General features: G+C 40.8%; 3 protein-coding genes across 4 annotated transcripts; 2 read left to right on the top strand and 1 right to left on the bottom strand.

Moving 5' to 3' along the window:
- Positions 1–39931: 39931 nt before the first annotated feature.
- On the bottom strand, positions 39932–45184 carry MRPL32 (mitochondrial ribosomal protein L32). The gene is made up of 3 exons (XM_015075288.3): positions 45016–45184; positions 43464–43645; positions 39932–41375 (listed from the first exon to the last, which is right to left on the bottom strand). Exons 1-3 carry the CDS (start codon positions 45143–45145, stop codon positions 41121–41123), a joined length of 567 nt encoding a protein of 188 aa, XP_014930774.1. The 5' UTR covers positions 45146–45184; the 3' UTR covers positions 39932–41120.
- Positions 45185–45318: 134 nt separating this feature from the next.
- On the top strand, positions 45319–56112 carry PSMA2 (proteasome 20S subunit alpha 2). Its single transcript, XM_015075289.3, has 8 exons — positions 45319–45426; positions 49337–49413; positions 50365–50497; positions 51940–52062; positions 52816–52897; positions 54578–54651; positions 55686–55743; positions 55831–56112. Exons 1-8 carry the CDS (start codon positions 45386–45388, stop codon positions 55945–55947), a joined length of 705 nt encoding a protein of 234 aa, XP_014930775.1. The 5' UTR covers positions 45319–45385; the 3' UTR covers positions 55948–56112.
- Positions 56113–60813: 4701 nt separating this feature from the next.
- CA2H7orf25 (chromosome A2 C7orf25 homolog) lies at positions 60814–64104 on the top strand. 2 transcript variants are annotated; one of them, XM_027071598.2, is made up of 3 exons: positions 60817–60953; positions 61357–61454; positions 61919–64104. In XM_027071598.2, the coding sequence occupies exon 3, from the start codon at positions 61940–61942 to the stop codon at positions 63203–63205; it is 1266 nt and encodes a 421-aa protein (XP_026927399.1). In that variant the 5' UTR covers positions 60817–60953; positions 61357–61454; positions 61919–61939; the 3' UTR covers positions 63206–64104. The 2 variants fall into 2 exon arrangements, with proteins under 2 accessions (XP_026927398.1, XP_026927399.1); XM_027071597.2 differs by lacking the exon at positions 61357–61454 and having other exon boundaries at positions 60814–60953.
- The last annotated feature ends 7761 nt before the right edge of the window (positions 64105–71865 follow it).

Below are 71865 nucleotides of genomic sequence, written 5' to 3'. Positions count from 1 at the left end.
CCAGAGGTGATGTACAGGCTGCTTCTGGCAACATTATTCCAGGCTTGGCTGAGACTAGCTTAATGACTGTATGTGATGTTCAAACTCCAAAAATCTGTTTGTTTGTTTTTTTGTTTTTGTTTTGTTTTTTTTTAGTCAATATTCTCCGCCCCCCCCATTCTAAATTATAAAAGGAATCAAATTTTCTCTCTCAAACTTCATCTGGATGCTTCTCAAAAGCCAAAGAACCCAGAAGCACAAGAGGAATCTGAGCTCAAGAAGGTTCACTGAATAGGTTTTGTAAGCCTAGCAAATGTTAAAGTAAATTCAGAGTAAGATTTCGGGGGTAGAATACAAACACTTCCTGTCATGCTAAAGCACTGCAAGTACATTTCCACCCAGATCATTATAAATTCAGGTTGCATCTTTTGGCCATTCTTTTAAAAATGGAAAGAAAGGAAGAAAGAAAGAAAGAAAGAAAGAAAGAAAGAAAGAAAGAAAGAAAGAAAGAAAGAAAGAAAGAAGGAAGGGAGGAAGACAAGGGAAGCTCTTCAAATATCTGGACTCAGCCTGCTGAACAGTAAAAGGTTGAACGTTGGAGGAAAGCGCACTGAGGCTGGAAACCTATTACTAATTCAGGAGCAAATGCATTAGGAGGGCTTCTGAGCAGCAGCCCGTCAGATACTATTAAAGAGCTGCACGTTGAGACAGCCTCTTCATAATTCATGGGGCAACCTCACTTTCTTTACGGGGAGAAGGTTTTCCTATCAATAGAAATTTGTCCTTATGAGTGAATTGTTAGGAATACCAACTATGTGCTTGCCTACTAAATTCTATAGCTACTCTTAGATAATCGTGAATGTGTGTGTAGTTGATCCAAATCTATTTCAGCATCTTTTACGGTGTTGTTTTTCAATAGTTCCAGTCTTGTTAAACGTGGGTGGATGCAAAGTAAAGTTTATTAGGAATTTCTTCTTTGATGTTCAAAATAGCTCTAAGGCCAAAAAAAGAAAGAGAAAAGAAATCATTCAAGTATCAATGCTCCAGCCATCCCTCCTCCTAAAATACTTCTGGCTTTGATGCAAGTAAAGTAATATTTATTTATTTATTTTTATTTATTTATTTTATATATATATTTTTTTAATTTTTGTTTTACATTTTATTTATTTTTGATATACAGAGAGAGAGAGAGAGAGAGAGACAGAGCACAAGTGGAGTAGGAGCAGAGAGAGACACAGAATCTGAAGCAGGCTCCAGGCTCTGGGCTGTCAGCACAGAGCCTGACGCGGGGCTTGAACTCACAAAGCGTGAGATCATGACCTTAGCCGAAGTCAGACACTTAACCGACTGAGCCACCCAGGCGCCCCATATTTATTTTTTATTCAGTGTTTAATGTTCTTGACTTGTAATAAAGAAAAATGTCCACCTAACACTATAGATGAAAACAAGTAGCTTCACTTACAATCAGTTCTTATGTATTTAAAGATGTTAAAAAGGAAAGGGAGTTGGAGTTTAGATTACAAGTTCTTGTCCATATGAAATTGGGATTTCTTATTCATAAATGTATCTTAATGACTCCATTAAAAAAACTTCCAATCTACTACCAAGAGTTACTGTATTTTAAATGTATATTTGTTGGAATTCAGCCCAGTGCTTGCAGTATTTGAGTACATACTCTCATAAAACATTAGTCCAGTTCACAACTATATAGGACAAAAAAAGTAAAAATTTTAAATGGAAAACAATGAAAAGTATACTTAATGTCTGAGATTAGAAAAACCCTAAATATTAGATCTTGTACCAATTATGACATAGATTCCTTTTCTCGATGTAGGAATAATCCTAGGAAACCAAAAGGAACTTTGAAAAGAGGATACTTATGGAGGGGTGCCTGAGTGGCTCAGTTGGTTGAGCATCTGACTTTGGCTCAGGTCATGATCTCATGGTACCTGAGTTCAAGCCCTGCATTGGGCTCTGTGCTGACAGCTCGGAGCCTGGAGCCTGCTTTGGATTCTGTGTTTCCCTCTCTTTCTGCCTCTCTCCTTCTCAAAAATAAATAAACATTTAAAAATTGTTTGTAAATAAGATACTTAGGGAAAAATTTCTGTTTGGAAATATTTCACTGAAGCATTCCCAAACACCCTTGCTTTCCGCCCCACCCCCCCCCCCTCCCGCCACCAAGAGCACATATTTTGGAATTCTGCTTTTGAAACAGACATGAAAATCACTGAATGTAACCTACAGCAACTGGAAAGTTGAGGGTTCTCTAAGATTTACCTTTACCCTGGAAATTTCAGACAACGGCTTCTCCCTGGGGGGGAAGGGGAGGTATACATGGTGTGACCTAACACAGCAATAGATGGATGGATTTACAGTAGAGAGGATCTCCCAAGTGCACTAAAACAATCAGCGCCTCCCTTTCTACCAAAAATGGTAAAGAAGTCAAGATTCAGTGTGATGCAAGAGGGTAGATATCAACATCCAGGAAGAAACAGTGGTTTTAGTAAGCGATCTCCGATGGTAACATGGAGTTTGGTGTACCAAATTCAGGAGGGTGACTGATCTGACGAAGGGGCCATGGTAGTAGATTAGACCTTAGGTGGGATGGTTTGGTGAGAGGAGCTGAGACTCAAGACTTAGATTTAGTATATATTCAGTTTGAGTTCCAGAGGCGGGCTTCTCCATGGCTTTTAATTCGACATACATTTGATTCTCAGTAGAGAGATTTATTTACAAAGTTGAGTTGTTTTCTTGATATTCAGTAGGGAGAATCCATAAGGGGTTATGTTAATCACAAAATTCAGCATCTGACTTAGGCTCAGGTCACAATCTCACTGTTGGTGGGTTCAAGCCCCACGACGGGCTCTATGCTGACAGAGCCTGGAGGCTGCTTCAGGTTCTGTGTCTCCCTCTGTCTCTGCCCCTTCCCCACTTTTCACTCTGTCTCTCTCTCTCTCTTTCAAAAAACAAATAAACATTAAAAACGTTTTTTAATTTTAAAAAAGCACGCAACCAACATTTCGCACATACCCTCAATGCATGTGGGTAATGCATGCAACAGTAAATAATTTCACACTGTTCAGCCAGAGGTTTTTTTCCCCGTCTATTCATGACCACATCCAGGGATAAGCAGCAATTTCTTACCATTTCTTTGTCTTCCTCACAGGTTTTGAGAATAGAATTAAGTTTTTAACTTGAAACAGTTGGAAGGTGGCTGACTTGATACAGTTTTGCACGTTTGAGTTGTAATATTGGTTCCTCCAAAAGGCATTTTCTGTATCTGATTGAAGATTAGCTCGTGCCTCAGCTAACATTACCAGATTCTAATAGAATGCCTTTTCAATCCAAAGCACTCAAAGGACCATGATGACTTGAAATCACATAAGTCTTAGTTATGGAAATGAAGCTCATTCAAGTCTCTACTACGGTGTTTATACTCTAAGCCTCCCTCTCATTTGACCACAGCAGCGTTTACAAAGGCAAATTCATGATCTGGGAAAGGGACCCTGTCTTTTGCTCTGTCGTACTTGGTATTTCTACTTGTTTCTCTCTAACCACTGGAAGAGATGACCCTGTAGCGAGTATGGTAGCAGGGCCAAGTGCCCAGAGGGAGGTGGGGCCTCTCGGACTAGGGGACTGGAAGAAGGAAACTGCCACCTCAGAGAAAGCGAGAAATCAGGAATGGAGCAGTGGCCCGTAAAGGAAATTTGAGGATCGAATGCTTGGAAAAGCAAAGGTGGAGTGGGATCAAGGATGAAAGCTGAAGTCGAGTTTGGGAGGCAAAAGAACATGAATGGGAGGTCAGGCAGAGGGGCCCTGAGCTATGCTCTGGAATACTACATTCTGGAAGGCCCCTTTGATTCCTCCAGCTATTGCCTCCTCCTTTAAATCTCCCTATTAGTGACTTTTTCTGGCACAATTAGTGTGCTTTATAATCTATTGGGGGATTTGCCAAATCCTTAAGGTCTTTCCTCTGTATCTAAGTAAAGGTAACAAGGAGATAAGAAAACTGGCATTTACTGAGCACCTGCTATACGTGTGAACCAACTTAAGCATATTTATATATTATTTAATTGTGCACATTTGACAGATGAGGAAACTGAGGCTCAAGATTGCTGAACTAACAAGCAAGGGAGGGAGGCAGGACCTAACCTTCCACCTCAGCCCCCATAGTTTGCCTCCCACAGCACCATCAGCCGGCTGCCTGGGAACGAGGGAGTGAGGGAGTGAGTCCCGATTGCAGATCTTCGCTGTCTTTGCTCTATAACCAGGAGGAAGCCCCGGGGCCTCGGCCACCTCCTGACTTCTCCCAAGTGGATATTCCAGCTTGTGCTTTATTCAGCCTTGGTTCCTTCCTTTGCCTGTTCTCAGGGTTTGGATCATTTTACTTGCTCTTTTGTAGGACTGTTAGCCAGGGAAGCTGAGGCAGGACCAAGGAGAACCCTGGTGTGGATTTCACTCTTCGTTGGGAGCTCTGGAGAAATGTTGCAGACAGAAATGATTTGCTTACGTTAGTTTTATGGGAGTAACTTCTGACTTCAGAGAAGCTTAAAATCCCCTATTTTGAAGGAACCTAAGGAATCACCCGTTTTTGCCTCCCATTTCTCATTACAGATACAAGGGACTTAGGAGACACATGCTGAGTATCACTGGGGTTGGGGGCCTGTTGTTATATATTGTAGAGAATGTCCTGTGATTGTTTGTTTTTTAAAACATCTGTATCTTTTTAATAAAGGAAGGGAAAAGTCTGAGTATCTAGAGTGCCTTTCCTTTGGGCAGTAGAAGCTTGGGAGGTAGATATTTAGCAAGAAATCTCCTAAACTGGAGACTAATTCCCTCCAACTTTGGTTAAATTTCTGACCTCTCCATCCAAACCTCCAAAATGCACCGTCCTTAGGAACATCCATTCTTCCCTCTAAGACCTGGGGGTGAACTCCTCATGGTTGTGGTCTGAGCGCAAAGGGCTATGCACAAGATTTCCAGCATCACATAGAACGTTTCTGAACTTCTTATTCTAAAAGATAACTTTCTTTCTGTGATCTCTTCTCTGCTTCCATTGTTATTATTTGACTGCAGGCTCTGTCTCCCTTGTAACCTCTCAGACAAGTATAAACCACTCTGTCATCTTTGAATGCCAGGAAACAAAATGAAAAATAATGAGATGTCTCTGGCAGAGAGGTTTGTGTTGATGCATTCCTTCATTTACGCATTTTTTTTTATTTTGCATTATTGTGCATTTTATTATCTTGACTTAAAACCGTAGGTCACAATTAGGAGGTAAAACATAAAGGCATAGATTTAAATGATACCAACCATACCCTCTCCATTTCATTCTTTTCTCTGGCCAAAACTGAAATCCTTTTGATTTCATTTCCTCATTCCCTATAATGGTGGATAGAACTGCCAGTGTAGACAATGTGTCATTGGCTCTCTTGTTTTCAGTTAATATTACACTTTTATGCATTAACTCCAACCCACCAGCTATACATTTGTGTCATTACACGCCTCGCTTACACACATTCAATTAGATGTACAATGTGCATCCCATAGTTTATTGAGTTGATTATGATAAGAATTGTGATAAATGGCATTTAGTTGCTTTAATTTATCATCCAGAAATTTTCATTTTCCAACATCACTCAGGGAATTAAGAGTAGCTGCTAAGCTGACCCAGTGTGAGTCTTCCTTCTCTTGCATCACTGCACATTCATTACAGTTCACGGTACAGAACGATGACATTCATTCATTCAAACAAGTTTCGCTGAGTACCTGGTGGGTGCCAGATACCAGCAGAGGCATGGGGGACACTGGGGAGATAACAGGCAAAACCCTCGTTCTCGGTGGCTAGCAAGCAAGGAGCAGAGAGGACGACAGACCAATAAATAGTCTGTCATATATCCAGGGACAGAGGGTTCATGAGGCCGGGGAAAGGAACTGAGGTCACAGTAGGCAGGGACAGCGTCTCTAAGAAGGTGACCTGGAGGAGAGACCTGAATGAAGCGGAGCGGAGCGAGGTAAGCAGCTACTGGGCAGCCTTCCAAACATGAGCAGCAGCAAATGTCCAGGACCCCAGGATGGAGTGGGGGTGGCATGTGTGAGGGACAGAAAGGACACAGAATCTGGAGTGCAAGGAGGAATGGGGAAAGTGACTGAGAATAGGTAGCTGATGGACAGATTCATGTAAGGCCTTGTGGGCCTAAAAAGCAGCTTAAATCTCATTCTGATAAAGTTGGGATGCCATTGGAGGGTTTGGAGTAGGGGGACATAAACTGACCTTTGTTTTAAAAGTCACTCCAGGGGTCCCTGGGTGGCTCAGTCGGTTAAGTGTCCCACTTCGGTCAGCTCATGATCTCATGGTTCGTGGGTTTGAGTCCCACGCTGGGCCCTGTGCTGACAGCATGGAACCTGCTTAGGATTCTCTCTCTCTGTCTCTGCCCATCCCCACTCATGATCTCTCTCTCTCTCTCTCTCAAAATAAATAAATAAATAAATAAACATTTAAAAAGAGTTTCTCCAGCTGTGATGAGGAGAATGGACTACAGGGGTAAGAGTAGAAGCCAGGAAACCAGGAAGGAGTCACACAATAACCTCACAAAAGGTAATGGGGAGCTGGACCAGGACGGGGTAGGGGAGGGAAGGTAGGTTCCCGCTGTGCTCTGAAGGTGAAGCCAACAGGCTTTGCTGAAAGATTAAGAGACAGGAGAACTCCAAGGACTGGGGGTGCATAGCTACTAGAATAAAGATGGTGTTTACTGAAAGAGAGAAACCTGAAGGAAGAGAAACCCAGAGAAGGAAGAAACTGAGGGTTCTCCTTTGGACATATTAACTTAGAGGAGGTTGTTGGATGTGTGGGTAGAGATCAAATTCAGAGGTGAGGTTAGGTGGAAATGTGAGCCAAGCCTCCTTTGACATCTATAGATCTTGCTAACCTTAAGTTTGAGTCTGTTTATGTCTGAAGTTTTGTCTCTCTTTATTTCCCTTCTCTTATTCCCAGATTCTTCTCTGCCCCCCTCCCCCCACTCAGGAATACACCTTCTGAACTCTCCTGCCCCAAACCCACAAACCAGGTATTCTCAGAGCACTGTGCAGGAACTAGAAAAATCCTTTGGAAAAAAAAGGAAATTCCTCCTCTTTAAAGTGTGTTTTGATTATTCCTTCATATGCAGCGTGACTGAAAGCCTTTACATTTTAAGCAATGGGAGAGAATTTTTTAAAATTTTTTTAATGTTTATTTATTCTTGAGACAGAGAGAGAGAGAGCATAAACAGGGGAGGGTCAGAGAAAGAGGGAGACACAGAATCTGAAACAGGCTCCAGGCTCTGAGCTGTCAGCACAGAGCCCGATGTGGGGCTCGAACCCACAGACCGTGAGATCATGACCTGAGCCAAAGTTGGACGCTTAACCAACTGAGCCACCCAGGTGCCCCAAGAGAATTTTTTTTTTAATGTTTATTTATTTTTGAGAACGAGAGAGAGACAGAGTGAAAGCAGGGGAGGGGCAGAGAGAGAGAGAGAGAGAGAGAATACAAGACAGAATACAAGCAGGCTCCAGGCTCTGAGCTGTCAGCACAAAGCCCGACCCAGGGCTCGAACTCACAGACCATGAGATCATGACCTGAGATGAAGTTAGTCGCTTAACCGACTGAGCCACCCAGGCACCTCGTGAGAGATTCTTATTGAGAAAAATAAATGCCTATAGAACAAAGGCTGAACTTGCCAGGCTGGCATTTAAGTTTCTGAATAATCTGACTCCATCCCACCTCTTCAAGGCTCCATATGTTTAACTTCGGACGGCAAATGTACAAATCCAAAAGTTGGTCTCATCTTCGCCCCATGAGAGGAGGCCATTACTCCAGGCACCCAGGGAGGGCAGGTAGTGGCAACATCGAAGGAAGAGACGTATGGACAGAAGCTCAGTCCTAGTCTTAGGGAAAGACTTGGAGAACACAGATAACCTGGTTCCTGGAGAGGGGATCTCTGGTGCAGGGCAGAGCAATTTCACCACAGCCCAGGACCCAGCTTCCATGCTCTTTGGTGAACCTGTAGTATCTTGTACCTGAGGAAAGGGGTGACTTAAATTGCAGAAGTATTTGTATTGCTTGAAATGGGGCTCCCTACTTCACAACAATCACTGATTAATACCCTGTCATTCTTCTTAGAGATTATTAGTCTCGCTTGCTACATAAAGCTGTGGTTGAGTGTTGTCTCTGGAGTCTGTGTACCTGAACTTGGAACCCACTCATACTGGGTCTGTGACATGGAAGAAATTATTTAGGGTTTTTGTGGCTCAGTGTCTATGTCTGTAGAACTTACTTCAGGAGGTTGTGGTGAAGATTAAATGACTTCGGATGAACAATGTGCTTACAACAATGCTGAGCATGGAGTAAACGCTTGGAAGCAAGAGCCATTGTTCTCATCAGTCCACCAACACCGAGGACGTCAGAGCAGAGCATCTGCTTGTCTTTGGGGAAAGGCGGAAATGCAGCCTAAGGAACTGGGAGACTGCAGGGGAAACCCTGAGTTAGAAGTGGACTCAGTCATGTGGTGTTCTGGGAGGTTCTGCCAGTGAAATGCCACCTCTCCATATGCCTCTCCTCTCAGACCCTATCATAAACCACGCTCTTCTTTATGCCCCCCTGAAAAATACTTCTTCATTGGCATGTTAGTTATCAAATTACTCATTATACAAACTACTCCAAAACTTGGTGGCATAAAAACAATATGCATTTAATATCTCATAGGGTCCTGAATCGGGGAACACTTAAGTGGGAAGTTCTGGCTCAGGGACTCTCCTGGGGGTGTAGTCAAGATGATGAACAGTCGGGGTGCCTGGGTGGCTCAGTCGGTTAAGCGTCCGACTTCGGCCCAGGTCATAATCTCATAGTTCGTGAGTTCGAGCCCCTCGTCGGGGTCTGTGCTGACAGTTCAGAGCCTGGAGACTGCTTTGGATTCTGTGCCTCCCTCTCTCTTTGACCCTTCCCTGCTCACGTTTTGTCTCTCCCTCTCTCAATAATAATAATTAAAAAAAAAACATTAAAAAAAAAAAAAAGATGGTGACCAGTCATCTGAAGGGTTGGCTAGGGGACTCACCTCCAAAATGGCTCTCTCATGTAGCTGTTGGTGAGAGGCCTCAGCTCTTCACCCACACAGACTTCTCCATAGGGCTGCCTAATGTGACAGCTGGCTTCCCCCAGAGTGGGTGATTCAGGAAGCAAGGATGAAGCCATCATATCTTTTATTAGTTTCAGAAGTCATTTGCTGTCACATCCCATTTGTTAGATGTAAATCCCTAAGTCCCATTCATAAGCAAGGAGAAAGTGAACTCCACCTTTTTGAGGAGGAGACTGACAAAGAATTGTAGACATTGCAAAATGACTACAATTGGTAACCAAGACTCAGAGCCAGTAAGTTGTAATATTGAGGACAGTACAAACTCTGCCTTTATCATCTTTAAAAAAAAAATTATTTATTCATTTTTGAGAGAGAGAGAGAGAGAGAGAGAGAGAGAGCAGGGGAGGGGCAGAGAGAGAGGGAGACACAGAATCCAAAGCAAAGCAGGTTCCAGGTTCTGAGCTGTCAGCACAGAGGCCCATACGGCTAGAATTCACAAACTGCAAGAACATGACCTGAGTCGAAGTTGAACCCTTAACCCTTAACCAAATGAGCCACCCGAGTGCCCTTGTCTTTATTATCTTTAAAACTCATTGGTTTATGGAACCTTGGACTATCTATGGGGATAGGCACTAAAAACTCTGAGAACCCCAAAACAGTGTTTTGTGGTTGGCCCAACTCAGGCCCTGTTAAGAACCCTGAGCACATATGAGTTCCTTAAAGCATACGTGACCACAGGAACTGTTGGGGATGGTAAACAGGCAGCAGGGTCCCTGTGAGTCCCTGATCATCTGATGACTGTTGCTCAGTCAGCAATATGGTTAAGCCCACCTTTTGTAACTCTTAACATTAAAAAGTTATTTTCTTTTCAGCCATGAGACTAAACTCTGTCAAGGTAAGTTTTGGCATCAGTGGAGAGTGGCCCTCAGGGTTTTTAATTCTTTTCTTTTGATCTCAAAAGCATGAGATGGTAAGTAAGTTTTAAGAAAATGATAGAACACACCTATTACAGAAACCTCCACAGAAGTTGTAGAAAGATCTTTACTAACATAAAAAGATGTTTATGTTATAACATTAGAAGTGAAACAAGCTAGTTATAAAACAATATATAAGCCAGATCCCTTGTTAATTTAAAAATTTCCTGTGGATTTATATCTGTCTGTAGATCTATATCAATGGATTTACATTTAGAAGCATATATATCAAAATATTAACACTGGATAACAATGGTTATTTCTTTTTAAAAATATATATATTTATTTATTTATTTTTAATTTATTTATTTAAATTCCAGTTAGTTAACATACACTGTAGTATTGATTTCAGGAGTATAACCCAGTGATTCACTTACATATAACACCCAGAGCTCATCCCAACAGGTGCTCTCCTTAATGCCCATCACCCATTTAGCCCTTCCCCCCACACACCTCCCCTCTGGCAATCCTCAGTTTGTTATGGTTTGTCTCCCTCTCTGTTTTTAATCTTATTTTTCCTTCCCTTCCCCTATATTCATCTGTTTTGTTTCTTAAATTCCACTATGAGTGAAATCATATGATGCCTTTATGCTAAGCGAAATAAATCAGAGAAAAGCAAACAATGGTTATTTCTGCTTGATAGGATTAGAGGGACTTATGCTTTTTTCCTAATTTCTCAGTGATGAATACATATTGTTCATTTTAAATAGTTGATTTTCAAGGAAGAAGGTCTGGGGATAGCAGACGTAATATACACAGGAAAATATGGTTACTAAAGTCATTGTGTTAATGTCGAGTGACAAAACCAAAACATTTCGTAATGAGTTTGATATTCTTTATTCAAGGGAAGACAGTCCATGGATTGGGGTAATACAGTGCCTCACAAGCAGTGGAACATTCCCCCCAGGGTATTTAGGGGACAGTGAGTTTTACACAGTTAGAAGAGGTAATGTGGAAATAGTTGGCCAGGAGGTCCTATTTCCTAGAGTAGAATAAGCTAGCTAAGGGTAAGTTGGAGACTTGTGACTGGTATGGGTTAGATTTCCGTGACAATGAAGCATTTCACGTAAGTGTGGCTGATTTCGGTTCAGATTTGCAACTTGAGCCAGCCAACTGGGATGGCCTCTATTTTGTGGGTACTGATCTACAAATTAACTTTATCATTAGAAACTTTAATATCATTTAAGACTGGGGGCGTCTGGGTGGCTCAGTTAGTTAAGCAACCGACTTCAGCTCAGGTCATGATCTCGCGGTCCGTGAGTTCCAGCCCCGCGTAGGGCTCTGTGCTGACCACTCAGAGCCTGGAGCCTGTTTCGGATTCTGTGTCTCCCTCTCTCTCTGACCCTCCCCCATTCATGCTCTGTCTCTCTCTGTCTCAAAGATAAATAAACGTTAAAAAAAATTTTTTTTTAAATAAAAAATTAAAAAAAATCATTTAAGACTGGATTCAAAACCTTGTTTGGATCCTGATGTGAGCTGAAAAACCAGTGTGATATTGCAATTTATAACAACAATTATGTATGTGGTTTTCCTCTCTATTTCTGGCACAAAGCTCCTAAAACCATTGGAATTTCCTAAGTGATGAGAGCAACACAGATGTCTTTTGTTATGTTAATTAGGCAGCTTTTGGGAAGCCCCTATAAAACCCAAGGATGGGGATGGTTGCCAGGCAAGCCAACCATGTGATTAGAGGATTGGAACTTCCAGTCCCAACTCTTATCTCTGGGGAGGGAAAAGGGGCTGCAGATTAAATTCGATAACGGACGGCCAATGATTTATTCAATTGTGTCTATGTTATGAGACCACCATAAAAACCCAAAAGGACAAGATTCAGAGAGCTTCCAGGTTGGTGAACACCTGGAAATTTGGGGAGACTGAAGTACTCAGAGAGGGCATGGAAGCTTTTGTAACTTGCTTTACGCATCTCTTCCATAGGGCTGTTCCTGAGTTGTGTAAACCAATAATCTAGTGAGTAAACTGGTTTTCTGGGTTCTGTGAGCTGCTCTAGCAAATGAATTGAGGGGAGTCATTGCAACCTGAGATCTAAAGCCAGTTGGTTAGAAGCAGAGGTAAAAACCTGGACCTAAAATTGATATCTAAAGTGGAGGACAGTCTTGTAGGATTAAGCCTTTAGTCATGGAATCTGACCCTATCTCTGGGTAGATGGTGTCAGAATTGAGCTAAACTGAAAGACACTCAGCTGCTGTTCCAGAACTGCTTGGTAGTATTGATGAGGGAGCTTGGGGCAAGCTGAGGGCAAAATACAGGCTGGCACACTTCTCTGCCCCACAGGTAGAATATGTATGATATTCCTCAGACAATCCTGGCTACCCAAGAACAAAGGAAAGGCATTTAAGTGTTTGCCATGGTAATGTGGGAAACTAAGGCAAATGAAAAATTAAATTCCCTTACTGCCTACAGCCCATTGACAAGTCCTTGAGACTGACAGAGTGACCTCCCTCTAACGAGTTCAGCTACCTCAAGGATGACACTTTTCTAGGGTCAAAAGATAACTTTAGCTTAACATTATCCCAACCTGGTGGATCCTGAAGTCAACTTCCTTTATCTCAACTGCCCCAAGATATGTGTTGGCAATCATACTCCAAGCTTATAGACCCTGATATACATCTAAAAGATCTCATGATTGAGGTTTTATTAAATGGTAATAAATGGTGTTTTCCTAGCAACAGCTAGCCTCTCACAGTCCTGAAAATCTTGCTTCCAAAATTTCTTAGAGACTTACTCTATCCCTGACCCCCTCCCAACCCGAGGGTACATAATGAGTTACCTGTCATGACCATAGTGCAGCTCTTCCTGCCCATAGGTCCTGTCCCCATGCTTTAATAAAATCATCTTTTTGCACCAAAGATGACTTCAAGAGTTCTTTCTTGGCCATCAGCTCTGGACCCCATGAACCCCCTGTTACCCCAAAACTTCATTTCCCACACTTCATCACTGTGGGAAACCCCCCATCAGAATTGGTGTCAGGGGCACCTAGATGGCTCAGTTAGTGGAGCATCTGACTCTTGATTTTGGCTCAGGTCATGATCCCAGGGTCATGGGATGGAGCCCCAAGTCAGGCTCTGTGCTGAACATGGGGCCTGCTTAAGATTATCTCTCTCTCCTTCTGCTGCCCCTCCCCCCACTCACACACACACACACACACACACACACACTCTCTCTCTCTCTCTCTCTCTCCCTCTCCCTCTCTAAAATAAAAATTAAAAAAAATAATTGGTGACATAATTGTTAAATAGTAAAAAGACATTTTTGCAATCTGGGAAATTTGATCATGGACTGGATACTAGATTGGGTTTGGCAAACTATGGCCTGATCCTTGTTTTTATAAATAAACTTTAGTAGAACACAGCCACATTCCTTCATTTATGTATCATTTAAGGCTGCTTTCTTCCCATAATAGCAGACGTTGAATAATTACAATAAAGGCTATAGAGCTCACAAAGTCTGACCCTTTACAGAAAATAATTTGCTCATCCATTAATGCTATTTGAAAAACATCCATAATGTTTGGAGATGCAAACCAAATAATACCTACATCCTTTACTATGCATGTCCACTATTTGCCTTAAAATACTTCAGCAAAGGAGGGGAAAAAAAGCAAAATAGGTTACATGAAACACATCTTAGTGACTACTGAAGCTAAGTGAAGGCTATATGGGGAATAATTGTATTATTCTCTCTACATTTGTTTGAATTTCTTTTGTACAAAGGATTCATAACTGTGTTTAATTTGAATCATTAACATGTGTGCTAGATTGTTTGCCAAAATGGCTGCCATGACTCTCCTCCTTGTCCCTCAACTGGGAGATATATATAAACAAGTGCAGTACATCCATACAATGTCATAGTATTCAGCAACGGAAAGGAAGAACTACTGATACACTCAACAACATTGATGAATCTTCACTGTATATTGTCTAGATTCAAAAGACTACATATTGCATTCCATTTATATGGCATTCTGGAAAAAGCAAACTAGAGGGATAGAGAAGCGATCAGTGGCCATCAGGGGTTAAGGGGTGAGGGAGGGGTTGACTGCAAAGGGGACATTTTGAGGGTTTATGGAGACTTTGTAGTATCCTTACCACAGTGTGGCATGATTTTACACCTAGTCTCAGGTGATTCTAGTTATTGTCAGTCCATCACCAGTGATCTGTTCAGTTCCACATTAGAATTGTTCAGTTCCAGTTTCTAAGAGGCTGACACCGTAACCCTTACTCCCTAATGTGATGCTGCGTGGAGAAGTTTCTTTTCCAGCTCTTTACTATATTCCTGTCTCATAAGATGGTCCATACAAGACTTTCTTCTGATAGATCCCTCTCATTGGAATGCTTATTTCCCTTTGCATTTGCCCGAAAACTTGTCCCAGAAATAGAGAACTTTGTACGCAGAACTTTAGGTTGTCACTCGGGTGTCTCTAGACCAGCTCCTGAAGGATTTGGGTCTAGTTCTTAAGGAAAAGGTGATTGAAATACGCTGAACAAGTCAAGTGATACTTGAGATGCCATATTATTCTTTCCCCTGACCTAGGTAGGGTACTATCTCAACACAGTGCAACCAAGGGGAAACTTATCCACATTCCTACACCAGATGATTACTCAGAACTGCATAATGCTTGAGATCTTAAATTCCAGAAAACTATTCTCATTCTTGTTACCATCTGCTCTCCCTATTCATTGAGAACATCATTACTTACCTCTTTCTAGGCCACTTGACATCTAGTAGCCTTGTTCTTCTGCTGCAACTATCCCAATGTGGCAAACCCAGGACCAAACCATCCCTGGTCTATGTTCCTGTGTGTCTTTGCTCAGAACACCTGAGAGCAATTTCACCATCATGCCAAAACAAAAGCATGGCCTCCATGAAAGATCAAGTGGTTCTTCAGTGCCATTTGGAAATCTTTTTATGTGCCATATTTTCTGCCTGGCACATTTTAAATGCCCATCTAGTAGTTGGAAAATTAAGAAAAAAAATTGCACCCTCCTTTTCCTGGCCCTCTTTACAACTAAACCACAGACCTATCACATAGGTGCCCTGGTCAAGCTCATCCATCTGAGACCTTATTTTGGAAGTCAACAATGTAAAGAAACAGGCTCTTGTGAGGCATCAATTCGACTGGTGAGAGCAGCAGTAAAAGCATCCAGATGTTGAAGTTGGCAATGGTTACAAGATTGAGGGGACAGACATCCCTTCCACTATGGGCCAGGGTAGACACATCAGGGGAATGAGAAAACATTTCCCATACTGCAATGCAGTAAGTCCCTTGATGGCCCATAATTTACTTTACAACCTCCATTCTTATGTACTTGGCTTATAGTAGGTGCTTAATACATGTTTAGAATTGATGACTCAAGGTCACTCAATAGGTCAAGGATTCAGATGTGTCAAATTCATTCTTTCAACTCTAAAGCCACTAATCTTTCCCAGACATAACTGGCAGAGATGTTTTCTGTATCTGACTCCACCATTAGGCCTGGAATAAATAACGATGGTTGCTTACAACGAAGTCCTCCCATTCCTGGCTTTTCTGCTTCTGGCTCAGCAGCAGAGATGGTAGGACATTTGCAGAGGGCATAGCGCATTTGATATTTGCTGAAGGGGATGATTCACTGTGCCTTCTAAAAGCAATAGCTAAAGTTGGGGTCCTGTGAGATGCAACCTTGAGGAAAGTGTGAACAGCACTGTGGGAAGCTTGACTGGTTAGAAATGACCAGGGGCTTAGAGGCCTTCCCAATGCCAGAGAAGGTGGCAGGGGACACATTCGGGGCTCAAGGAAAACAGCTGTCTTCTATCTCTAAATGAGATAACCATGACAGCTTGAAATGCATGCAACTAACTCTTCAATCATTTCAAAAGTATTTTTACCATAGTGTTCCTCAAGACTCTCTGCATGTGTCACACTGTGAAACATGTGGCAGAGACAGTGCTGTGTTTTTGTCTTCCACAGGAGGGGCTGCTGCCCTGTCTCTGGTGACCCCTGAGAAGCTCCAGTGCTGTTGTGGGCCCTCTGCACCAACACCGATGGGCAGTGGAAAACGGCCTTTGCTGTAGCTGCAGTTGAGGGTATGGTCCCAGATATGCGCATGTGCTGTGTGGGAAAGCAGATGTCAACCTCATCAACAGTTCAGGAGAGCTCACTGAGGATGGGGTGGGGCATGTGATCACCATTATGCACAATCTTGAGAAGACAGGAGGTGAAGAATGGAAAAGTACAGCCAGGTCAGGCCAACGGTCTGGACAACAAGCCCTGTGAACCTGGATTGACTGAAGATTCAGGCCCATGAGGGCTGCACCACTTCCCACGGTGTATTCCCATATTGCAGTAAGTTTCTTAATTGCCCATAATTTACCTCTACCACCTTGGACTTCATGTCAAAGGCCAACCAGGCTGCTGTGGCTGCCAAGAAGAGATAGAACTATAGGTCTTTTCTGTTAAAACATGTTTTCTACACACACAAAAGAAATGAGGTCATGTGACTTATTGCCAACGGAATGCAGATGAAAGGGATGTGTCCACCTTCTCTGCCTCTGAAAACCGTTGAGATCCCCCAATGCACCCCCCACCGCCACCACACCCCCCTTACTCTGCTCTGGAATGAAGGTTTCAGAATCTGGAGCCACACAATAGAAGAGGTCAAACTATCTGGGTTCACCACTTGGAGAGTCACCTTGGAGACTGGACTGACTAAACTCTTTGTTAGGCTGTGATGTGCATGAGATATAACCCTGCCATTGAGATATGTCAGACACATTATGGATTGTATTAGTGACTGGCATGAATCACGGTAACACAGACCATGACCAAGATTCTTATCTACTGCTTAAAGGAACCAGTGGATAGTACCAATTAAAATAAAACTTACATTTGGGCAATTTAGTTTGGAAAATAATTATCATTTACACTGTAACCTCCTTTTTACTTTGGGAAATTTCTATCTGCCCTCTGCATGGAATTTTCCTCTGCTCATGGCCCACCTCTCGCTCACCCTCCAACTCTCACCTTATGTCCCATGCCCACAGAGAAGGTTTTTTCTGAAGCAGGTTCCCCCACCATTTTCTCTCATTGCACCCATGTTGTTTTCCTTATATAGCACTAATTAAGATTTCTATCAATACACGTTTCTGTGTGTGTGTGTGTGTGTGTGTGTGTGTGTGTGTGTGTTTATTCCCCATGAGACAGTAAAAGCTCTGTGACACTGGACCTCATCACTGCCGAGTCCTCACTCCTTATAGCATGCAGCCACATGGTGGGAGACGTTAGTTGTACAAATGAACAAATTAATGAATAGGTACATGCTTTGGTCATTGCAGAGAATGAAGATGAATACAATGAATTCATGATTAATGGTGAGGCTTAGTCAAGCATGTAGTTAAGGACAAGATAAATTGCAACGTGGTATTTTTCAAAGTAATAGAATAAGAAGCCAACCTGAAGGAGTTCCCAATGGCCAGCACTGAAACAATTTGAGCAACCAAATAAATAACGCAGTATTGGATTGTAATCCAAAGTCTAAAATAAGCATCCACGAGTCTATACTAACATAAATAAATGCTTGAATAAGTAAATAATGGGAGGGAGAGACGAACCTCACATACAGAAGAATTGCATGTAGGTACTTCATGTAGGTACTTCCCGTCAAGGATCCAGCATCTAATCCCCACCACGGGGGTGTGGGTGAGCTTAGTAACGTGCTTCCAGAGGATAGAGTATGGGCAGAGGGGAGAAAGTAGCTTGACAGTGGAGGAACCTGGAAGAAATGACCTCAGCCAGGTAGGTGAGCAAGGGTAACACTATCGTGATAAATCATGTTGAAAACACACACTGTTGATGTGATGAAGGCACTTCGCCTCGGCAGCCTTCCTCCAAAGACCCACAAGCCATCTAACCATGAGAAAAACACTAGACAAAGCCAGTCTGAAGGGCATTGTACTCTGCAAATGTCATCAGAAAGAAGGAAAGTCTGAGAAACTATCACAGCCAAGAGGAGCCTGTATTAGCCAAAATTCTCCACAACAACGGAACCAAAACACTAGGGTGTAAATGTTTGTGTCCTCGCCAAATCTGTATGTTGAAATCCTAACCCTCGAAGATGATGATATTAGGATGTGGGGCTTTTGGAGGCATTTAGGTCATGAGGGTTGAGGCCGCATGAATGGGATTAGTTATCTGAAAAAAGAGACCCTGCAAAGATCCCTTGCTCTCTTCACCATGTAAGGAGACAGATGTGAACCAGGAAGGCCCTCACCAGAGCATGACCACATGACCATGCTGATGTCTTGATCTCAGACTTCCCAGCCTCCAGCACTATAAACAATAAATTTCTGTTGTTTAGAAGACACACAGTCCAGTCTGAGGTATGAATACCAATCTGAATAGACTAAGCCTACACACCACACACACACACACACTCACACACACACACTCACACAAATGAATTAATTATAAAGAATTGGCTCCTACAATCATGAAGGCTAGCAAGTTCAAAATCTGCACAACCAATACATGTCCCAGTTCAAGTCCAAAGGCTGCCAGACTTCTGTAGAACCAGGAAGAGCTGATGTCCCAGTTCAAAGGTTGTCAGACGGAGGAAATTCTATGTTACTTGGGGGAGAGTTACCCTTTTGGTGTGTTCAAGCCCTCAACTGATTGGACGAGGCCCATCACATTGGGAGGCCAATTTGCTTTACTTAGTCTACTGCTTTAAGTGTTCTTCTCATCCAAAAGCACCCTCACAGAAACACCTAGTTGGTTTGTTCTGGGGTTTCAGCACAAAAAACAAACAGGAAAGCAAAAATAAAACCATCCAAACAAAAACACCCAGAATAATGTGTGCCCATTAAATTAACTATCACAGAACCTAGGGAAACATGATGACTAAATGTAATGTGGTCTCCTAAGTAGGATCCTGTAACTAAAAATGACATTAGGCAAAAGTAAGGAAATCTGAGTAAAGTACAGATTTTATTTAATAATAATGCATCAATATTGGTTTATTGATTGTGACAAATGCACTATACTAATGTAAATTGCTAGTAATAGAGAAAAACGCATGAAGGGTGTATGGCAACTCTGTACTAATTTTGAAATTTTCCTGGAAATCTAAAATTATTCTAAAATAAAAAAATATATTTAAAAAGATGATCTGTTGATGAGTGATGTCAATAAAGGATTCCTGGACAAGGGTGGCTTTTGAAATAGATATTTTGATTGCAGGTGGGCACACCAGAATGTGGAAGCCCTTGAATGTCAGACTGGAAACTTTTATGCATGAATGTCTTCATGAAGATTTAGATAAACAGATCAGAGAAAGAGTGGGGATAGGGAAACCAAAGAGATTATTGCTGGGTCCAAGGGAAGGTAAAGAGGGATCCAATACGGTGCCAACTGTGGAAGCAGAAAGGAGCTAGTGGACTTGAGAGACACCCAGGAGTGAATCGATGGGATTTAGGAGCAGACTGGATATAATGAAAGATCCAAAGGATTTTAAAGGATTTTTCAAGGATATTAGCTTCAGAGGCTTGAAGAATGTTGGTGACCAAAATGAAGGCAAGACAAGACCAAGAGCAGATTGAGAGAAGAACAAAAGTTTACATTTGCATTATCCTCAAACTATTCTGGACAGGACATCTGGAAGCATTTGGAAAATACACATGTGGTATTTGGTAGGGTGCCTCTGGTTAGAGATAGAGGTACTGGAGTCCTTGTCAGAGGTGGGAAACAGCTGGAGTCCTGGACATAGAAGACTCTGCTCAAAGGATGGGGAAGAAAGAAGGTTAAAGACACAGCACTGGAGGACACCAAGGGAGAAGGGGAAAGAATGTAGAAACCAGAGGACTTTAGGAGGTCAGAGGAGAAACAATGATGTGACTGAAGTTCAGTACAACCCACCTTCCCCCTCCTTGCAGAAACAAAGTAAAAGAAAACCAACAGCCCTGTAAAATACACTGCAATTGATCAATCTAAACCAAAAAATCAGGAAAGAAGTTAAAACCTACTGGGAAGTCTTTTACTGTTAAGTAAAAATGACCAGTGAGGTGTGGTTAACAAACTGAATGCAAGGCAAGAAAAGATTTCGGGGATGGGGCAGTTTTTGATGTAAAAAAGGGGAAATCACAATAATGATCTAGAACTGTAAGTCACAGATGAAATAAAGACTGAATCATAGAATTAAGGGTACCTTTATATTTAAAGAATAGACAAAATTTATTGTCTTATCCTAATATAGAAGTTTGTTATTTACTTGATATTCTTTTTTTTTTCATTTTTTTTTAACGTTTATTTATTTTTGAGACAGAGAGAGACAGAACATGAACAGGGGAGGGGCAGAGAGAGAGGGAGACACAGAATCCAAAACGGGCTCCAAGCTCTGAGCTGTCAGCACAGAGCCCGACGCGGGGCTCGAACTCACGGACCGTGAGATCATGACCTGAGCCGAAGTCAGACGCTTAACTGACTGAGCCACCCAGGCACCCTTTACTTGATATTCTTAAGAGAAAAATGGTATTAAACTAATGGTTTAAAGCATGATTTCTAACATCTGTACTTCAAGAGAGAAAAAATGACACATAGCCTATACCAGATAGAAAACAAATTGCACAGCAAAGAAGAAAAAGAAGGAAACAATGCTTTAATATGCTTTAGTAGGCATCAGGCATTGCGGTACCTGGATCCTTCAGTCAGTTAAGTGTCTAACTTCAGCTCAGGTCATAATTTCACGGCTTGTGAGTTCAAGCCCCGTGTCAGGCTCTGTGCTGACAGCTCAGAGCCTACAGCCTGCTTTGGAGTCTGTGTCTCCCTCTCTCTCTCTCTCTCTCTCTTTAAAAAATAAATAAGCATTAAACTTTTTCTTTTAAATAGGCATCAGATGTATAGAAAACCTAATCATTTGACTAAGTGTGAGTTAATCAACACCATTAAAATGCAAAAATATCAGATGAGGCTAAAAATGCTAGTGGAAAGGAAAATGAAATATTGTAACACAGAAAAGTTAAAAAAATAAATACACTAGCAAAAATGTAAAATGTAAAATGATTTGTACACAGGGTTGTTCACCATGATGTTAATAATACCAAAGGAATACAAACACCCAATGTCTACCACCGTGACACCTGTTGGGTGATCTGTGCCACATCCACACAGCATAGAACTGTGTGCTCTTCGGGCCTTTGATGGTATATAGAAGGTCTCTCTATCCTGCCATGGAGATGCTGCCAGGACACATGGCTGTAGTAGTCATTTAGGTGTTCTCTCTCTCCAGACAATGGCGGGAACGCACTTCCATGCCCACTTGGATTTGCTTTTGCCAATTCAATGTCAGTGGAAGCATCGTGCCTCACCCCTGTGTGGAGCTGTTGCCTAGCACGGTGTGACTAGCCTTTCTTTCCTTTCCGCTGAGCCCACACAATGTTCCAGATGGTGGTTGCTCCTTTAGCTTGGGTCCCAAAGTCAGGATGACAGTGACACAAAATAGGGTTCCTAGATGGAATGGCAAGGGGCATGTAACATGAGTGATACATAGATCTTTGTTGCATAAAACCACTGAGATTTTTGTGTTAGGGTGTTGCTGCAGCTTAACACAGTATCTTGACAGATAGATCAACTTGGAAACAGAAGTAGGGTGCTATGGTTAAAAAAAAAGTGGGAGGTGATACTGTCTTAAGGCTCAGCTGTAAAGGGTTTGGAAACTGAGTAGAAGCTGGAAAGAGGGGGATCCATACTATGCAGTGGTAAAATGCCTGGTCACATATGGACCAAGAAGATAATGGGTAGAGAAAGGTCTTCCAGAGGTTAAAGTCAAAGAGTCATAAAAACAATGGAGCCCCAGAACAGTCCTACTCAAGAAACAGCCCCAGGGTAGAGGTCCTCAGACAACTGCCCCGGTGGTATGCCAGAGTTGCTGTAAAGATTGCTGTTCGTCCCGTTGGTCTACTTCCCAAATGGGAATGTCCACCAGGACAATCTTACTCCATCCTGTCGGGGTGTGTTGTTGCTGTGTGTGGACAGATGGTCAGATGACTTGTTAAGTCTCTGGATCCAGGAAATGCATCAAATGTGAATAGATAACAACCACTTTCAAGAACTATTTAATACGTAAATATAAGCATGATATGAACCATTAAAAATGAAATATATTCCTATTCCATAACCCAGCAATTTCACTCCTATATAAAAAACATAAGAGGGCATATAATCAACAAAAGATATGTACAAAAATGTGTATAGCATCTTTATCCATGATAATCCAAAATAAAAAAACAGTCCAAATGCTCATCAATAGAATGAATAAATAAATTGTGGTATTTATACAATAGAATGGTATTTAACAATATACTACCTAACAACACACTGTTGAATGAAAGGAGCCAAACATAAAAGATTATATACTATAGGATTGTATCTATACGAAGTTCAAGAACAGACAAACTATATTGATAGAAATGAGAATAATAGCTATCTCTGTGTTGGGAAAGGGGCACAAAGAAACCTTTCAGGGTTCTGGAAGTGTTCTGTTATATCTCAAGAACAAAATTTCAAATAAAATAAAATATGAACACACACTCTCTCTCTCTCAAAAATAAATAAACATTAAAAACAATTTTTAAAGGGGCACCTGGGTGGCTTAGCCCATTAAGCAATTGACCTCAGTTCATGTCATGATCTCATGGTTCATGGGTTTGAGCCCATGGTCAGGCTGTGTGCTGACAGTTCAGAGTCTGGAGCCTGCTTCAGAATCTGTGTCTCCCTCTCGCTCTGTCCCTCCCCCATTCATGCTCTGTCTCTCTCTCAAAAATAAACATTTATATATATATATATATATATATATATATATAAAATAATATATATTATATAATATATACATGATATATATAATATACATATATATACATATGATATATATCATATGTATCATATCTATATCATATCTATAGCATATATATATCATATATATATATATATATAGAAGCCACATCTGGATCCAGTGTAGAGACACACACCTGACCCTTGGTGTAGGGCTACCACCAATCATCCCAAAGAGTCTGACTTGGAGATGAATGCCAGGAATGCGCTAGCATCCTCAGGTTAGACAAGCATATTTGTACTCAGGGGAGAATTGGAACCAAGTACTTACTGCCAAGAAAAGTGGACTGTGATAGTTATTATGGATGTTCACAGGTGTGCTGGCTTTCTCTCTTCCCCAGCATATAATAAAAGTGCACTTCTCTGAAATCAGCTATGGCCACAATTTCGACAGCCAATGAAGCGTGTGGTAGGGAGTCCTCTGAAAACCAGTGTGGGCTCTGCCACGTTCCCTTCCCTCCACAACAGTCCAGGGAGAGCTGCTCTCTCAGCTTAGGCCGGAGGGAGCCCACGGTGGCAGCAGAGCCCCAGCCCCCCGAGGGGGACACGGACTGTGAGATGCAAAGTGAACTGTGTTTCAAACCACTGAGGTGTCAGTGCTGTACCCAAACCTACACATAGACCCCAGCCTATCCTGGTAGGTAACAATTGTTAAGTACGAAAAGCAAGTGGTAGGCAAACTGCTCTTCTGTATCTTTATATGAAAGAAAGGGAAGGTATAGGAATAGATATATACATTTGCTGATATTTTCAGAAAGAAAACAGTGGAAGAATACCAATGTTTAAGAAATCACTCATAATGAAAAGGAGGAAAGAGGTAAGAAGACATGGAGAGAAGCCAGACTCCTTTGACTGTACCTTAGTATACAGTTCTCACTTTTGAATCATGTAATTATCTTCTGTATTCAAAATATAGAAGTAAATCATGAGAAGGGGCCCTTGTGGTGATGGAACTGTTCAGTATCTTGATGGTGACAAAATTATTTAGAGCTAAACACACACACACACACACACACACACACACACACACAAGTGCAAGGAAAACTGGCAGAAGCTGAACAAGATCCGTGGATTGGATCAATGTTGATATTCTGGCTGCAATATTATACTATGGTTTTGCAAATGTTACTGTTGGGGGACACTGAGTAAAGTGTACGCATGATCTCTCTGTACTATTTCTTACAACTGCATGCAAATCTATGACTATTTCATTAAATATCAAAATACATCAAGAAGAATAAAAAACATTCCCTGACTATGAAATTGTATCAAATGATTCAGTTGTATCTCAAGTTAGTGATATAATCATATAAAGAACAATATTATTTCAAGTAACTTTAGAACAAATATTTTGATTGCATATTGTTAGTGAAACATGTCATAAGGGCAAATTAAGCTATGAAGAAGTCTTTTTTTTAAGGTTTTATTTTTAAGTAATCTCTACACCCAAAGTGGGGTTAAAACTCATAACCCCGATATCAAGAGTCACATGCTCTGCCAATCGAGCCAGCCAGGTGCTCCAGCTATGAAAAAATCATAACTTCATTCAGTAATGTTACTATCATTATAAAGTGGTATGGCTATAGCTAAATTGTAAGCTAAAGCAAATAAATAACTATGTTAATACTGTTAGGAACTAAGATTCTCAGCATTCTGCAACAGAGTTGCAAGTATAAAATTAAAGAAGTAAAAGTCCTGTAACACTGCATTCAAAATGAAAATAACACTATAAAGTCATTAGTATTTTCCTTTTAAAAGCAGTACATTTCTTAGTTTTTTTCCATTTAAAAATCCCGAAGGCAGTGACAAGTTGGGAGCAATGAGCACCCCAAGTAAACAGATCAGGACCTCTAAATGCCATTCACTCTGGGGATAGACTGCAGTAACGTCACAGCTTCCCCCGGTATTCACAAGCTTGAGTGTTTCCCTTTGAGTCTAGGCTTGGCCATGTGACTTGCTTTCACGGATGGGACACTGGCAAAGGTGATGCAAGCAGAGGCTGCAAAGCACGTTCTCCTTAAGATTTACTCTCTTGCTGCTCTTGAGAACTCTGTGACCACCAGCATATGAAGAAGCCCCCCACAAACTGACTGGATGAAAGAAATATGGTCTGTCTGCTCCTGGTGTCCTAGCCTAGTGCCACTAAAGGCCTACCATGGGAGCAGAACCAGCTATGTAAATTTCAGGGTTAGAAAAAAGTGAAAATGTGGGGCCCTTTCTTTAAAACATATTAATTTCAAAACTGCAACAGCAGATCTCTGGGGCGAAGGATGAGGCCCTTCAGAGCATGGGGCTCTGTGTGCCTGAATAGGTCACAAACCCAGCCCTACATGTGAATAAGGCCATCCTCGATCCTCTAATTACCTGCAATGTTTACGACAGATGTATGAGAGGGCTCAGCAGAGACAACATGAGCAGTCCCACACAACCCACAGAATCATGAGCTAAAAAATTGGTTGGTTTCAGCCACTTGGTTTTGGAATTGTTAAATGCACAGCAGAAGCTACATGGCCTAAACACCAATGTCTAAAATATTATGAACTAATGTCTAAAGAACATAAAAAAAAAACAACTATAATTAATACTGAAATCTAGTTAATATTATCCAGAATGAAGTGTTTAAGGGAAGTGTATGGTAATCTGCAACTTACTCTGAAATCCATTAGAAAAATAGCAAGGATTGATGGATAGATGGATACATGAGAAAAAACAAGTATACTGAAATGTTAATAACCGGTTGAATCCAGTAGGTGGGTATAGATGTTCACTGTACAATTCTTCCAAACTGCCTTTATGTTTAAAAATTCTCAAAACAGGGTGCCTGAATGACTCAGTTGGTTAAGTGTCTGACTCTTCATTTCAGCTCGGGTCATGATCTCCCGGTTCATGTGCTCGAGCCCTGTGTGGGGCTCTGCACTAATAGTGGGGAGCCTGCTTGGGATTGTGTCTCTCCCCCTCTGTCTGCCTCTCCCCTGCTCATGTGCACGAGCATGCACTCTCTTTCTCTCAAAATAAATAAACATTTAAAAAACACAATCCTGAATAAGAAAGGATGCAAGAGTCAATGATTAAAAAACATATTAAACATTTAAAACACTGTGTAGTTATCCTAATATTCAAGAAATTATTTAAGACTGGTCACCATTATTGGTAACTAGGGCACCAACTCCATGTTCTAAAAAATGGCCAATAAAGGGGGGGGGGGATTCCACATCTCCCCTGATTTTCCTGTATGACCAACGTTTATCCTCATTGATAAGGGAAAGTTTATTTACAGGATAATTCCAACTGCTAAGAATGAGTAGATCATAGTTAGAAATCCATCATTTTGCAAGTCCTAATAAAATAATTGATTCAGGCGAAGATCCACCAATAGATGAAACCCTTAGATGATAAGTTAATGGGGAACTTGACAGTGGAAAACTCAGGCTGCTGCTACCTGAACCCACTTATCGGACTTCACATCACTGAGAGCCAGTCAACCACACATCACGTGACTTCTAACGCACTATGTTAAGGACACAGAACTACCTACATATTAATTATGCCAAACACAATTGAGTCTGCATCTAATCAAGCATTAAGGCTAACTTCCTGTTCACATGGGGACAGTGGAACAGAAGGAGGGAACAGAAGGAAATGAATAACAGAAGGAAGTAAAACAAAAATTCAAAACGTGCGGGGCTCCTGGGTGGCTCAGTTGGTTAAGCCTCCAACTTTGGCTCAGGTCATGATCTCACGGTTCCTGAGTTTGAGCCCTGCGTGGGGCTCTCTGCGGTCAGCTTCGGATCCTGTCTCCCCCTCTCTCTGCCCCTCCCACACACATGAGCGCACAGACCCTCTGTCTGTCTCTCTCAAAAATTAATAAACATTTTTTAAAAATTCAAAATGTGAGGGGCGCCTGGGCGGCTCAGTCGGTATACCATCCAACTTCAGCTGGGTCATAATCTCTCGGTTCGTGGGTTCGAGCCCTGCGTGGGGCTCTGTGCTGACAGCTCAGAGCCTGGAGCCTGCTTCGGATTCTGTATCTCCCTCCCTCTCTCTGCCCCATCCCCACTCTCGCTCTGTCTCTCTCTCTTCCTCAAAAATAAGTAAACATTAAAAAAAAATTTTTTTTTAATTTAAAATGTGAGACATTCCACAGAACAACAAACCAAGGCATGACAGAGATGGGGGTGGGGACCACACTAGATTAGCAATATGTAAGAGACTTAATGATTGAACATAGTGTGTGGGTTTATTTGCTTCCTAATTCAGACAACCCAACCATAAAATGGTATTTATAAGGAGAGGAGCTTTAGTTTGGATTGGGTACTTGAGGATAACCAGGAATTGGGACAAACCTCTCGCGACACTGTGAGGTGGCATGGGGCGGCTCTTCCCTGGAACCGGGGTGCACAGAGAGGGATCCTTTAAGACATCGGGTTTAAAAACCAGCCGAGCTCCAGGGAGGCACAAGAACTGGTGCAGTGGGACAAACCGCCTCGTTCGTGCCCGCCGCACTGCAAGGACGGCCTGAGCAGAGTGGTTTGGGACACTTGGTCAGGGAGGAGAGGCTGGGGTGTCACCATTTTTCTCCCCGTTGCCGACAAGGGGGGGCTTCAGGGAATGGACAGCTCTCCACAGGGGAGGCAGGACCCGCCTACACCTAGCCACGCCCCTCCGTGCCTGGTAGCCGCCTATCTACAGGAGTGATATTGCAACTGTCAAACCAGACGGCCCCTCCTCCACACCAGTGCTGCCACTGGTTCCAAGGCACTCAGTGGTTTTGCGTTTCCTTATTTAATTCTTGGACAATTCTTATTTTATATATACATATATAGATGGATATAGATATAGATATAGATATTTTTTCCCTCTTCCTTTTCTCCTTATTATTTCTTCCCTCCTATAGTCTGGTTATTGTTGATTTGTTTAAGCGGACATATTCAATCTATTCTCTTTATAGCTGGTCTATAGCTCCTTCTTTATTTTCCTCTGCCTCTCTCTGTATTAAGCCATAGAGTTCCTCTGCCTAGTCAGTTTTCTTTTATTTTTCCCCCACCCTTGTCATCTCTCTTTCTGTATGAGATAAGCCCTCTTCCAACAACAACGTGGCCACCTCGTTGTTTTGCTGTAGTGCGTGTTTTTGTTTTTCCTGGTTTTTTGTTTGTTTGTTTGTTTGTTTTCTTTTCCAGGGCTACTTTGGAGAACAAATCAAAGCACACCTGGTATAGGGTCCAAAACATCACTAGGAGTAGGGAGATAAAGCAACCAGAGTCACAACAACAGACAACAAGTAACACACTCCAAAAAACACCTCCTTAAAGGCAAGGCCCTGGACAGTGTATGACCCCTCTTTAATATAGTAGTGCTCACAGGTGCAAGTCACATAACAAACTTTTAAAACACATAAGGGACAGAAAATCAGCCAAAATGATGAAACGGAAGAATTCTTCTCAAAAGAAGTTCCAGGAAGAAATGATGGCTAAATAATTGATCAAAACCGATATAAACAATATAACTGAAAACGAATTTAGAATCATAGTCATAATATTAATTGCTGGGCTTGAAAAAAGCACAGAAGACTGCAGAGAATCTATTGCTGCAGAGATTAAGGAACTAAAAAACAGTCATGATGAATTGAAAAATGTTGTAAATGAGGTGCAAAATAAACTAGAGGTGGTGACAGTGAGGTTGAAGAGGCAGAGGGAAGAATAGGTGAAATAGAAGATAAAATTATGGAAAAAGATGAAGCTGAGAAAAAGAGAGATAAAAACATTCCAGCCCACAAGGGGAGAATTAGAGAACTAAGTGATTCAATGAAATGGAATAATATCCATATCAGAGGATTTCCAGAAGAAGAGAGAGAAAAAAGGGGTGGAATGTACTTGAACAAATCGTAGCTGACAACTTCCCCAATCTGGGGAAGGAAACAGACACTGAAATCCAGGAGGCACAGAGAACTCCCTCCAGACAGGACATATTACAGTGAAACTGGCAAAATACAAAGATAAAGAGAATTCTGAAAGCAGCTAGGGACAAATGGGCCTTAACCTACAAGGGGAGACACATAAGGGTAGTAGCAGACCTATATACTGGAACTTGGCAGGCCAGAAATTTTCAATGTGCTAAGTAGGAAAAATATGCAGCCAAGAATCCTTTCTCCAGCAAGCCTGCCATTCAGAATAGAAGGAGAGATAAAGGTTTTCCCCCAAAACTAAAGGAATTCATCACCACTAAACCAGGCCTACAAGAGATCCTAAGGGGGACTCTGTGAGGAAAATGTTGCAAAGGCCACAAAGGACCAGAGACATCACTACCAGCAAGAAACCTACAGATAAGACAATGATGCTAAATCCATATCTTTCAATAACAACACTGAATGTAAATGGACTAAATGCTTCAATCAAAAGACATAGGGCATCAGAATGGATTAAAAAAAAAAAAAAAAAACAAGACCCATCTATTTGCTGTCTACAAGAGACTCATTTTATTTTATTTTATTTTAAAAAATTTTTTTAATATATGAAATTTATTGTCAAATTGGTTTCCATACAACACCCAGTGCTCATCCCAACAGGTTCCCTCCTCAATACCCATCACCCACCCTCCCCTCCCTCCCACCCCCCACCAGCTCTCAGTTTGTTCTCAGTTTTTAAGAGTCTCTTATGCTTTGGCTCTCTCCCACTCTAACCTCTTTTTTTTTTTCTTCCCCTTCCCCATGGGTTCCTGTTAAGTTTCTCAGGATCCACATAAGAGTGAAAACATATGGTATCTGTCTTTCCAAGAGACCCATTTTAGACCTTAGAACACCTTCAGATTAAAAGTGAGGGGATGGAGATCTATCATGCTACTGGAAGTCAAAAGAAAGCTGGAGTAGCCATACTTATATCAGACAAACTAGATTTTAAACTACAGGCTATAACAAGAGATGAAGGGCATTATATCATAATTATGGGGTCGGTCCTTCAAGAAGAGCTAACAATTGTTAATGTTTATGCACCAAATTTGGCAGCACCCAAGTATATAAAACAATTAATAATAAAAATAAGCAATCTTATTGGTAAGAATGTGGTAATTGCAGGGGACTTCAATACTCCACTTCCAACAATGGACAGATCATCCAGACAGAAAATCAATGAAGAAACAATGGCCCTGAATGATACACTGGACCTGATGGACTTGACAGACATATTCAGAGCTTCTCATCCTAAAGCAGCAGAATACACATTCTTCTCGAGTGCACACAGAACAGTCTCCAAGATAGATCACCTACTGGGTCACAAAACAGCCCTCAATAAATATAAAAGAATTGAGATCATACCATGCACATTTCAGATCACAATGCTATGAAATTTGAAAGCAACCACAGGAAAAAGTTTGGAAAACCTCCAAATGCATGGAGGTTAAAGAACATCCTCCTAAAGAATAAACGGGTCAACCACACAATTAAAGAAGAAATTTTAAAATATGTGGAAACAAATGAAAATGAAAACGCAATAGTCCAAACCCTTTGGGATGCTGCAAAGGCAGTCCTAAGAGGAAAATACATTGCAATCCAGGCCTATCTCAAGAAATAAGAAAAATCCCAAATACAAACTCTAACAGCACACCTAAAGAAACTAGAAGCAGAACAACAAAGAAACCCCAAGGGCAGTAGAAGAAGAGAAATAATAAAGATCCGAGCAGAAATAAACAATATAGAATCCAAAAAAACAGAACAGATCAATGAAACTAAGAGTTCGTTTTTTGAAAAAATTAAACAAAATGATAAACCCCTATATCCAGACTTCTCAGAAAGAAAACAGAGGACCCAAATAGATAAAATCACAAATGCAAATGGATTTATCAAAACCAATCCCTCAGAAATACAAGCAATTATCAGAGAATACTATGAAAAATTATATGCCAACAAACTGGACAACCTGGAAGCAATGGACAAATTCCTAGACACCCATACAATACCAAAACTCAAATGGGAAGAAATAGAAAATTTGAACAGATCCATAAGTAGTGAAGAAATTGAATCAGTTGTCAAAAATCTCCCAACAAATAAGAGTCCTGGGCCAGATGGCTTCCCAGGGAAATTCTATCAGACATTTAAAGCAGAGTTAATACCTATCCTTCTCAAGCTGTTCCAAAAAATAGAAATGGAAGGAAAACTTCTGGACTCATTCTATGAAGCCAGCATTACCTTGATTCCCAAGCCAGAAAGAGACCTCATTAGAAAGAAGAATTACAGGTCAATGTCCCTGATGAACATGCATGCAAAAATTCTCCACAAGATACTAGCAAATCAAATTCTACAGCATATAAAAAGAATTATCCACAATGATCAAGTGGGATTCATTCCTGGCCTGCAGAACTGGTTCAATATTTGCAAATCAATCAATGTGATACATCACATTAATAAAATAAAGGATAAGAACAATGTGATCCTGTCAATACATGCAGAAAAAAACATCTGACAAAATTCAGCATACTTTTTTAATACAAACCCTCAAGAAAGTCAGGAAAGAAGGAACATATCTAAACATCATGAAAGCCATATATGAGAAGCCCACAGGTAATATCATCCTTAATGGGAAAAAAATGAGAGCTTTCCTCCTGAGATCAGGAACATGACAGGGATGTCCACTCTCATTGCTGTTGTTTAACATAGTGTTGGAAGTCCTGGCATCAGCAATCAGACAATAAAACGAAATAAAAGGCATCAAAATTGGCAAAGAGGAAGTCAACCTTTCACTTTTCACAGATGACATGATACTCTACATGGAAAATCCAAAAGACCCCACCAAAAGTCTGCTAGAACTGATACATGAATTCAGCAAAGTCACAGGGTACAAAATCAGTGTACAGAAATTGGTTGCATTTCTATACACCAATAATGAAGCAACAGAAAAAGAAATCAAGAAATTGATCCCACTTATAATTGCACCAAGAACCATAAAACACCTAGGAACAAACCTAACAAAGATATACAAGATCTGTATGTTGAAAACTACAGAAAACTTATGAGGGAAATTGAAGAAGACACAAAGAAATGGAAAAACATTCCATGCTCATGGATTAGAAGAATAAATATTGTTAAAATGTCAATAATACCCAAAGCAATGTACACATTCAATGCAATCCCAATCAAAATTGCACCAGCATTCTTCTCAAACTTAGAACAAACAATCCTAAAATCTGTATGGAACCCCAAATAGCCAAGTGAAAAAGAAAACGAAAGTGGGAGGCATCACAATCCCAGATTTTAGCCTCTATTACAAAGCTGTAATCATCAAGACAGTATGGTACTGGCATAAAAACAGACACATAGACCAATGGAATAGAATAGAGAACCCAGAATTGGACCCACAAATGTATGGCCAACTAATCTTTGACAAAGCAGGAGAGTATCCAATGGAATAAAATCAGTCTCTTTAGCAAATGGTGCTGGGAGAATTGGACAGCAACATGAAGAAGAATGAAATTAAACCACTTTCTTAGACCATACACACACAAAAAAAAACCTCAAAATGGATGAAAGATCTAAATGTGAGACAGGAAACCATCAAAACCCTAGAGGAGAAAGCAGGCAACAATCTCTTTGACCTCAGATGCAGTAATTTCTGGCTTGACACATCTCCAAAGGCAAGGGAATTAAAAGCAAAAATGAACTATTGGGACCTCATCAAGATGAAAAGCTTCTGCACTACAAAGGAAACAACAAAACTAAAAGGCAACCAATGGAATGGGAAAAGATATTTGCAAATGACATATCAGATAAAGGATCAGTATCCAAAATCTATAAAGAACTTAACGAAACTCAACACCTGAAAAACAAATAATCCAGTGAAGAAATGGGCAGAAGACATGAATAGAAACTTTTCCAAAGAAGACATCCGGATGGCCAATAGAAACATGAAAAGATGCTCAATGTCACTCATCATCAGGGAAATACAAATCAAAACCACACTGAGATACCACTTCACACTGGTCAGATTGGCTAAAATTAACAGCTCAGTAAACAACAGATGCTCCACAACAGTGGAGAAAAGGGAACCCTCTTGCACTGTTGGTGGGAATGCAAACTGGTGCAGTTGCTCTGGAAAACAGTGTGGCGGTTCCTCAAAAAATTAAAAAGAGAACAACCTTACAACCCAGCAATAGCACTACTAGGAATTTATCCAAAGGATACAGGGCACATGTACCCCAATGTTTAAGCAGCACTTTCAACAATAGCCAAATTATGGAAAGAGCCTAAATGACCATCAACTGATGAATGGATAAAGAAGATGTGGTTTATATATACAATGGAATACTACTTGGCAATGAGAAAGAATGAAATCATGCCATTTGCAGCAACGTGGATGGAACTGGAAGGTATTATGCTGAGTGAAATGTCAGAGGACAGATATCACGTTTTCACTCATATGTGGATATTGAGAAACTTAACAGAAGACCATGGGGAAGGGAAGGGGGAAAAGAGTTACAAATAGAGAAGGAGGGAGGCAAACCATAAGAGACTCTTGAATACAGAGAACAATCTGAGGGTTGATGGCGGGGGTGGGGGAGAGGGGAAAATGGATGATGGGCATTGAGGAGGGCACTTGTTGGGATGAGCACTCGGTGTTGTATGTAAGCGATGAACCATGGGAATCTATCCCAAAAGCCAAGAGAACACTTTACATACTGTATGTTAGTCAATTTGATAATAAATTATATTAAAAAAATAAACACTAAAAAGAAAAAAAAACAATTTAGAACATTAGAAAAATTTGAAAAAAAAAAAAAAAAGAATATTTTAAAAGTCAAGTATGGCTGGGATTATGGTCCAAATAGATAGTCCTAGACCCATCTCTAACATTCACTAGCTTTGTGATCTTGGTTAAATCTAGGGTTAAATTTCCTGAGCTCCAAAATGAAGCCATTGGACTAAATCATTTTCTTTTAAGTTCTAACAACCTATTCTACTATAAATATCTATATACCATCTGGGAGGCTCGCCAACATTTGTTCTATAGAATTAAAAAGTACAGCTTTACGATTAGCATGTGCCAACACCAAAGATGCAATGAGGCACATGGGAGAGCCCAGGCTAGCTTCAGATACCAGCTCCCTTCCAGAAGCTCCGGGATGTGGGCAAGTTTCTGTCATGTTCACCATCTATAAACCCCAAGGCAGCCTACCATAGTAACAAAGTCACTAGGATTTAGGATTTAGAATCGGTTTAATCTCAATTCTTAGCCTCTTTGCTGGTTTGACAATGGCAAGGCTTTGCTGTGTGCCAAAGTCTACCTCACGGTGTTGCTTAGTTTCTATTGTGAGGCTCCATTCTACCAGGTGACAGACACAACCGCCAATTCAAGGTCAACAGATCCTGCTTTGCCTCTGGCGAGTCATCCTTGGTTCCTGTCTATAAGACCCTGTCAGGACCAGACATTCCGTGGTTCTTCACCTCTCAGTGATACTGCAAAAGGCACTGCCTGCCTAAAAACACCACAGAGACACTTGTTCCCTGGAGTCTTTCTGCGTCCCCGAGGCTATACCCGCCCTCCCCCTCCCCCCAAGAAAAAACAAAAACAAAAACAAAAAACTCTAGTCCTCCTTCCAGAGTTAGAATTTGACTGGGGACTGGGTGGGGTGGGCAGGACACAGAAAACTTCCTCAGACTCCTGCCTTCTTGTTCTCTGGCCCAGGGCTTTTTCATCTGGTCCCTCGGGCAGGGAAGCTAACCTACTACATAAATGTGTGCCTTCCCCAATCATTTTCCTTAATTCTTCGCTTTTTCCCCTAACGGCCAAGATTTTGAAGTCTTTTTTTTTTTTTCTTTCTCTCTTTCTGCCTTTCCTTCCTTGAGAAAGTAAATAAGGTGTTCTAGTTCCCTGATTCAGATAAAGGCCAAAAGATACAGGAAGTATCACAGAAAAAAAAACATTAAATTTTTACAGCATATGTTGCTTTACAGCATATATTTAAATAGTAGTGTATATAAAACACTCAGCACTGTGCCTCATGCATTATACACACTCAGCTGTAATTATTAGTAATGACTCTACAATATTATTTTAAAGGTTATTTATAACATGCAAAATGCCTGACATGTTCAGTAAACATCACTCACATTGAAGAAAAATGATTTTGAGCTTATTATAAAGACTAGTATTGGTTTTTGAATGAGGACATTAACTGGAAATAATAATTTTTTAAAAGCTTTGAGAATTTGTCTTTCCTGTTGCTCATTTTTACCTCCTATAAACCATATCCTGTGCTAACTCTAAGTGTACAATTCGATGTCCCTGGCCTCTATGTTCTGGAAAATAGTATCAGCAGAAATAACCATTAAGCTTCCCAAATGATACATGACTTACAACACCAGCCATTAAATCATCAATACATTGGACTGAATAGAAGTATTTGCTTTACCTAAATCTAATGGCAGGAAAATGGGAAAAGCAAAATTATAGATTGGGCTGTGGGGAGCACAGATTCAGAGACCTAGGCGTCTTAGGCATATTCCAGAAAAGTATGAAGATGAATCAGCCTTCTCAGATTTCCTCCAGCTTCTGGGACTACTTTAGTAAATACTGATGTCTGATCGCTATTTATTCCATGCCTGATGGAGGTGGAAGTTTCTCTGGCTAACTAGCAGGACACAGTCTCCTCTCCACTGACAGTGGTTTGGGTCAAGGGCATCGAGGTGGCCCTTGCAATAAATGTGTGGGACCTTAATTAAGGCTGGAAAATAAGATTGGGATAAATATAGAAAAATACCATGTTGCCATGTGGAAAGACTATACCAAATCCATTAAAGTTTAGGGTTAACATCTCAAGCAAAGTCTCAATGAATACAGAACTAGACTCTGTCTGTCCTTCATCATTTCATCAAGTCTCCTCTTTTCCTGGATAATTCCCATAAGCATAAACACATGTCTGAGCTGTAAGTTCATAGCGCACGTGTGTGCTACACCGGCCTCTTCCTTCCCTGTTTTCCTCCAGCTTTCCCCTCATCTCTCTACTCCCTTGCAGAGGAAGGCTTTTGGAAAGAACTCTCTAGGAACACTGCTTCCCTCCTCAGTCTGTCTACTCTTCAGCCCACTTCAAGCTGGCTCCGGCCGCAAACATTCAAATGATAGCAGTTTTGCCAGGTCACAAATGAGATTTGTCCTGATCGCTGGGCCCCCTTCAATCTTCACCCCAGCCGCACTTGACAGAATAGGGAACTCCCTCTTCCTGACATGCTCTCCTCTCTTGGAATCCGTGGCTGAACAACCATCCTGATTTCCTCCTCTGTTTAGGGTTCTTTCCTCTCTCTCTTGAGTACTTGTTCTGGATAATCTCATTCGTTTCCATGGCTTTAAATGTATGGCTTTGGTAGAATCAGAAAAAAATGTCCCCTGCATTGCAGACCCTGACAGGCCATTATTTCTCTGGAGAAGAGGCAGTGCAGTTCACCTGCTGCCCCCTAGTGAGGCAGCTTGGGATGCCTGGTACGTTGTGGCACTTCCAGGGTTTGGTTTCAAGGCTGAGAACTGTCAAGCTGTTTCAGAGCTTGAGAAACAGGGTCCAGGAGACCAGATTATGCTGGTCGTCTAGCTTTCTTCCCGTCCTGGCTCCAACCTGCCTCCCTAACACTCTCTAGCCACTTACCAAACATTGAGAAGGGGGAAGGCAAAGGAGGTCAATGGGACAGGAGAGGAGCAGGGTGACACAGGGGCATGGCCATTACAGGAAGTGTTTCCAGTAAGGTAAAAAGAGCCTTTGGTGCCAGAACACGCTCTCTGTTGCCCTCTGCCGTAGACAGGAGTGAAGACAGCAGCTGGAAGAGACACCATTCCATTAGAAAGGCACAAGTTAAAACGCTATGCACCAATATAGGCCACAGGATGACACTGCTCCTTGTGAGCTGCGCCCAAAGGCAGAGCATCTATTTTGGTGTGCGTGCCAGGAAAAGAAACACTAATCATAGATGGTAGAGTTCCTAAGCACAGTTTTAGAAATTCTGAGGGACTAATCCTGTCCCTGAAACATAACAACTGCATATGGGAGGGTGGGGGCTTGGATAGAAGAGTTCTCCAGTTAGAAGAGTGTTAAAGTGACCCATTCCCCTACCAGGAATGGCTGAAAGCCCTCTATTTTTCGTATATATAAAAAGAAATCTTGAATTTGAAAGCCATGCCTGACAAATTATGAAGAATGATTCACATTTTTAAAAGATTTATCACAATTTCTTTAAGTGGGGGTCATCCACAGTACACCTAAATCTCAAAACTGTTTATCCACAAAAGGTATATATTTACATAATGCAAAAGTCCTCACGTACGTATCCTCATGTTTCATCCGAGTTAACATTTTGAATAAAGGAATTTGAAGAGAGGAGAGCATGGCTTGCCCAGTTTTGAAAGGATTCTGGCTGCTGTGTTGGGGACAGACTATAGGAGACCAAGTGGTAACAGGGACACCAGTGAGAGGGATACTTTGGTATTCTAGACAAGATGATAGGGGCTTTGATTGGGATGGCAGGTGGTGGTGAGAGGTCAGATTCTAAGTATATTTTTAAATGTAGAACCAGTGGGATTTGTGGATTTGCTCCGATTGAATATGAGAGGAAGAGATGGGTAGATGGCCAATTTAAGGATGACTGGGGTGGGTTGTGGGACTGAGCAACCAGAATGGAGTTGCCATCAGCTGGGATGAAAAAGGTCTAGGGAGTAGCAGAAAGTAGACTGGGAGAGAAGGGATTCTGAACTGGAGATAGGGAGTTGAAGACATCTTCTAGACATTCGACTGGAGATGTCATGTAGGCAGTTGAGCCTGGGTCTGCAGTTCAAGGGCGAGGCCCATGCCAGAAACACCACACTGGAAGGTGTCAACATATAGTTAAGGCCATTGACTGGATGAGATCACCAAGGAGGGAGCCTTGGGCACTAGAAGGTGAAAGGGCTAGAGACAAGAGGTGCAATCAGTAAGGGAGTCTGAAGGACGCTGAGGTCGGAGAGGCAGTGAGGCCAAGTGAACGCGGTGGGAGAGGAGTGAAGCCTGCTGAGAAGGTGGTCCACTAGCGGCTGCAGATGGTTGACTTCAACAATCTGAGGGATGGGCAGCACACTACACTGCGGTAGGAGGCAGGCATGAAGACTTGGACGGACTGTGAAGATGAGGGAGGGTTTAACCAGGAGCCTGGTTCTGACCAGGGCAGTGATACAATCAGACATGGGTTTTAGAAAGCATCTAGTGGCAGTGTGACATTTAGAAGCATAGACACCAGGCAGTGTGGTAGAAGGCATAGTAGAAGAGAAATGATTCTCAACTTTTGCTTACATACTTTGCATTGTTTCATTAGCCACAATGACGTGTCACTTTTGTAATTTAAAAACTACTTGAGAAAATTAGAAATATGAGAAGACTAGAAACTAATAATTGGGAAGCACATGGTAACAACAGCTCAGGAAGGAGGACAGGGTCAGAATGAGGACACTGGCAGGGAGATGGAATGAAGTCAGACACCTGATTTTCAGAATCCACTAGGACTTGGTTAATCTGCCCGGACCAGGTTAAACACGAGTCAGGAAGGAGGGGAGCGCCTCAAGCTCAGAGGGGGCATGCCCCAGCCTCTCCCAACCACAACTTGAACCCTTGTGGAGTTCTTCTCCAAGAGTGCCTAGCAAAATGTCTCAGAGTCTTAAGAGCAGGGGACAAGTAGGGAAGGAGTTCATTTCTAATGTTCAGAACATTAACACATCAGGTACATGAATAATTTAATTCAAGCTCATGATGCCCTTTTTCCTCTAATACTAAAAACTGGAAGAATGAACTAATAAAATGTACTGCACAGATAACTTTGAGGGGGCTTCTTAAAAAAAATGGTAATTTGGGGCGCCTGGGTAGCTCAGTCGGTTAAGCGGCCGACTTCGGCTCAGGTCATGATCTCGCAGTCTGTGAGTTCGAGCCCCGCGTCGGGCTCTGTGCTGACCGCTCGGAGCCTGGAGCCTGTTTCGGATTCTGTGTCTCCCTCTCTCTGAGCCTCCCCCATTCATGCTCTGTCTCTGTCTCAAAAATAAATACACGTTTAAAAAAAAAATTAAAAAAAAAAGGTAATCTTTTATGACACCATTTCCTAACATAAACATCTGGTTTTGACATCAAATCTGGGGATCTATTTTATAACATTTATCTATCCATGAATAGCAAAGTGATCTGCCCACATATGCTCACCAGGTCTGTGTGTGGAGCTGCTAAATCAAGGACAGCACGTTACCTAGGGGCACACTACACAACCTGTTGTCCACGGGGAGGCTGAGTAGGCGGTGGGAAGATTCAGGCATGTACTTCACTGGCCTCAGCTTTCATGAATCACCGATTCCACCTCAAGTTCGACACACAGTACTTCTAAAGCTTATCAACATTAAGAAATAATGATCTGCAGATGACTGCCTTCATATGATTACCCACATAATTAATTCTTCCAGAATCTTAATTTCATGCTTGGATAGAGTCAAAAGTTACTTACTGGGATTCCAATACTTTGGAAGTTTTAAGGATTTGCTTTTACTAAATTGTACCACAATGCAGTACTGGTCTATACTGTACCTCATGAAATTGGTTCATTTCCTTCTAGGAATACTAACATGGATTACTGCATCACAGAATCCTCACTATGAAATCCCATGGGAGAAACAGCCCTCAGGTTTGAGTATGAAGAATGTGGTATATTTCTGGATCATGTGTCTTACCTTGTGAGGGTTTATCCTCGTAGGTTCTTTCAAGGAAAAAGTTCCTAGTTGAATTCCCTGCCTACTTCCAAAAAATATTCAGGCTACAGTGGCATGCATTTAAATGTATCTCTAGCTTTTATATTATTTTGCCTACTAATTTTCCATTTAATTGTAATTCCCTTATTTATCTGTGTGTTTTTGTGTTTTATAAGTTTTCTCACTTTTTCTTTTTTTTGATGAGGCAGGAGACACATAAAATAGCCAACTTCAGGTTCAGGATAGACACAAGAATGGGGCACGAAGAGGGAAATTTGAAATGAATTATGTTAAAAATGCCATTGCTACAAAGAGATAAAGTGAAAAATAAACTAAAAGGACATTCTAGAAGAAAAACACAAAAGACAACGTTCTTAGTACATTTTCTGCGGACTAGTGAATTTACTCATATCTTTTAAAAATCTCTTCCAGGGGCGCCTGGGTGGCTCAAGCCACGGTCCGTGAGTTTGAGCCCTGCGTCAGGCTCTGTGCTGACAGCTCAGAGCCTGGAGCTTGCCTTGGATTCTGTGTCTCCCTTTCTCTGCCCCTTGACTGCTTGTACTCTGTCTCTCTCTCTCTCTCTCAAAAATAAAATAAAAACATAAAAAATAAAAATAAAATATCTTTCAAAACTATAAAGTACAAATCTCATGAGCTATCCGATAAATTCTGAACGTCATTTTGATTTAATGTAAAATATGAAGAGCTTTCTATCTAAATTAACATAATATACCCATATAAAGTGAGTTTTACCAAAGGAAATTCCAATTTGCTAAAACAAAACCGAACAAACCTTCTCTTACTGCCACTACCACCATTTGAAGAAACAATACCCAGAATTCAAATTAACCTATTTTCAGGTGTTACTTAACTAAAAGTATCTGTGTATTTTTGTGTAAGACAAATCACTAGAAAACAAAACCAGAACCAGAACACATACTTTTTATTTATTTATTTATTTATTTTGAGAGAATGAGACTGAGCAGGGGAGGGGCCAAGAGCGAGGGAGACAGAATCCCAAGCAGGCCCCTTGATGTTACCACAGAGTCTGATGTGGGGCCCGCCCTCATGAACCCGAGATCATGACCTGAGCTGAAATCAAGAGTCAGACGCTTAACCGACTGAGCCACCCAGGCACCTCCAAAACATGTGATCTTTGCTAAGAATTTTACATTGTTTATTTTTCTGTACTGGAAATGTTAGGTTTACTCAAAACCTTACAGTGTAACAGAAACGCACATATTAATCCATTGTGCCTCTGCATAAACAAGCATTTTCAGAATTTACTCCTGGTATATTCTTCAAATTAACCCACATAAAAGTAACTGCTTTGAGAGAATGTTTTAAACTATACTGGTGATTTTAAAACAAGCATAAAATCAACATGAAAACAAAGCATCTTCCTCTCTTCTAGGACAAGTGTTTTATATGAAGTTATCTTCCTCGAATACCTTTGGTCTTAATGCTGGGTGAACCAGGACGGTCGCTTCTTGTCTCGTTCAATGATTCTCTTACCCTGATCTTGTTCAGATGGTGCCTCTCCTGTGTACAGCACCACAGTCTCCACGGGAGGAGCCTTGAACGGTCCCCCTTCTTGTTTCCCTATCTGTCTTCTGATTTCTGCCGTCTCCTTGCACACCTTCTCATAGCAATAGCCACAAAGGACATGCTTCAGTTTCAGGTGACCACATTCAGGACACACGTCAATATTGTTCTTTAAAAAAATCAAACAAAAAAACAACAAAATCCTGTTTTAACAAGAAGCATAACAATGCACATCAATCACGGACAGGAATGACGCTCACACTTGAACTTTCTTGGACTGTTCACGTTGCTTAAGGTCATGCACCATGTAGTTCAACCTCACTTTAATAAGGAAACAGAGGACAAATGAATTTCAATTAATAGAAAAAGTGGGACTAGAACTCAGGTTTACCAAGTATGAACTTGGTACATTTTTCTTAACCATACAGGCATATTATGTAAAATGAACTCTATTACCCCACCTTCAAATACTAAACATCTAATAAGGAGTCCTTCAACACAATAGGGAGATCCATATGGCCGGCATCTAAATGTAGCCAAGGGATATGGAACTCATTTTTTCTTTCAATTTACTGTGGGGAAAACAAGGCGACAAACATTAAAATTGGCTTCCCCTATTTATCGGTGTGCCCTAAATTCCTGTATGAAACATATGGTATAATAGTATATGTATCATATATGGTATAATAGTTAGCATATGGTATAATTTTTCTTTTTAAGAATGAAGACTGATTGTAATCCTTAACATAAAACTCTCTTGTTATGCTACAATTTGAAAGTAATTTAATGAGTTTTTATACATGTCTGCCCTACTTTCATAAGGCATTTATAACCTCCATAGAAATCCCTTCAACAATGTTCTAAAGGTAGATTTGAAATAGAAAAGAAAAATTGTAAATAGGAGCATCAAAGAAATTCCAACCACTTCATGAGATTAACATATAAACGTTTGTGAGGCAAGGACAAAAACAACTTCATTTTTTGAAAGGAGCAAAGAACCCTGCAAATGACTTGCCTCGCCAATTTCTCATTTTCCTCACGACACTGGACTGCATGTCTAACCAGAGGTACAGGAGCTATATGTGAAGTCGGTGCTCTCTTCCTGACCACGACAGCAGCAAAATGTACCGTGTGTGGCAGAAAACAATTTAGTGAGGAAAATGAATACACAGGGTGATATCCTTTTCCCTCAGAATAAAATCATGTCGCAGACTGGTATAGGCTCTCATTCTGAAAATCTTCGGTTCTCTCAACCAAATTGTATAAATTATTGTTGCTTTAATTAAGGACATACTTTTCAGCTCCAGACTTTAAGTCCAGTTCCAAATGTGACTCAGTAATACTTTTTGGCTTCAGTTCTAAGGGTGTGGTTTAATACTGAATGTGGAAGTTTATGCAAGTCGATTCTCTGTTCTTGAATTTCACCTGTACTGAGCTGCTGCGGAATGTTATGGAGGAGAACCACTCAAATGATGGCTGGTAAAGCCTTAAGTGAACAAATCAAAGGTAGTAAACACTCTAATTTCTGTCTACTAGATTAATGAAGAGTGTATCTATGGGGGCAGGGAGCGGGTGTGGAGACCTGGAATTGTCTGAGGACAGGAACACACCAGAAAGTTTCAAAAGAATGTGAGTTCAACAATCAGACTGCCTAGGCTCAAATCCTGGCTCTATCACTTGACAGTTTGTGACTACAGTCAAATTCTTTTTGCAGTAATGTCTTCATCCTAAAAATGAGCAAAGCTGTATTTACTTTGGAGGGCTGTTGTGAGGATTCGATGAGATAATTCACATAAAGCACTTATATCCATCGTAGGTATTTAACAGATATTAGCCATTTTTATTACCTACCTAAGGATTTTCCTTCACAGCATTTTAATGATCACAGTGAAGAAGAGAATAAATACGTAAGGGCTAGTAAAACACAGGACCCAATATATCTACTGCTTCTGACTTTAATTTTAGGTTCCGCCCTAATTAAGATGTTCACCCACATATAACTCCAAATCACCAGCTCCTAACAAAAGTCACACAGGTTCTTCACAACCCAGTCCTCTGCCCAGATTCCAAACTCTCCTCAACTGTGGTCCTAATATTTAGGCTATAGGACAATTGACATACATACATACATAGCGAGAGGCCAGAGCAAAGTACACATAAGCTCTAAGGATGATTTACTGATAGGCCATATAAGTACCAGAAGACATGCAGTGGTGGATATGAGAGAAAGCAAACCCACAAAAAATCAGTGTATTACCTTAACTTTAATAAGCTTCTGAGGGTTTCTTCTCCTACATCGGTTAACTTCAATGCTGCGTCTGTTTTTAGGAGCTGCCATCCAAAAAATACTATCCAAAAGGCTGGAGATCTCCTTACTTCCATTAGTATCATTTGCTGGTTCTGTAAATACTGCTGGACCTTGGACCGCTAATGCTGGTCCTATAAAAACAAAACATGGAAATGCAGAATAGATTTCTAGCTTCAAAATGACTGTTTACAGGTATCATTCTCCTTAACAACCAACAGTGATGTCAACAGCCTTATAAAAAGTTTAGAATATTACATTCAATAGGCATTTAACAGAAACCTTGGCTATTAAAATACACTAAAACTTATACACAATTTTAAACAACACAAACAGAATTTTTCTTAGAGGCACCTGCTGAAATGAATCTGTGAAATTCTACCCAGACTTCTCACCTTTTGAAATACAGAACCCACGGGTTTGGTAAACATGAATAAATCACTCAAACTCCACATGCTACTTGGTAGGCAGTTCCTATTTACTTCACAAGTCAATCTAAGCTTGAGATTCCCAAAATGTACTTCCAACCTTCACTCAGGTAACTATTGCCACCCTGTCCCCCGCCCTTTTTTTATATTCCAATTGAGTTAGCTCCTTTGTCATATAACCTGGTAGGCGCTTTACATCACTTAGTTCTTCATAATATTTATTATCCGTTCTCTAAAGAACTCACCACTCTATATAATATTTACTTATATGACTATCAACTATCAGGTTTTGTTTTCCTAAATGGCTGATCAAGTCAAAAAGACTCCTTTATCCTTTTCCTGCTGTTCCTCAGACCTGGAATACTTCTTTTGGTTTTAGGAGCTCTTAAAAATATACAAAGCTAACATTTAACAACCGGTATTCCTTTTCAGTATATCTATAGAAGTATTGTTAGGCATAGCTCAGTGGTTAACGGCTCGGCCCGTGTGACCTTGAGGCCCTCACGAGCCTACTTCCGTTGAAAAGCAGTGGTACCTAAAGGGATGGTGTGGAGATTTCCTAGGAAGCACATGTAGGCTTTGGCATATCGGGGACTCTCGGTTCAGACTCCCGGGGTATTATGTTCGTAATACTTTAGAATTAAGGATAGATGTAAATGTCAAAGCAATGAAATTTTAACCTTCAAGATACTTCTAACTGAAATTAGTTCCCAGGGAACACACCGATATCAACAGTATTCAACTGCAGAGCTCAAACACCACAAAGGAGGGCAAATCGCTTCAGGGGTTGAGAGGCTGATAAGGAAACAGGATCCAGATAGCAGCGCCCCTGATCTAAGATGGGCTTCGGTTACATTGCTTGTGCGAAAAGGACACAGAACGTTTTCTGTTTTTCAGGGCGAAGGGAAGCAAAACCAGCTGTTTTTAGTTTCTAAGTAAGGAATTAACCCGGACAACGTCCCCACCGGCGGCAGCGGATCAAAGCGGGGGACGAGGGCGAAATATGAGCAGCGTTCACCACGATGCTTGGGGTCCTCTCATCTAATCCCTCCTCCACGGCAGCATAGCTTACGTACCCCACGGGGAACTGGGAAAGCCTCGCCATCTCTGCCAAAGTTTCCGTTGCAGTCGTTCCCAACAGTTCTGGAGGAGTCCCCGGGCTGCCGGCCACGGAGGAACCACCAGGACCAGCATGGCCGACGCCATCTTCCTCGCCTGAAGACCACTCCCACCTGGCTATTGGCTCCCGGCCCCATCTCGAGCATGCGCACAGATGCAGAATCTGACAAACCTGGCTACTGGAACTACAACGCCCGGCAGGTCCCTGGAACGGCTCTGACTCTCCTCCAATCAGAGAGAGAGAAAGGAAGGAGCGGGGAGGGGAAATGAAAAGAAACGGGCGCCAGTGCGCATGTGTGCGGATGTGCTTTGGCACTCCAGGCAAAGATGGCGGAGCGCGGTTACAGCTTTTCGCTGACTACCTTCAGGTATGGAAGGGGCACCGAAAGCCCTCCGCGTAGTCGAGGTTGCAGGAACTCCCCGGCTTCTAGTTTTTTTTCCGGCCTAGTCTCTGGCTTAATGCTTCCGGGGGGCACAGTAGGAAATAGGGATGGAAACGCGAGTTTGCAAAGTCATTTGCTTGGCTCGCCCGCGGCCTGAAAACCCCGATGCCGGGAAGCCGCGGGAACGCGGTTTTGGGGATCCAGGGCGACCTTGGGGCTGAGGGAGGGTAAGGCCTTCAGTCAGGGATTTGCTTTCTCTTTGGAAACTAGAGAATAAGGCAGTTTTGGATTAGCTGTCTCCGGGTGTCCCGTTCGGAACTCGGGATTTCCTTCCTGACCCACCACGTAGGCCTGATTGGGGAGCTTCTGGAGCTTAGAATCTTGGTCAAATCTCTGAGGTCCCCTTTTCTCTTCTGAAAACCTCACCGTTACAGTTTGGTCTGAGTCTTAGTCTCCCTTTGGTACTTAGAAACCTCTTCCCGCTTTCGGTTTCTTCCATGCCCCTGTTAGAAGTTTAAGGACTAAAAAGGAAAGCGCGAATCTCTCTGTGTCACTTAGTGTTTGTGGGCCCCAAACTACTAGACTACATTTACATTTGGGGGGGGGGAGGGGAATGTCTTTACTTTGCAAAAGATTGTAGGCTTTTCTGTTTTAGAACAAAGGATTAAAATAATACGTATACTTTTCAGTATTGTTCACAATGTAAGAAACCGTCAGCGCAGCGAAGGGTTTAATAAATCGACCGGGTAATGATTCAGTTTTACCATTTTCTTACGGATCGGTAATCTCCCATTTAGTTGAAATGTAGTTGTATCTGGCAACTGAAGGCAAGCAGGATCCAACTTGTTGAGTACTTTATGTGTGGGTGCAACTTAACCTACTCCCATTTCTTCCTCCTGTCATGTGAGATAAACGTTATCTCAATATCTTACAGATGAACCAACCACAGGTTGGTCAAATTAAGTTGCTTGTCCAAGGTCTTAGATGAGTAGCTGAGGTCACATTCAAACTGGGTTCTTTCTGATGACAAAATTAATACATTTCCTATTACTGTTAGATGTCTTTTTAAAATAGTAAAATAGTAATATACTAAAAAAGTAAAGTACTTTCCAAGTGTAAACTTCACAGTTTTCAGTGATAAATGAGGGTGTTTTAACCTTTGAATGAAATGAAATTTTGTAAATCAAAGGTCTTATATACAATGATAGAGAACAATATTTGCTAAATAGTCACTGTTCATATTTGTGAACAAAGCAAACTTGGTTCTGTATCTTTAAGAGAGTGTAATCCTTTCTTTAGAATAACTGGAGCCGAAACAATCAAATATCATCAGGAGCTAAATCTTTCTGTAATAATGTCTTTAGTAAAATAAACTTTTTTTTAACATAATGGTTCAACTCTGTTTTAGATTTTAAAAATGTGTTTCTCGCCTGTTGTAATTAGAATCAAACTCTTAATGATGGAAGTGATGAGGCTGTGTTATAGGATGAAAAAGTGTTCATGTGAATTACATTCAGTTGAGGATATTGACAGTAAATGAGTAAACAAATTGGTGTCTACTAATACATTCTGAAAAATGTTTTACTCAGGAATTTTATTGAAAGAGCCTAAAAGAAGCAGCATAACTGTAGATTGGATAGTCAGGAAAAGCCAGTGCTTCAGGGTGATTTTTGAGACAAGAAGGTGAAAAAGAGCAAACTATTTGAAGATTTAGGGGTAGAGAGACTTATGGACAGAGGAAAGAGGATAAATGAAAGTCTTGAAGTTGGAAAGAGCTTGAACTCTTACAGGAATTGATAATAAGGCCAGTGTGCTAGAGTATAGTGAGCAAAGAGTTAGTGTGGGTAGGGCCGATCTTGAAGAGCCTGGCAGGCCAGAGGAAGTTTGTATTTTTTTTTTTTAAATTTTTAATGTTTATTTATTTTTGAGACAGAGAGAGACAGAGCATGAACGGGGGGACGGTCAGAGAGAGAGGGAGACACAGAATCCGAAGCAGGCTCCAGGCTCTGAGGTGTCAGCACAGAGCCCGACGCGGGGCTCGAACTCACGGACCGTGAGATCATGACCTGAGCCGAAGTCAGACGCTCAACCGACTGAGCCACCCAGGCGCCCCAGAAGTTTGTATTTTAAGTGAACCAGGAAGTTATATTTAAGTGACAGGTGACCTGGTACAAAGGTAACTGACTGGTGGGATAAAAGTAAGGGTGGGAAAGAGGAAAACTAGTTAGAAGGCTGTGTCGGTTATCCCAGGTAGAGGTGCTGGTGCTTTGGAATGGGCTAGTTGTGTGACTGAATACACAGATGGTTGATTGCTCAGTGAGCTCACAGATGGGCGATCTTTCATACAGGAAGATGTAACAGTAGATGTTCATGCAGGTGATTGTGGGGAACAGTGAAAAGGTAAGTTTAAGTTTACCTGAGCCTTTAAAATGTTCCCAAGTATATTTGAGCTCGATGTTGAGCAATAATTGAAAGCCAGATGGACCTAGTGGGTCATATGATTATTGAAATAGTGACTAACATCTACAGCCTAATTTTAAAAATTTAAATACCTATTAATGTTATTCCACTCAGGTTAACTGCTTTTGTCACTTAAGAGTCTTTAAACTGTCACACTTAGGCTTATCCCTTAAATAGGTCTCCTTTGTGTCTCTGTCAGCTAAATGATGCGGACTCCTGGTACTAGGTTGTACGTTAGGATACTGACCAAACAGAGCTTAGACTTTGTTGAGGAAGGCGAACATTGTATGAGTAATTTAAGCATGATGAATCTTAGCCAGAGAGGAAGTATGGGGCACCATAGGCATGAGTGTGTGGGATTCAGCCTAGTCCCTGTGGCCAGGACAGCTTCTTTAAGGACATGAATGACATTTCTACTGAAGACTGTAGGATGACCAGGAGGAAGGAGTTCACCAGACAAGGGTGAAATGCATTGCAGACAGAGGGGGTTAGCTTGTCAAAGGGGTTTTTGAATTCTAAGAGTAGTCTGTGTGTCTGGAACAAAGCTGAGGCTTGGGTGACATGAGAGTATCCATAGTTTTATGAAGATAAATGACCTTCTGAAACTCAAGTTTTATTTTCACTAGTAGACTAGAGACACGGACCAAGCTATGTCATTCTGGACAAACTACTTTCACTCAAAAACTTTTTAACTGTGAAATCAGGTTAGTTTACGATGATTTTAACTCAACAACTGGTTCGAAATAAAGTATGATCTTAAAAGCCAGGTTAGGGCTAGAATCTGGCTACCAAACCCATGAAATCAGGTATGTTAGGTATCACCAGCTCACAGCTTCTAGAAATAGCTTATATAGAAGATACTTTGTCGTGGCTGATAACTATCTAGGTCTTACATCTTAGGCTATGCCTACTTTCTAAAATGTGGAACTCCACCGATATGAAATCTATGCTGTTATTTGGTATTTAACAGACATATACATGTTCTTAATAACACTATTTGGTATTTACTTGCTGCTGATTTTGTGCCCGGAACAAAAGGCATCCCTTTATTTAATCTTCACAACAAACTTCTAAAATGGCTGTAGTACTATTATCCCCATTTTATGGATGTGAAAACTGAGACACAGCAGGATTAAGTAACTTGCCTGAAGTCACAAGGTTGGTGAGTGATAAAAGGCAACAGTAATAATGATGGTGCTTAAAGAGTCAGACAAGAAGGAGGGGGGGGAAAAGGAAAGCTAAGTGCTTTACTATGTATATGTACAAATTGCCTGGTATCCTCAATTTCTGTACAGCTTTATAATGTGAAAGCCCAGCTATTCCTTGGTATTTGGTTAATGGATTTGACTTATATATCTGCCCTCTCCTAGAGATATTCCTATTATACATATTTGAAAATATGTGAATTTAGCAAATACCTTTGTTTCTTTTTAAGCCCATCTGGTAAACTTGTCCAGATTGAATATGCTTTGGCTGCTGTAGCTGGAGGAGCCCCTTCAGTGGGAATTAAAGGTAATTAAATGTTTCATTCATTTCACATGCCTGTTAATAGTTATCCTAAAGTGCTTTTGGAATTAATTAGTGATTAATATAAATAAATAGGGCAGCATAATTTTTAATAGTTCTTTCTGTTGATTTACAGTATTTTGAAGTTTAAAGAAAAGTAATAAGCCAATGAGTACAAGAAGGTGATTAATTTTTTTTTCAAAATAAATATAGCTCCTTTATCTTTTAGTTGTAATAACCCACAAGTAGTCTTTCCCATTGAGAAAAACTGAGCATTCTTTTGTTTTTCCACTGATAATAATCACTATTCTGTGGCAGTTTTTATCCTTTTTATAATTTAGAAAAATTTAATTATAAAACTTCATCTAAAGATACCCTTTTTTTAAAAAAAGCCTGTATCATTGATTTTAAATTTTAAATTACAAGAACAATAGCCAAGTAAGCAGAATTCTAAAAGGTACAGACTCTTTGGACTTTTTGGTGTTCTGGAATATTGGGTAATGCATTTACCTATAGGGATTCCTTAGCATAATAGAGATGACCAATGAGGGAAAAATGGATTTACCATTTTTAAAAAATTTTTTTGATTATTTATTTTTGAGAGAGAGAGAGAGAGAGAGAGAGAGGAACAAGCAGGGGAGGGGCAGAGAGAAAGGGAGACACAGAATCCAGAGCAGGCTCCAGGCTCTGAGCTGTCAGCATTGAGCCGGACAGGGGGGTCAGTCCCATGAACCCTAAGATCATGACCTGAGCCGAAATCAAGAGTCAGATGTTTAACTGACTGAGCCACCCAGATGCCCTGAATTTATCATTTCTTAGGTGATTTTAATACAGAAAAAGTTTTATAAATAAGAAATAAAGGAATTTGGGTAAAATGCATCCATAATTAGAAAACTGTTGAAGCAGAATCTTTAAGTGACTAAACATTTAGCACTGTTTTTTTTTTTTTTTTTAAAGCTGCAAATGGTGTGGTATTGGCAACCGAGAAGAAACAGAAATCCATTCTGTATGACGAGCGAAGTGTTCACAAAGTGGAACCAATCACCAAGCATATAGGCTTGGTGTATAGTGGCATGGGCCCAGATTACAGGTACTTTGTACTATTTGTTTTTCCTCACTGTTTTATGAGCTGCTTATACACTTTGAGGAGAAAAATCAAGGGATGTTTTTCCTTTAATCTCCCAACTCTTCATTTTTGTGCTTTGCTTAGCAACAGCAGCATCACGGGCAGCTGAATTTAGTCTGTCTGCATGGAATAGACCAAGGGTTGCTTTAAGGATAACTCAGTGCCACTGCATTGTAAAAGAGGAGATCCAGTAATTCTCTTATCTGTTTAGTGGTTTTTCCCCTCTGATCACACCCCTTTTTTTCCATCCAAGGGCTGGGCTTCAGAGGATTTGCTGTTCTCTCATGTGTTTTAAAAACCAAAGCAATACAAGTTATAGTAAACTATATTTAAAAAAAAAAAGTTACAAGGCAGCAAAAGAAAACATTACCATCCCATTCAGAGTTATCCCCATTATATTTTTGTTCTTAGCAAAGGGACAAAATTCTCAAGGCCCCTGAAACATCAGGGTACCAGCAAGTTGAAAGAGATTGGCAACTTTGTATGTTTGCCACTTAACGAGTAAAGCAAAGGAAGTAAAGAAAGTAAAGAAAGAAAAAACAATTAACTTCATTCCTGATTTTGGGGGAACAAGACAGAGCCAAAGTTTCACTTTCATGAGTTGGAAAAAGCCACAGTTGCTGGAATGTGGTCAAGCCTCACTACAGTGGATCCCGTTGCCACTGTGTAGAAGGGATGCTGCAGTGCACTGATGGGGTAAAGTATGAGGACAGGACAGCGGAAGACAAACTGAGTATTACACTGAGGGTGATGGTTCACATGAGTAGTTTAGGAGCAGGTAAAGGTACATCTATTTGTCTTGCTAATTTGATTATTATATAGAATATTCTTAATATTATTTAATACATTTGTTATTTTTTGTGTTCTAAGTAGTTTCTTGCTGTTCCTTAATCTCTTAAGGGTACTCTTTGATGTGCAGAGTAGCAAAAAGATTGAAATAGAGTGAGAAAGATATGCCCCAAATTGTGTGTGTGTGTGTGTGTGTGTGTGTGTGTGTGTGTGATCGTGTGGGCATTTATGTGTGTTGGCTTGACTAAGATACAAAGACAGGGTGACTGCCCTCAGGAAAGGGGGCACAATCTTGAAGAAGCCATGGAGGGAGATAAGGCTCCCATTGTGTATGCTAAATCTGTTAGTACCGAGCTGACTGGTACCCCTTGTCCCTAATTTTCTTCCTTTTGCCTTGTCCTTGTCTCGTCTCCTGTGGCTCAGCTCCTCTGTGTGGCTCTGTTTTCGTGTAAGATAACTGTAACCAGTGTAAGAGCAATACTGGCTTTGAGCTGATCGTTACTATTCCATAGAAGCATGTAAGACTTATGCTGTAGGTATATGCCTGTAGAAGAAGAGTCGTTAAGGAGCCGAGTGTCAAGATTTTCATGAAGTCTTATTTCTTCCTTGTTTGTTAGAGTGCTTGTGCACAGAGCTCGAAAACTAGCTCAGCAGTACTATCTCGTGTACCAAGAACCCATTCCCACAGCTCAGTTGGTACAGAGAGTAGCTTCTGTGATGCAAGAATATACTCAGTCAGGGTAAGTTGATTTTATTACTTGAAATGCATCATGAATTAGAAAAAAGAAAACATTTTAGAAGAGTAGGTGTATTTAAAAAGAGGACTTACTATTCCTGTATTTATTGAACAAGTAGAGAAAATTACTATGATGAATATTTCTGATCTTAGTTGGAGCTAGAATATTTTTTAAGGAAGAGATTGGAGTGTTTTCTTGCTGTTGATGTACTAGCAAAATGCGGCTTCTCAATAAAGCCCTTTTGCCAGTGACTGAAACACTTCCCTATGGGCAGGCAGTTATTTCTGCTTCCAAATTTATCTTTCCAACTATAAATGATTATAAGCACATAATGAAAGCAATAGCTGTTGGACACATCCATATTCATTGTAATTCTCTTGAATCTGGGTATACACGTGGATGAGATAGTATAAAAGTACTTGCTAACGTGTAAAGCTAGTGGAAAAAAACTGCATTTGTTGAAAGTTGTCCTTTGTTAAGACACAAAATGTTACTCCACACTTATTAACTCCAAAATTTGTGTCACTCCATTTACCAAAATGATTTGACTAGTGTTCCTTAGTACCATAAAGAGAATTCGTTTTTGAATTGATTTGTTCAGAAAGATACTAAATACTGTTTAAGGAACTTAAAAGTCTAATTCATTTTACCTGATGATTTGCTTTGTTAAGACTTGAAAGTGTTAATAAATTCCTACCTTAGGTTGATTTTAACCCCATGAAGATGCCAAATAATTTTTGTTTCTCCTTTCTTTAGTGGTGTTCGGCCATTTGGAGTTTCTTTACTAATTTGTGGTTGGAATGAGGGGCGACCGTATTTATTTCAGTCAGATCCATCTGTAAGTATTATCAGATATACCGGAGGGATTAAAGTACCCTTTGAACAGCTAATAAAAACAAAAACCATAAAAAGTTTAAAATTTAGCAGTATTTTCTTTTTTTCTTTTTCATTTGGGCTTTAGAACATATGGATTGGTGCATTTGTACATTTAAAATGTTGGTAATTCGGTCTTCTGACTGAAGAGGGTACATTAGGTCTGCGCTCTCTGTTCTTCTTCCTTTTCGTATTCATTAAGTTCACACAGTGGAATGATTTCTTGAAATAGTTATCAAATCTCTTTATATCTGTGGAGTTTTATTACTTTGAGAAATATTCCGATGAAAGATTTGGGTCTAGAAGACAGTGCTGCACTCCTTGCCATCTGTTTAATCCTGGGGCCGACTTGGGAGTATGACTCTAATTACACACACAGACATGACTCTTGAAGACAGTGTTGTGCAAAGTGGGTGAGTCCGTCTACTCTAAAGCAGGAGATCGGCATTTGAGTGAGAAGGCATTCAGAGGGGCTACTAGTGCTCTGCAACTGTGTGAGGAAGTTTCTTCCACAAGTTTCTTCCTTGTCTGAGGAAAGCCGGAAGGAAAAACAAGTATTCTGGGAGTTCTGACAGTGTCTGTTACCCCATCTCTGAGCCTCTGAAACTAAATGACATGCCCTCTTAGCTTTCTTCCCAGTGGGTAGCAGAAGCCATCATCACTGGAATCCAGGTTTCATCTTTTGCCCTTTTCTTCCCTGCTTTATTTCAAAGGCAGTTGTTTCTTTTAAAGAATGTTTGGTGTTTTTCTTTCAGTATTTTTCTTAATGTGTGTGCATATGTATTTTTTTCAACAGATGAGGCCATGTTATATACAACATATTGCTGCTTTCATTAAACATTAGATTACAAAATTTCAAAATATTAAAAAAATTTTTTTTTAAGTTTTATTTATTATTTTTGAGAGAGACAGAGACAGTGTGAGTAAAGACAGGGAGAAAGAGAACCCCAAGCAGGCTCCGCACTGTCAGCATAGAGCCTGACACGGGGCTTGGACTCATGAAACCATGAGGTCATGATCTGAGCTGAAACTGAGAGTTGGACATTCAACTGACTGAGCCATCCAGGTGCCCCAAAACTTCAAAATATTTTTAATGAAATACTGTCTCTTTTTACTTTGTTCAGCAGTGATGATAAAGACTTGGTCACCATTTTTCTCACGTGTGTGTGTGTGTGTGTGTGTGTGTATATATATATATATATATATATATATATATACACACATATATATACATATATATATGATTCTAGAGTCCTTCAATCCTAATATGCTGAAATATTACTTTTGATTATTTGTTGTAAGTGAACCTGTAGCCTTTAACTGACTTTTTCACATAAACTAACCATAAATCACACATATGCAAAGTGTACAATTTGATGAGTTTTGATGGATGTAAATAGCTGAGAAAGCTGTCACCACGATCAAATTACTGAACTTCTCCATAATCTCCAGAGGTATCTTCATTCCTCTTTGTTGTTTAGCTCTCTAATCTTTTTAGAAAGTAGCCTCTCTTGTGACATACTTCATTATATTCCAAATATTCTGTGAACTGTTAGAGACAAATTTATAGACCTAAAAAAGAAACGGCAGAGTGATATAACTAGATTAATGATTTAAAATGTGTTTCCCTTCTCTTCCTGATTAGGGAGCTTACTTTGCATGGAAAGCCACAGCAATGGGAAAGAACTACGTGAATGGGAAAACTTTCCTAGAGAAAAGGTAGGCTTACTGAAACTCAATTTCTTAGCAATCTCACTTTATGGTTCTCAGTGTTTTTAAACAATCAGTATCCCGAATCTAAACACATTTATTACTTTATATTCAAACACTCATTTGTTTAGCCTAGTTACAAATAAAGTAAAAACTTCTCTTCACCCTGGCTCCCTAGTCTTCAGTATATTAAGTGGTAATATTATTTATTTCATAAGAACTTTTATTTCTGCATTCTTTGGGTTTTTTCCTAAATTTAATTGTCTTTATTTTTTACTTCATTTTTCCTCCTACACTCTCAAAGAAAAAATAGTTGGAATTGGAGTAAAAAATTGGGGTGGAAAATTTAAGTGACGTAAGTGATAACCGTTTACCTTATGACAGTTACAGAAAAAAATGGTGAAGCTGAGTTCCTGCTATTGGCAGTAGATTGTTGTATGCGCTGGATGAAAAATGCGGTACCATGTAAAAATCTGCTGTCACTGCTCTTATTTCCAGCTATCTTCTCAGCATTGGTCCACCGAAAAATGTCCTACACGCATTTTGAACAGCAAAAATTTATAATTAACTCTATATAGCCAGCAGATGAACCTTTCAGTACATTTTTCACATAATGTTAAAAGATTATGAAAAATTTTAGACATGGGATTAATCAGTAAACAAATAATTTTAAGATCTTTCCTAAAGCACTTTCCTTTTCCTTTTACGTATTAATAGTCTTTAAACATTTCACATGAAGTTAAAACTTACAAGACCAAACAAAAGAAATTTTAGCACAGGTCTGATTTCTTTATTTAAAAAAATTATAATATTGCCACCACATTCTGATTATATTAAAATATACTGCTGTTAGGATTACAAGCATCAATTTATTATTGGGGGACAGCTATCACAATGAGTGGACTAAAAGAATTAATCTGTAGCTTAGTATTTTTAGGAGCGTTTCAGATTTTGAGAAATTCTCGTTGCCGCTGTCATGTTTAAGTAACCATAAATAATGTAAGTTCTGCTATAAATCATTGCCTTTTCAAAAAATTCTTTAGATATAACGAAGACCTGGAACTTGAAGATGCCATTCACACAGCCATATTAACTCTAAAGGTTAGCACAATTTCTAACAATGGGATTTATAATGAGTTTATAATTAAGTGCTTGGAAAACTGACCTTTTGCCCTTCCTCTTCAATAGGAAAGCTTTGAAGGGCAGATGACAGAAGACAACATAGAGGTTGGAATCTGCAATGAAGCCGGATTCAGGAGGCTTACTCCGACTGAAGTTAAGGATTACTTGGCTGCGATAGCATAATAATGAAGTGACTGAAAAATCCGGAATTTCAAATAATCCCTCTACTTAAACATGTTTAAAGTATGTTTTGTTTTGCAGACTTTTTGCATACTTATTTCTACATGGTTTAATGGACAGATGTTTTTAAAATGACACTTATAAATCATAATAAACTGTTAAATCCAACTTCAGCTTTTTAGGAGTTAGTAAAATTTTAAAATAGTTATCTCCTGCTTTTTATCACAGTTGACTTCTGGAAACTACATTGCAGAGCAGAATGGTGACAAACTCTTTAATCTTCATGCAATTTTGGTTAAGTCAAATCTTGTTAACCTCTTTACTATCAGATGTTGTCCATGTTTCAGGGAAGCAAAATGCTGATTTTGGTAAACACTGCTTTTAGAGCTGGGAGAATCTGCAGGCTTTCATGGATTCATGAGACAAGATGGGAAGCATGGGTGCTTTGTAGGCACCATTAGGTGTGGATCAGTGAAACTGTAGTACACTGAGATTGCACTGGAGCTATGAAGAGTGCCAGGCCAAAGAGTCTCCTATAGGAGATACATGATGCAAGTGGATAAAAATGATGTACTGGTTCCTACTGGTTTCTCCATCACAAGTAGGTAAATGTATTTAAAAGGAGTCCCTTAGATTCTACTAGACTTTTTAAACTCGAGGATAAACATGGGTATGGAAATAAAATCCTAATACTTAAACATCAAAACTATGGCTTAAGGGTCTCCCTTATTCATGTTATCTCAGTGTAATCAGAACCTTGGCTTTAAATTAAGGCCCATACAAACAGGCAAATAACACGCACTCTGTTTTCATCAGATGTGTAGACATTTGCTTAGTTTTTTTGTTTTTTAAAGCTTCTTAGGATAAGAGAAATCATCATTAGTTTGGCTCACAGAACAGAGGTTGTGAACATCATTCTTACTAACAGATACAGTATGTAGTTCTATGATTTAAATGTGGCTCAAAAGATCTTGATTAAGATTTAGCTGAGTGTAGGAGAAAAGAGTCTTACCTTGGACAGTTTGGTCAGGATTCCCAGTTCTGCTCCCACAATCACGACAGCACCATATCTTAGCATAGGCAGCGGCAGGATTATTATGAAAGATGGAAGATGGCAACTTGATATCCAACATCAAGATGTTGGTCTTGAAGGCCTTATCTAATCATCTGTCCTCATGTCATGGGCTCTTGGTATATTGCACACTGGAAAGAGAACATAGTGGTAAAAAGGAATGGGTTTGGGGTCAGGTCTTAACTCTCATTTACAGGCTAAGTGACTGTACAGGTAATTATCTCAGAGGGTTTTCTAAGGACAGAATTTGATGATGCCAATGAAAGGCCTGGCAGGGTTGACGGTCAAGTACTCTAAGGTTTAGCTGCCTTTGATTTGCATAAGCCCTCTATCCAATATTCAAAAACTAGAGGAATGCCAAAATCCTACAAATCAAAGAAGGGAAACATAAGGCAGGCATATTAGGGACAAAAGGAAAATGTGTGTAAGATTCCTATTGGGGGCTAACAGAGTAAGTCCGCAGAATAAAGGGAGGAAAAACTCACTGAAGCAGATTTATGTCCATATTCTGTTCTTGCCTCTTGCCCCGCTAAATGCAAAGCCTAGTTCAACTGAAGCTGCCTAGAACACTTTTACCTTTGTTCTCAGTTTATTGTTTTCATTAACCTTAAAATTAAGCCATTCCTTTTTGTCTCAGTTCTTGGGGAACTCAGTTCTTTGGTCTTATGACCCACTGCATCCCAGAATGCCCCACAACCCTTCAGTCATCTCTAGCTTGTGGAGTTGAGCTGCTTTTAATCCACTTACGTGTCACAGTGCTCCTCATGTGCACAGCCCCCCTCCATTCTCAGTTCATTTTGTATCTTCCCAGTCTTAAAAAGTTTGCCTCCACTTGTGCTGTCCTTCCTCTTTTCTAGTTCCTCACTGAAGTTGGCAGAATAATTAGTTATGAACCATGGAAATGTTTAAAATTCACATGTGGGGGCAGGAGGGAGTTGGGAAGGCGAGATAAGGATGAGGGGCAATACTGACCTTTATAGTTCTCGAGCACCGGTTCACTGGGCACTGACTGGATGATAAGGAGGATCAAAAGAGCTTTCACATGTTCAGGGACTGAAACCGCCAACTCAGCCCTTAACCCCACCTCTGTCACGTAACTCCACGTGAGCGACAGCTTCCTAAGCATGAGCATATTTAAAAAGCTCGATAATTCTAACACTTCATCAAAGGCTGTGCCCCTGCGTTTCATCACTTTGAACTTTTTTAGGTTTTCCAGCAGGTACTGTCCTCCATATTTCACACAGTAGGCTTATCCAGTTATCTCCGGATTCCTGAAGTTGAGCCACTATATAAACTTTATATCCTGCAAGATGGGAATTCAGAACTCTCCCTCCCTTCTCTCCGCCTCAGTTTAATTAGATCATAATATTCAGTTTAAAAGTTTCTGTTATGGCTATGGAAGTATGCTGTTACCCCGTTTCCTAAATAATCTTCCTGCAGGTAATACTGCTTCACTTCTTTGTGTTCTGTGTAGCCATCACCAAATCCCAGATTCCCGTGACAGGATCATAAAACCTGCATACTGTTTTCCTCAGTATATCGTGTCAAGTGACCTTAACGGTTCTCTCCTCAGTCCTTCAATCCCCCACCCTGGTCCCCCAACACCTCCAGAAGTTTCTGTCTTGGAACCTTGGTCTTTCTGCCCTAATCCAGCCAGTTGCAGGTTTGAAACTATGTTCTCTCTCCATTGGCTGGTATAACTTTTTTCTCCTTTGCAGTTCTTAGGACTTTTATCTGCAGCATTTTGAAATTTCACAATGACATGTCTGTCTTTGGGTTTCTTAACTCAGGAGGCCTTTTCACTGTAGAAACTAAGATCTTTCAGTTTTGGTAAATTTCATAGTGTTTGAGAAACATTTTTTGCTAAAGTTTTCACCTGTCTTTATTGTGCATTCTAGTACAGTTTTACCCATTCTTCCTACTCTTTCATTGATATTTTAACATTGGCGATACCATTTTTAATTTTGAAAAACTCATTCTTGGGGCGCCTGGGTGACTTAGTTGCTGCTTAGGTCACGATCTCATGGTTTGGTTCATGAGTCCTGCACTGGGTTCTCTGTTTTCAGTGCGGAGCCCCCTTCTGATCCTCAGTCTCCCTCTCTCTGCCCTTCCCCCACTCGCGTGCATGCTCTTTCTCGAAAATAAACATCAAAAAAAAAAAAAAAAAAAAAGAAAACACATTCTTTGTCACCTTTCCCCTAAAAAAGTCCTCGAGTTTCATGAATGGAACACCTTTTATCTGAGGATGCTAGTTATAGAATACTTTTCAAAGCCATTTGTTCTGCTTTATGTTTACTTCAAATTTCAAACAGAAGAATGTTTAGAAGCACTGTGTTTGCGAGCCCTGCGCCTACTTACTCAGGGATCCTGCTATAGGCCATTTTCTGTGGTCTTTGATTTGCTTGGCTTCTCCAGAGAAAAATAGGGAGAGGAGCGACTGCATCCTGGGAGGGGCAGAGGAGGGACTAACAGTATTTCACATTCCATAGGAGACTGTCACTTCATAATGTGTCTCGAATCCCTCTGACTCCTTGCCTTCAACATGGTAAACTCTAGTTTTCTACCGGGGAAGGGTGGCTAGCTGTCCAGCTTGCACTGCACCTGAGAGAGCATTTGGCTGTTTGTTCTCACAGACTGAAGCCGTGCCCATTTTCAGTCCTGCCTCACTGCTCCCCTCCCTTCTGTCTTCCAGGCACCTGCAGTTCCAAAACCTTTTTGGGCTCTGCTCTGTGAGTCACTTGCTGTAGACACTTTCTCCACTGTGCTCACTGCTCCGTTTACAGAGAGGCTGCCTGGGTCAAACAACCTCTTTGTGGTGGACTACCTGTAAAATATATTTACCTTTCAGTTTCCGAAGAGGATCAAATAAGTTAATATGTGAAAAGTACTTAGAGTAACACCTGCCATATAATAAGCATTGAATGGATGTTATTATTGCTATTGGCCTTCCAAAAATGTGTTGACATATCTCAATGTGCAGTCTCATTTCTTGTTCTTTTTATTTTCGTGTGTCTGTTGCTTTTTCTTTCCTAAGACTACCATTCAAGTAAGGCTTGGGGAAGGAGCAGGCACACATGGGATTAATATTAACTTGAAGCCCATTTTAATTTTTTAAAATTAGCTTTATCAAAAGTCCTAACCTTTTGGTTGACTTTGGACACTCTTGTTAGCCTAATATAAGTTCCTCCCTCAGAAGCCATCCGATTATTTGTCCTCTTCAGAAAGGCAGCATATCTCTGATACCACACTTTCAATGGAGAGCCCAGGATGGTGCAGTAGAAAGTGCTTTGGCTTGGAATCCGGACTCCCAGCTCCAGCACTTACCAGCTGTGACACCTTTGACAAGCTTCCTGCCTGTCTCCTCTTATATTAAAATGAGCTGAAAATCTTTCTGGAACCACCGCTGCCAGTCACTTGGTAGGGGTTTGAGCTTGACAGCAGGAGTGGGGTACTTGGGCACAACTGGGAGTTTTCTCCACCAAAATGTACGACTCCCGCCCCAGGGAAAGTCCAACCAAACCTAAGACCTAGGGTGCGGGGTCGGCCTCCTAGACCGAGGGGCCGACGACCCACTGGGAATGATGCCCAGCCCCGCGAGTTTCGCCTCCGCTCCTTTCCTGGGCCCAAGTGGCCGCGAACCCCCGGTGCCTCCCTGCTCCGTGCGTGCGAGAAGCCGGGTGCCCTCAACAAGCATGGCCGCCGCGTTAGCGTCAGCCACGCTCGGTAGATCGCGCTGCCGCCTGGGACTCGCGGGCTCGGCGTCACCCGGCGCGGGGCCACGTGACGCGAGAGGCTGCCGAGGCGGCGGCGCTCGCGCGGGCTGAGCAGCCGCTGCGACTAGAGTGGGGTGGGGTCCGCCAGACGAGGTTTCCCGGCGGGTCCCGGCCTCGCGCACGCACGTGCCCGCTTGCTCGCGCTCCCGGTCTTGGCGCTGCCGGTGAGGAGCCGGGGAGGCAGAGGGAGGGAACGGGGCGCCCCTACCGAGACCGGGAGGGGGCTGGGCCGGCCGGCCTGGCGGGGGGAGGGGGCCGGCTCCAGGCCGCGTCCCCCCCCCCCGCCCCCCTCCGTCCCCGCTCTGGCCTCCACGCCCGGCGCTGGTTTCGGGGGCTGTTTGAGCCCGAGTCTGCTTGGCGGGGTCCTGCTGTGCGGACGGACCCGTTAAGGTTCCAGGGCCCAATGTCTCCCCCCGCCCCCGGAAGGCTCCGCAGACCTTCGGGTCGTCACGGGCTGCACTCGTGGGGTCTAGTTAATCTTCGGCTTGTCCTTCCTGGTGTGAGCGGGAGCCGAGTTGGTGGGTCCTGTAGCTCTTTTAAAATATACTGTGTTGACGTCAAATGCAGGAACGGGGCAGTCTTGATTCCTCGGCGGGTGTACCGTGTGCCCGTGGCATAGCACGAGGCAGTCACGTCAAGGAGAGCGACTCACGAAGGAGGAAAAGGTTAGAAAGGCTTACAGTATGGGTCTGGACAATTTGCTATAACCGGCTAGTCATTTTTAATCTAGTCACGTTCTCTACACTTTCCCAGCCTTTTATAAAATTGCTCTCCCACCAAACAGCAAAGCTGCTGCTGAGCGAATCCCTTATGTAGTAGATTGCTGAACAACTGCACTTTATTCTGACCTGGGACGCGCCGAATACTACCTTCAAACTGAAAAAAAATAAAGGTCTAAAAAGTGTGTCGAACCCGGCATACCAAAGGAAGAGTTCAGAAATACAGGTATCATCCTTAGTTGTCAGAGGAGGGAGTCACTCCCAAATCAGTCATGCCCAAGTCCAGGTTCATAGACTCAGACTCCATAAGCTTTGTTGATAGATTGAACTTATGTAGTTCTCAGTGAAGAATTGATTGCCATGATTTTTGAGGACTATTTCAATTTGCCTTGTCTTGTTTCTTTTCATAGGAAAGGAATAATGCTGTCAGCATGTCTGCACACTCCATGCTCTGTGAACGAATCGCCATAGCCAAGGAACTGATCAAGAGAGCGGAATCACTTTCTCGATCAAGGAAAGGTGGTATAGAAGGTGGTGCAAAGCTGTGCAGCAAATTGAAGGCAGAATTAAAATTCCTACAGAAAGTAGAAGCTGGGAAAGTAGCTATTAAAGAATCCCATTTACAGAGCACTAATCTAACACACCTAAGAGCCATTGTGGAATCAGCAGAAAACTTGGAAGAAGTTGTTAGTGTTCTTCATGTCTTTGGTTACACAGATACCTTGGGAGAAAAGCAGACCCTTGTGGTGGATGTAGTTGCAAACGGTGGTCATACGTGGGTGAAAGCCATTGGCCGCAAGGCTGAAGCTCTACACAACATTTGGCTGGGCAGGGGCCAGTATGGTGACAAGAGCATCATTGAGCAGGCTGAAGACTTCCTCCAGGCCAGTCACCAGCAGCCAGTGCAGTATAGCAATCCTCACATCATCTTTGCGTTTTACAACAGTGTCTCCAGCCCCATGGCGGAGAAGCTCCAAGAAATGGGCATATCCGTGCGAGGAGACATAGTAGCGGTTAACTCTCTGTTAGATCACCCTGAAGAGCTCCAACCAAGCGAGAGTGAGTCCGATGACGAAGGCCCTGAACTTTTGCAAGTGACCAAAGTAGACCGAGAAAATATACTAGCAAGTGTTGCGTTTCCAACAGAAATTAAGGTTGATGTGTGCAAAAGGGTAAATCTGGACATTACTACTTTAATCACATACGTATCTGCCCTCAGCTATGGAGGCTGCCACTTTATCTTCAAAGAAAAAGTGCTCACAGAACAAGCCGAGCAAGAGAGGAAAGAGCAGGTGTTACCACAGCTGGAGGCGTTTATGAAGGACAAAGAGTTGTTTGCTTGTGAATCTGCTGTCAAGGACTTTCAGTCTATTCTAGATACCTTAGGAGGACCTGGGGAGAGAGAGAGGGCCACTATGCTAATTAAACAAATTAATGTGGTGCCAGACCAGCCTTCTGAGCGTGCCTTGAGACTAGTGGCCAGTTCAAAAATCAATAGCCGCTCATTAACAATTTTTGGGACGGGAGACACTCTAAAAGCCATCACAATGACTGCCAATAGTGGTTTTGTTAGAGCTGCCAACAACCAGGGTGTTAAATTTAGTGTGTTTATCCACCAGCCCAGAGCGCTTACTGAGAGCAAAGAGGCCCTGGCCACCCCCTTACCAAAAGACGACACAGCTGACAGCGAACACTAATGATATCCTTTAAATATTGTCATGGAAGTAAGTTACTTATACCAAAGGCTGGGTCTTCCCATCTTAAATGGGGAAGAAAAAAAGGTCTATAGTACACATAACATTTAGAACTCTTAAACCAGTAGAGTTGATTGTGTGTGTCATCTATAAAATATATAACCTCCTACAGCAGTAGCAGAAGCACAAGAGACAACCTTATTTATCAGACTGTCTACATGATAGCAGTTAAGAACAGAAATACATCTATATTAAAGCTTTTAGCTGTGTTGTAGTACTTTTGTTTGATTGAGTAGGGCAACAGCCCCCTAGTGGTCATCAGCATTTCATGGAATATGGCTACACTGCATCTTGCATTAAATATCTGGAGAAAACTCTGAAGCTTGTTTTTCATTATGGTGATTGATCAGTTGATGTGGGTTGAGGCTGGGAAGTAATAGTTTATGATTAGTTTTAGATTGTAAAGTTATGGCCATTATCAATGAAAAGGAACTTCCTTGGTTGCTACGTGTCAGGCATACTCTGGTGGTTAAAGAGTACATTAATGTAGAGGAAAATAAAGTGAATACTGGTCATGGGAGTCCCATGTGCCTATGGATACTCCTTTGTGAAAAGAAAGGTAAGCAGCAGTCCCACTCCTGTAAAGCTGGGACATTTAAGGCAAACTCGTAATTTGAATAAATCGTAAAAGAATTAAGCATTTAAATCACATTTTACTTTAAAGTACAAATAGTTCCCATAGTGCAAGTATTTGACTTATAAATACTGCCTTTACTGTTCCTTTTGCAAGTGGCAAGTAACAACTGCATTACTTCACTCTTGTGAAATGGTGGTAGGGGAGATTCCATACTTGTTGCACGACACAATTTTGTAATTAAAAATAAATTTTTATGTCCACATTGCCCTAGGTGCTTAATTTACAGCAAAGCAAAACAAAATTAGCAAAGTAGATAGGTACTGACAGCATTTTAAAAAATGGGACATTACACCTTGGAGCTTAAGTGTTAATGCAAGCTAAGCGTAGGAAATGGTATTAGAACACATTGCCACAGCCTAACCTCTTTCTGTTGCGTCAACTTTACTGTTCCGTGAGAAGGGAAACTCAACTTCTAGCCACAGTGTTTGTTGGGGGCACGGGGGTAGAATTTGGTTATAGGATGTCCGTGAACACTGAGATGAAATGAAAAAGTAAACTCGGGGGTGTTTCTCTTGGGAGAGATTCCATTATTAACTAGGAACACATTTCCTAGGGGAAAAGGCTGGCATTGGGGTTCGCATTTAGTGGGGAGAGGTGGATTTAACTTGTATTGCAACTGAAATTGTGTAGTGTTAGAAATTGGGCTTGGGCCTTTTCAAGCACTTATTAAGGTACTGAAGTGCTTGGTACTGTTAAGTACCGAGCATTATTATAATAGTTTGGTCTAAAAAAAATGAATTATTGGTCTTTGCACTAAGGAATTCTTATTCTGAAATGGAGCTGAACAACTGAAGTGCAATTAACTTATTGAGTGTTGTCATGAGTCAGGCACAGTATGAAGGGCTGAGCTTTCAAGGAGTAGCAGGAAGAAGGTAGATTTTTATTCCTTTCTGCTATGAGTTGGCACCAAAAAACTTGAATCTTTGCCAGCCACGATGTGTACAACCACAGTACTCTTTGAAGAAATTGATTTCTGAAGTGGCCATACCTGTGCTTCTCCCATGATCATTAACCTTTTCTAGACATCCAGTTGTTAACAATTCCCAACAATCTAGTCAATAATGCAAGCACTAGATATGGACACGTGGTGGGGCACTGGATCCTAAAATATAAAGAAGTGCCTTCTCTAGAAAGACATACATGCACACTCCACCTATATATATCCTAGACCTGTTACAGCCGACCAAAGGAAAAAAAAATTAGCAAAGGTAAAAACTTAATAAAAGAATGAGAAAAGAGAAAACTGTTAAATAGCAGTTAAAAACTGTCAAGTCCAAGGAATCCTATGGTTATAAAGGAAATGAGATGTCCAAAATGTTATGAGGAGTGGATATACATAATGTAAAAACTATGGCTACGACCAAGAATTAAACGCAGTGGGGGAAAGTAAAAGCGTGTTAAGGCCTCATCTTCTTTAGAAGGGAGTCAACAGCAACTTTGTCATTTTTGCCATTGAAAAATAGAACAATATAATTTGAGGTGTCAAACAGGAAATGTGACTGATGGTGTAAGTTAAACCAAGCTGACTCGCTTTCAAATGAGGGGTGAGGATGGAGAATAAATCTAGTCCATATAGGTAAAGACAAGCCAGAAGAACTCTCAAGGGAGCAGAAAAACCAGAAAGCATAAAATGAGACATGTAAGACCAAGAAGGATATAAAATAGCTGGGGAGAAGATAAATTAGTATAGGGAAATACACTGTATTTGTATATTGTCTGGATAAATTTGGAAATCTCAATGAAATAGAATTGAAGAAATAGAAGACCTAACTAACCAATAGCCATCGAAAAAATTACAGAGTTATTAAATAATGACCCAAAAAATGTCCAGGTCCAGTTAGCTTCATTAGATAAGTTTTTGCTTACTTTTAAATATCAAATAATGCTCTTGCTTGAAAAGTAACGTGGAGCACAGCACTATAAGCCACATGGAAAATATACAACATGGTCGCTGTGGTGTTCTCTTTACTGCCCCTCTCCTGTCTGAAGAGAGCTCTGGCCTGCTCCTGCTTGAGGGCAGGGCCTCTGTGGAGGGCTGGAGCCCTTTGGCTATTTTGGAATTCATGTGACAGTAGGCTGGTCATCTCACGTCATTACTGTATCAGGAATGTTTTCAAATTCATTTTATGGAATATAAGCATAATTCTGATACTGAAACCTGACATTGTATCCTGAAAAAAAAAAAAAAAAAAAGCTACAGCTAAGTTTCAGTTTTAAGAATATATGCACAAACATCTCAGTTAAAATGGAGCCCAGGCAGAGAACACCTCACCCCGTGGGAATATTGTTTCCCAGAGGATGAAAGGCAGAGATGAGTCCCCAACCTTAATACTGGGGGTTTGGGGATTAAGCTCCATGCTGGGGTAGAATCAGAGACCTAAAGCTCACTTGAGATGAGGTTATCCCCAAGACGCCTGTGTAAAGCCAGAACCTTTGAAAATCTGTGGCCCCATGAAAGAAGATCGTGCAAACATTGCCCAGGAAGGCAGCAAGGAAATTTGACTCTAGTGGATCTGAGCAGAAGAAAATAAGTCAGATTTGGGCTTGATTTGCCCAGCCCATGCTGTACATGGGTTTAGAGTCCAAATTCTATTAGTAGCTTCCTGAGGATGTAAAATTAGTATAAAAGTTGTCTCAGGCAAGTACTATCTGGGGGTTAATACTGGGGGTTTGGGGATTAAGCTCCATGCTGGGGTAGAATCAGAGACCTAAAGCTCACTTGAGATGAGGTTATCCCCAAGACGCCTGTGTAAAGCCAGAACCTTTGAAAATCTGTGGCCCCATGAAAGAAGATCGTGCAAACATTGCCCAGGAAGGCAGCAAGGAAATTTGACTCTAGTGGATCTGAGCAGAAGAAAATAAGTCAGATTTGGGCTTGATTTGCCCAGCCCATGCTGTACATGGGTTTAGAGTCCAAATTCTATTAGTAGCTTCCTGAGGATGTAAAATTAGTATAAAAGTTGTCTCAGGCAAGTACTATCCCTCAGAACCTGACAGAAATGTATGTGGCATCATTCTGGGCTTGGGGACACTTCAGTTTCCCAAGTCTCACGTAAGCGTCACAGAGTCCAATGGAAAAACCAAACTTGGCGTGGATGAGCTTTCAGTGTGACATCCTGAAAACGTGAGGAAACCCACGTTGGCAAATGGAGGCTAAAATACCATTTGCAACAAAACATTGGTGCAGCTAAGTTGGAGGATGTGGTTTATATCTACAGAAAGAGAGCTGGGTTAGCTCAGGTAGGGTTTAGCTCAGGTAGCAGATGCTACCTACCCAGTCACAGGTTATGCTGGCATTGTGACCGGAGAGCTTGTCCCTTGCAGAGCTGCAGAGAACACCGCATCTGTGGGAAACTTGTTTCCAAGAGGGAAAAAGAGATGAGCCAAGCATCCCATGCTGTCCTCTCAGATTTAGTGATCACATAAATGGCTCTATATTCCCACCGTGGAACAAGGCCAGGAGTGTACTGGGCGGGCAGAGAGAACCTCCCCCCCCCCCCCCCCGCCCTTCCACCATCATGGAAATCACAATAGGAAAAAGACATTTCTGTCTCCACCCAAATAAAAGGGATTAAGGAACATAAGTGTGCGGGCAAACAGGGCTTCTAGAAATATAAAAACTCTCACTAAAATTAATAGTTGAGAAACAAACTTTTAAAAAGTTGATTAGACAAACCTAAAGAAAAAATTCTGAGTTGAAATATAGATCTTAATAAATTTCCCAGAATTCAACAAAAAAAGTTAAGTGTTGGAAAATGTGACCGGATGACAAAGAGGACACTTAGGAATATCCAACAAGAGTCACAGCAGATGTAGGCTGGCACTCTGAGCCTGGCCCCAGTTCTCACTTCCTTTGCCTGCCAGTCCTGTAGAGGCTGCAAACCCTCATCCCCCCAGTCTTATCCATAAGTGCCCAAATTCCTTTCCAATGAGACAGAAGTGGGGTTCTGTTAGTGCTGCCTCCTCTTTGTGTCTTCCTCCTGGTTAGTGTGGGTGATGGTGAAGCTCACTTATGGGAAAATGATAGCTAAGAAGTGTAAAGGGGATGAGAAAATTGGGGAAGTCACCATTTTGTCATTCTGAATTAAATAATTTTATAAGGATGAGAGAAAGGCCAATGGAATCTTGTACACTTTGGTGCTGACCAACCTGGTGCTTCCTTCAGGATTTGTTGCCGTGTGGAAAAATAAAACCTCAATTTATTTAAGCCACCTCAGCTTTTCAGTTACATGTAGTTGAAATATTTCTAACCAGCATTAAGGTCAGGCAGGATTTCCTTTCTTTTTAATGGCTAAATAATGTTTCATTATATATCAATATATATATCAGTGTATATATATATATATACACATATATACGTATATATGTATATATATATATATACATATATACGTATATATGTGTATATATATGTTCATTGCTCCATAGATGGACACTTAGATTGTTCCTGTGTCTCGTCTCTTATAAATAATGCTGCAGTGAACTTGGCGGTGCAGATATATTTGTGAGTTTGTTTCTTTCTGATAAATACCCAGAAGTGAAATTGCTTGATCACATGGCAGTTCTATTTTTAATTTTTTTGAGGAGCCTCCATATTGTTTTCCATCATGGCTAAGCCAGTTTACATTCCTACCAACAGTACCCAAGGGTTCCCTTTTCTCCACATCCTTGCCAACACTTGTTATACTTGTTATACTTGTTATACTTGTCTTCTTGATGATAGCCATTGTAACAGGTGTGAGGTGATCTCATTGTAGTTTGATTTTCATTTTCCTGATGTGTACTGATGTTGAGCACTTTTTCCTGTACCTGTTGGCTATTTGTGTATCTTCTTTGGAAAAATGTCTATTCAGTTCCTCTGCTTACTTTTTAGAATATTTATTTGTTTTTGATAAAGACAGCATGAGCAGGGAAGGGACAGAAAGAGGGCAACAGAGGATACGAAGCAGGTTCCACACTGACAGCAGTGAGCCCGGTGAGTCGCTCACAAACTGCGAGATCACGACCTGAGCAAAGTCGGATGTTTAACCAATGGAGCCACCCAGGCCCTCTTCTGTTTATTTTTAATTGGATTTATTTTTTTCTGTTGAATTGTATCAGTTCCTTATACATTTTGGATGTTAACTCCTTACTAGAGATATGATTTGCAAATATTTTCTCCCCTTCTGTAGGTTACCTTTTCATTTTGTTGATGGTTTCCGTTGCTGTGTAGAGGTTTTAGTTTGATTTAGTCCCACTTGTTTAATTTTGCATTTGTCACCTTTACTTTTGGTGTCAAATCAAAAAATCATTGCCAAGACCAAGGTCAATAAGCTTATTTCCTATGTTTTCTTTTACGAGTTTTATGGTTTCAGGTCTTATGTTCAAGTCTTTAATTAATTTTAATTTGATTTTTGTGCATGGTGTAAGGTGGGGTCTAGTTTCATTAATATTTGCATGTGACTTTCTAGTTTCCCCAGCACCATTTATTGAAGAAACTATTCTTTGCCCATACATATTCTTTTGGCACCTTTGTCCTTAATTAATTGACCATAAATGCATGGGCATATTTCTGGACTCTCTATTCTGTTCCATTGACTTATGTGTCTGTTTTTATGCCAATACCATAGTGTTTTGGTTACTCCTAGCTTTGTAATATGGTTTGAAATCAGGACGTGTGATGGCTCCAGCTTTGTCTTCTTCTCAAGATTGCTTTGGTTCTTTGGGGTCTTTTGTGGTTCTATACAAATTTTAAGATTGCTTTGTCTACTTCTGGGAAAAATACCATTAGAATTTTGATAAGGATTGCATTGAACCTGTAGATTGGTTTGGGTGATATGGACATTTTAACAATATTAATTCTAATCCTTGAGCATGGAATATCTTTCCATTTATGTGTCTCATCTTCAATCTCTTTCATCAATGTCTTATGGTTTTCAATGTACAGATCTTTCACCTCTTTAATTTTATTACTAGGGATTTCATTCTTTTGATACAATTATAAGTGAAATTGTTTTCTTAATTTCTTTTTCTGAAGATTTGTTTTTAATGTATCAAAATACAACAGATTTCTGTGTATTGATTTTGTATTCTGCAGCTTTACTGAATATTAATTTTAGTTCCAATAGTTTTGTGTCTGTGTGTGTGTGTGGACTCTTTAGGGATTTCTATCTATAATACACCATCTGCAGATAAGTTTTTTAGACGCTTTACTTGTTTTTTATTTATTTGAATGCCTTTTATTTCTTTTTCTTGCCTGATTGTTATGGTGAGGACTTCTAATATTACGTTGAAGAAAAGTGGCAAGAGTCAACATCTTTTCCTTGTCTGTTCCTGATCTTAGAGGAAAAGTTTGTAGCTTTGAGTAGGATGTTACTTGTGGGTTTGCCTTTTATGGCCTGCATTATGGTGAGGTACATTCCCTCTAACCTCAGTTTTCTGAGAGTTTTTATCATGAATGAATGTTAAAATTTGTCAAATGCTTTTTCTGTGTCTATTGGGGTAATCATATGATTTTCATTCCTCATTTTGTTAATGTGGCATATCACACTGATTGATTTATGGATGTTAGACTATCTTTGCATGCCTAGAATAAATCCCACTTAATTAAGGCGTATAATCCTTTTAAACTGTTGAATTTGGTTTGCTAATATTTTGTTGAATATTTTTGCACCTATGTTTATCACAGATGTTGGCTTGTAATTTTCTTTCCTTGCAGTGTTTTTGTCTGGTTTTGGTATCAGGATCATGCTGACTTCATAAAATGAGTTTGGAAGTATTTCTTCCTCTTTAATTTTTGAAAGAGTATAGGGATTGGTATTAATCCTCTTTTAAATGTTTGATAAATGTCACCAATGAAACCATCTGGTCCTGGACTTTGTTGAAAGGTTTTTGATTACTAACTCAATCACCTTATTATTAATTGATCTGTTCAGATTTTCTATTTCTTCATGAATCAGTCTTGGTAGGTTTTACGTTTTAGAAATTTTCCATTTTTTGTAGATTGTTCAATTTGTTGGTGTGTAATTGTTATAGTAGTCTTTATGATCATATGTATTTCTGTATTATCTGTTGTAATGTCTCCTCTTTCATTTCTAATTTTATTTTTTTGAGTCCTGTCATTTTTTTCATGGCAAGTCTAACTAAAGTATGTATATTTTATTTACCTTTTCAAAAACCCAGTTTAGTCTCATTATTCTTTTCATTTATTTTCATAATGATCTTTGTTATTTCCTTCTTTCCTAACTTTGGGCTTAGTTGGTTCTTCTTTGTCTAGTTCCTTGCGGTGTAAAGTTAGATTGTTAATTTCTGGTTTCACAATTCAAGGGTGATCTCTACTGGTGCTGTAGATGCAGTTTCTTTAAAATTATTTTTTAAATACACTGTGCCACATATGTATGTGTGTGTATGTTTGTTCTGGGTCCCTATAATTCTTCAGTGTTAACACAGTTTAGTAGGGCTGTTATCATCAGCTTCTCCCTTCCTTCCTTTGTCATCAGATTCTCTCTCCAAGGGATTCCACACCCTTGCTTTCTTCCAAACTCAGTGCCTGCTCCATACTGCCATGTCTAGTAAGGAGTACTTTCCAAGTCTTTTCTTTTTGATTCTGGTGTTCCTAGCTCTCAGACCCTCCTGGTCTCAGATTGACTATGGAGATAGTTCCCACTTCTAGTGCTGTCCTCTACTTTTGGAAATGGAACATTTTTGTTTTCTCTCAGGTCTATTTTCCCCAGGAATCTTCCACATCTCTGCTTTTCCATGAAGTTTCTTCCAAATCTGTTGACTTTAGGTGTGCATTTCCCCATTTATTTGTAAAGTAGGAGTTTGTTTTCTTCTCTGTATTATAGTTATGCCATAGGAGTAGATTGTGCGTGTTTTATTTGCTCTCCTTTTTGTTCCATATGGTTTAGAGGAGAGCAGTAGTGAAGATGCTGTAGATGTCTGTCATTAATTGTTTAATAGCTCCCATTGAATATATATATATATC

The sequence above is a fragment of the Acinonyx jubatus genome, chromosome A2 (genome assembly GCF_027475565.1).
Source record: "Acinonyx jubatus isolate Ajub_Pintada_27869175 chromosome A2, VMU_Ajub_asm_v1.0, whole genome shotgun sequence".
In the NCBI taxonomy this organism is placed as follows: domain Eukaryota; kingdom Metazoa; phylum Chordata; class Mammalia; order Carnivora; family Felidae; genus Acinonyx; species Acinonyx jubatus.
This window is presented reverse-complemented; position numbering and strand designations above follow the sequence as displayed.

Excerpts from the sequence above, each read along its gene's own strand:
- MRPL32 (XM_015075288.3), bottom strand. The coding sequence starts at position 45,145 with ATGGCGTCGGCCATGCTGGTCCTGGTGGTTCCTCCGTGGCCGGCAGCC. Across the intron at positions 43,646-45,015 it reads CTTTCCCAGTTCCCCGTGGG|GACCAGCATTAGCGGTCCAA; the intron begins GTACGTAAGCTA and ends TTGTTTTTATAG. Across the intron at positions 41,376-43,463 it reads AGAAGCTTATTAAAGTTAAG|AACAATATTGACGTGTGTCC; the intron begins GTAATACACTGA and ends ATTTTTTTAAAG.
- PSMA2 (XM_015075289.3), top strand. The coding sequence starts at position 45,386 with ATGGCGGAGCGCGGTTACAGCTTTTCGCTGACTACCTTCAG. Across the intron at positions 52,063-52,815 it reads CAAGAATATACTCAGTCAGG|TGGTGTTCGGCCATTTGGAG; the intron begins GTAAGTTGATTT and ends TCCTTTCTTTAG. Across the intron at positions 52,898-54,577 it reads TATTTCAGTCAGATCCATCT|GGAGCTTACTTTGCATGGAA; the intron begins GTAAGTATTATC and ends CTTCCTGATTAG.
- CA2H7orf25 (XM_027071597.2), top strand. The coding sequence starts at position 61,940 with ATGTCTGCACACTCCATGCTCTGTGAACGAATCGCCATAGCCAAGGAA.